The sequence below is a fragment of the Gossypium hirsutum genome, chromosome A06 (genome assembly GCF_007990345.1).
Source record: "Gossypium hirsutum isolate 1008001.06 chromosome A06, Gossypium_hirsutum_v2.1, whole genome shotgun sequence".
Taxonomy (NCBI): Eukaryota; Viridiplantae; Streptophyta; class Magnoliopsida; order Malvales; family Malvaceae; genus Gossypium; species Gossypium hirsutum.
In genome coordinates, this window is record NC_053429.1 from 46,575,329 (window position 1) to 46,647,417 (window position 72,089).

At 37.2% G+C, this 72,089-nt stretch overlaps 1 non-coding gene across 1 annotated transcript; it reads right to left on the reverse strand.

Moving 5' to 3' along the window:
* Window positions 1-44,299: 44,299 nt before the first annotated feature.
* On the reverse strand, window positions 44,300-44,406 carry LOC121231186 (small nucleolar RNA R71). The gene has a single exon (XR_005929253.1). It is a non-coding gene; the product is annotated as a small nucleolar RNA R71 (small nucleolar RNA).
* Window positions 44,407-72,089: the final 27,683 nt, after the last annotated feature.

Consider the following 72,089-nt stretch of genomic DNA (forward strand, 5'->3'; position numbering starts at 1 on the left):
ACAAATAATGGAGTGGGCTATGGTGATCGCATAGTCGCGACTGAATTTGGGCTAAATGGGCCACACAAGTGTGTGGGCCCACTTGGGCTGAATAGTGGGCCTAGGGCCCATTAGCACTATTTTGGTCATCTATTTATAGGGAGACATAGAAGAACCCTAGCTGAATAAGTAGAATACAAATAATGTAATGCTCCGGAATTAGGCCTAGAAGTATTGGGCCTTGAGTATGGGAGCGGTTAGGAGACTGGTCATAAATATTTTTTGTTAAGCAAGAAGGTGGCACAAGTTGTATGTTTGCTATACTGGCTTAGTGATTTGGGTGTGTTTGGGAGTGTTTGAGAAGCCTGGGTTCAAGTCTTGGCTTTTGCAGGATTTTTAAATTTAGCTCTTAAATGAATTTGGACTCTAGTACATAGGCTTTATAAATATTTGCGCTTGTTTCAGGACACAAAAGGAGCCTGTGGTGTGACGGCAAGGTGGCTTATAGAGTAACCTTGAGGTTTGAGGTTTAAGCGTTGGCATAGCGCAAATAAGGTATTTATTTTGTAGCTTGGTTTGGCCAGTGGTTGTGTTGCAGTAAAATTTTGATGGGTGAGTGGTGGAGTGATAGGTGGAGGATATCAAGGAAGAAATCGTGGAGAGAATTAGGGAGAGTTTTGTGGAGAGGAATTAGGAGATTAAGGTGTGGGGGTTGTTGTGCCAAATTTGAAGTCTTGTGGAGAGGGAGTTAGTGTCGTTTGAGGACCCTAGTTGCATAATGGAATTCGGCTATAGGCTTTGGATGCCGATTTTTGGTGTTAGCTAACTATAGGATAATTTCAATTTCCATACCTCGGGTTTTGGCAGCTGTAATTCTTTCTTTTGGTTTTGATGGTATTGGTGAAAAATCCTTCGTTTCTCAGTTGCTTTGACCGTGTTTTCAAGTGGTATCCTAACCCTTCTTCTTTGGGGTCGATTGAGCATTGAGCACTTTCTTCTTCTCTTCTTTTTCTCTGAAGCCGAATACCCATACTCTTTCCTCTCAAATCTTGTTCCTTTTTCTGTAGCTGAATATTCTTTACCTTCTTCTCTCTTTCTTTCAATCAACTTTACCCTAACCGATTGTATCGACTTGCCCCTCTATCTCTTTCGATTTCGGCTATAGTGAATGATTCATTCTTTTCTTTCTCCTTTCTCTGCAGTGTAATCTAACCCTTGTTGACCGCATAGTACTCCGTCATCAACTTCTGTGAACCGATTCCTCTTCTGTTTTTCTCTGTTGATTTTGGTGGTAAGTGTTACTTTATCGATTATGGTCTCTATTCATTCTTCTCTATTCTACTGTATCGATGGTTCTCTTAATCTTTTCTTTCTGATCAACATTGCTAGGGGAGTGATAATGCTAGTTCTGCCTTGCGAAACGACTATCTAGTTGGGGATTGTGAACTGATTGTGTTTCATTCTTTGGAAGCAGGTTCTCAACCTTTATGGTAAGTGTTGTTGTGGGTTCGATTGTGCATATGAATTTTCTAGTAAAAGATAATGGAATCTCGGTCTGAGTGCTAGTAATTGGTAATAACTTGCAGTCAATCCTCGACAACGACTAAGGGGTGAGGGGCCTTAAGTGTTCGATCAAGGTAAGAGTCGAGTTATGTTTGGGATAAGTATTGTTAAAAGGTTAGTTACCCATTTTGTTGAAGAACTGATTTTGGGGATGAGTGTTTATGAACACTAACAATTGAATGACTGACTTTATGTGGGATTGAATGTAGGTTGGGCGCCTGAGGAACTTGGAACGGTTGCATAAAAAGGTGTGTATTCACACCACCATGTTACTGTGAATCGACAAAAGTCGAAAAGTCGAAAAGCTAAAACTTTGACAATTGAGGCCTAATGAGCGTGCGAATGCTCGTAGGGTAAACCGAGCCCATAAATGATGGGCGACATATAGTAGAGGCCGCCATGAGCGTTCTCGTGGGCTTGGGCCACTATTAGCCTCGTTGGGCTGAGATGGGTCGTGTGTGCCCAGTGGGCTCGTAGGCCCCACACAGATAAAATTTACGGTAAATGACAAATAATGGAGTGGGCTATGGTGATCGCATAGTCGCGACTGAATTTGGGCTAAATGGGCCACACAAGTGTGTGGGCCCACTTGGGCCGAACAGTGGGCCTAGGGCCCATTTGCACTGTTTTGGTCATATGGGTTATCTGAGTCATTAGAGACGACTGTAGACCTTCGAAAGGCATTTTTCTGTACCAAGACCCCAAAAGTAGTTAAATGACTGAAATACCCCTGAGGGATAAAATTATTATTTTACCCCTAACCGATGAAATGACCATTATACCCCTTATGGTAGGTTAATTGATGTGTGTATGACATTTATATGAATGGTTTTGAGTATGACATACTGCATACACGTAATGTTTATGACACGACATACTGCATGGGGTTGGGTTTCTGATTTGGAGGAAGTATTGTATTTGTGGCTTTGCCATGTAATTATTACTCTAGTGGCTTTGCCACGTTTACTGTTATTAGCAACTTTTCTGCGTTAGCTGCGATAATGGTGTGTTGGCTAGGTGGGTCGATTTAATCCTCACATAGTGTGTTGTTTGGTACGGGTGGCGTGTTGGTTGGATTGGGGTGGGTTACATGACTACACTGTACTGATACTGAATTGGGCTTTGGCCCACACTGTTTCTGTATAGGGCTAAGGCCCAGACTGTACTGTTACTGAATAGGGCTCTGGCCCAAACTATTATTGCATGCACTATTTACTGTTTGACTAATAGGGGATTACACACTAAGTTTTCGTAAACTCACCCTTTCTTTTAACTGTACAGGTAATCCTCAGCCTTAGTCGGTTTGGAGTCGTGAGGGACTCGGAGGTGGCCACACGATTGTTGATGTTCTACTTTTGAATTTATTCATTTAAATTTCATATTGGGTTTTTGGTTATGTAATAAGGTCATTTGTGGTTTTAACTTTTTATTTGGGCTTTGATTTCTTACCTCAAACTACTAGACTAGGACAAGGATGAGTTTTCAAAATAATAATTGTTTTCAAGGAAAACACACATTTTAAACGTCATCGACTTGAAAAGCTTCCGCATTTTTAAATCAATTTAATATAACACTGATGGTTAATAAGGTAAATGTTTTGACAAGAAATTTTGTTAAATAATAATAAAAGAGTTTAAATTCAGCAACGGATTTTTATCTAAAAGATCAATTTTTGAAAAACACTTCAATGTGACACGCCAGATTCGGCCATAACGTCTAGGTCGGGTTTGGGATGTTGCAAATAAGACTTATTTTATAGAAAAACCAACCCCTTAGTTAGATTCGGAGAGAGAGGCGGCTAACTTTAGTTAAATACACTAAGGTTTTCAGCCCTCATATTATGAGGGGTTCTAGGTCTCTCTTGTATCGAGTCCAATTATACATGCTTCTTAGACTTTTAAGCCAACACTTTATAATATAATCCAACCCAAATGCATGTTTTTCAATTTACCAAAATAAATATTATTAAATTAATTTTTTTCAATTAAATAATTGTCTCAACCCAATTCTAATTCCGTTACTTTACCATAAAAGAATATATGAGAAAATATATTTAATTTTTACATTCAACAGTTTCACAATGATCAATTAATTTAATTTCATTTTTTACTTCAATTATTTGGTTAAATAGTGATTCAAAAAATTTAAATTAATTTTCAGGAATTTCCATACTTAGTGAGAAACCACATTCATTTTCGAATGTAACTCATTTCTTTAACTTTATCATTTCTATCCATTTTTGTCCATTTGATTCAACATGCAATTCATTTCTGATTTCAAGAAGCTAAATTAGGGACCGGTTGGACATATATAATTATGGCTCAAAAGATTTATAATTAATTCCCAATATTTCACCTATTAATTATAAACTCATTTAGTTATGAAGTCATTCTACTATAGTATCGTGACTAAGCTCAGCCGAATCAGATACCTTTATGAAAGCTACTCGATTAGTGCTTGTCCAATGACCTTGTCGTAAGTGTGTTACCCTTCATAGGATATCCTTAACCTTTTTGAGATAAATTTATTCTCCCAATATGATCCTATTTTATCTCATGGTAACGGTAGCACCCCTAACCCGTAACCGTCTGGAATAGGTTAAGAGGTATTACCAGACTTGTAATTCAATTCAGAACAATTATTTATCCAGAAACATCATAATTCAATCAATAACATTCATTCACATCCATTATGTACTTAAATCATACATATTAAACTTTAATCATACATTCAGGACTAAATTGTAACATATTACAAATTTCTAAAACTTAGAAAATTTTCAACTTTTTCACTATCACACGCCCATGTGAACAGGCCGTCTACTTCACATGGCGCCCATGTGTCTAAGCCATGGCAAAATAGGGCAAACATACTGACTTGTCCACACGGCCACATGACATGCCCATGTGCTAGGCCGTGTGAAAATTAGGGAGGCTACTAATTTGGCTACACGGCCAATCACACACCTGTGTGTCTAGCCCGTGCTTGAAACTGACTTGGCCAAACAGCCTAGCACACGCCCGTGTGTGTATAACTGTGTAGCCTGCTTAGGCTCATTTTGAAATGGCCTTCGAACAACACGGCTGAGTCACACGCCTATGTCCCTACCCGTGTGGGTAAAAATAGGCTATTTACAAAGCCATCTTGCCACCCTAATATCACAAGCATACATAACCACAATTGGCAATTATTTTACAACCATTTCATATGCAAAATATAGCCAATTCATACCTATTCCATCTTTATCAAATCATTCACAACAAAACCTATTAATTTATCAACAGTCAACTCCATATATACCAAATACCATTCATCAAATTTACCATATTAAAGACATATAATATAAGCTTTCATACTAAGCCAACAATTTCCAACTTAAGCCACATCACATACTTTGAACAAATACCAAAAATTCACATCACATTTTTTAGTATAAGTAACCATATGATTCAACCTAAAAACTACCCTATACATGTCATATTTACATCATTTACATAAGTTCCAAAAGTACCAAAAGTTGCCTGGATAGTGTGATAGTAATCTTCAACTTTAACTGAATCGAGCAAGCATCGGATCTATAAAACACGAAAAAATAAACGGAGTAACCATTAAGCTTAGTAAGCACGTATAATATAGAATTAAACTTACCAATTGACAATAAGCATTTTAACAAATTAAAATCCAACCCATTTGTTCATAATGCCTATTCACATCACCAATCACAAATTAATGATCCCATATACATCTATTCATCAATTCATAAGAATGAAACCAACCACATATACATTTATATAACATCCAAAACAACTCTTAATTCATGTAACTCAAGTATCATTTGTCCATACTAATCATAAATCTCATGTACTCTTATAACATATAATCCATGTAAACCTTATAATCCATGTAACATGTAATTTATGTAAGGTATATTATTCATATAACATGTACTTTATGTTTCATATCAGTATATTGCCAGTTGAACCTTTAGAAATATCAAGGATACTCAGGTGATACACATTAAGTGTATAAATAAAAAATCCATCAATTCATCATCATATATGCTTTTTTGAGCCATTATCAGTATGCTCCTCCTGAGCTGATAAACGGTAAGCCCAATTGAGCTAGTGGTAAGCTCCGTAGAGCTGAAACGATAAGCCTCTAAGGACTGAAACAGTATGCTCTGAAGATCTAAATGGTAAGCTCGTAAGAGCTGAAACGGTAAGCTCATACGAGCTGTGGTGAGTCTGAAATAAATGCTAGAGCTCGACCAAACGGTAACCCTAGTGACATGTCACTTGTATCCTATGACTTTCTACGGTTCAAATGAGACTCGAAAATAAATTTTAGCATATAGCCAATAGGCATTTCAATTCTATAATACATATATATATATTCATACAATACTCAAGATAGAAATTTTAATTATAAATATAAGTTCAATTCTAATTATACGAACTTACCTCAAGTTGCTCAGATATCAACTATCGGCTACTCGTTAATCTTTTCCTTCCCCCATCTAAACCTGAACTCAGCTTATATTGGTCTATATATTATCAAATTCAACATTTTTAGCAACCATTTAATTCAATTAAAACATATTTGGCAAATTACACATTTGCCCCTATACTTTTGACTACTTTGCAATTTAGTCCTTTATACACAAAATTACAAATTTATGCAATTTACCCTTAACCCATGTATAAACGAATTTCATTTAATCTCATAGCAGCCCATATTTTCATTTTATTCACATTTCCAACCACAACATTTTTATCTTTTACAATTTAGTCCCTAATTATCATTTTTGTCAAAGATCACTTTATAAAACTTGTATATCTATTAACAAACATCAATAATCTAACAAGAAACTTCAAAAAACCTTACTATTCAACAATGGCATATCTCAAAATCTTTAACAGTTTTAACAATAAAGGTACGGGTCAGCTAGATTAAACTGCAATGAGCTCAAAAACGTAGAAATCATTAAAAACGGGACAAAAATCGTACCTTAATTGAAAAGGAGAGCTTGACCGAAATTCTAGCCCAAAAATGGCTGATTTTCTTTCTCAAATTCGGCTTGGAGAAGATGAATAGCCAAAAAAATATGATTTTGGTTTTATTTAATTTAACTTAATAATCTATTTACCATTTTGACCTTTGAAAATAATTCTATTTACAAAACTAACAAGCCAACTACTCCACTAACTTAATAATGGAATAATAACCAAAAAAGGACTTAAACTTTAAAGTTCTATAGCTTTTAAGCACTTTAATTAATAGCACACAAATTTTACGAGTTACGCAATTAAGTCCCTTTTTACCGAATTAGGCATTTAAACAATAAAATTCCTTTACGAAACTTTTACATAATTAATCTGTCATGCTGTAGACCTTATTAAAATAATAAAATGAATATTTTGACCTGGTTAAGTGGTTCCAAAACCACTATTCCAATTTGACCTAAAAACGGATTATTACAACTCTCCCTCTTAGGGATTTTTGTCCCCGAAAATCTTACCAGTAAAAAGGTTAGGCACTATTTTCGAATAGCTTCCTTGGGTTCCCACGTAGCTTCCTCTATCCCATGTATATGCCAAAGAACCTTTACAAGTGCTATACATTTATTTCTCAATTCTTTGATTTCTCGAGCCAGAATTCTGATAGGTTCCTCGCTATACGACAAATCAGACTATATCTCTACATCAACGGGAGAATTCACATGTGAAGGATCTAATCTATATCGACGTAGCATCGAATCATGAAAAAATTATGTATCTTTTCAAGTTCAGATGATAATGATAGTCAATATGCTACAGGCACTATTCTTTCAACAATTTCATACGGCCCAATGAATCACGGACTTAACTTTCCTTTATGGCCAAAACGAAGAATTTTCTTCCATGGTGCCACTTTCAAGAATACACGATCTCTGACCTGAAACTCTATTTCTTTACAGTTCAAATCTGCATATGATTTTTGTCGATTTGAAGCTACTTTTAAACTGTAGTGAATCGGTTTCACTTTTTCTTCTGTTTCTCTAATCAATTCAACCCCATGAATCTTTTTCTCACTTAATTCAGTCCAATATAACGGTGTTTGATATTTACGACCGTATAGAGCTTTGTATGGTTCCATCTTTATACTCGTTTGGAAACTGTTCTTATAAGAAAATTCAATCAGAGGCAAGTATTTCTCCCAGCTACCTTCAAACTCGAGAATGCAACAATGCAACATTTCCTCAAGTATCTGTATAATTCTTTTGGACTGACCGTCCGTCTGGGGATAAAAAGCTGTGCTGAAATTCAATTTCGTTCCAAGAGCTTCTTGTAATTTCTTCCAGAATCTTGACGTAAATCTTAGGTCTCTATTGGAGATAATAGACAGTGGTATACCATGCAATCGTACAATTTAGGACAAGTACAATTCAGCTAATCTATCCAGAAAGTAATCTGTACGTACCTATATGAAATGAGCAGATTTCGTCAGTCTATCTACGATAACCCAAATTGTGTCTTTCTTTTTCAGATTAGGGGCAATCCCGATACAAAATCCACTGTAACTCTATTCCATTTCCATTCCGGAATCATTACTGGCTATAATAAACCTTACGGTAATTGATGTTCAGCTTTTACTTGTTGATGGATTAAACATCTCGATACAAACTCTGATATATCTCGTTTCATTCCCGACCACCAGTACAACTGTTTCAGATCGTTATACATTTTGATACTTTCCAGATGAACAGAAAAGCGGCTACTGTGTGCTTCATGTAGAATCTTCTGAATGAGTTCGGTATCTTTCGGTACACAAATTCTATTCCGAAACATTAAGCAACAGTCATTTCCAATATGAAATTTAGAATTAGAATTAGAATCACATAAAATTTGTTTAGCTTGCAACTCGCTATCATCTTTTTGAGCTTCGAAGGTTTGCTGCAAAAATACCGGTCTAGCTTTCATCTTAGCTAAAATAGATCTATCATCATATATCATTATTTGAGTATTCATTGCCCGTAAAGAAAATAAGGACTTCCGACTCAAAGCATCTGCTACAATGTTGGCCTTTCCCAGATGATAATCAATTACTAATTTGTAACCTTTCAATAGTTCAAGCCATCTTCGTTGTCATAGATTCAAATCTCTTTGTGACATTAAATACTTCAAGCTTTTATAATCTGTAAATATTCAGCATTTATCGCCGTATAGATAGTGTTGCCAAATCTTTAATGCGAATACTATTGTAGCTAATTCAAGATCATGTGTCGGGTAATTCCTCTCGTGTGATTTCAATTGCCGGGAAGCATAAGCTATAACTTTTCCGTCTTGCATCAATACACAACCTAGTCTATTTAACGACGCGTCACTGTAAATCACAAGCTCTTTGCCTGATTTAGGTTGAACTAGAACTGACACTTCTGTAAATAGTGCTTTCAACTATTCAAAACTCTGTTGACACTTCTAAGTCCATTCAAATTTCACATCTTTTTGAAGCAATCGAGTTAACGGTACAACAATCATTGAAAATCCTTGCACGAATCTCTGGTAATATCCCGCTAATCCCAGAAAACTTCTATTCTCAGATACATTTTTCATAGGTTTCCAGTCAACAATAGCAGAAATCTTACTCGGATCTACTCGGATACCTTTATCTGAAACTATATGCCCCGAAAATCCAACCTTTAGAAGCCAAAATTCACATTTACTGAACTTTGCAAATAATGGTTTATCCCATAAAGTTTGCAACACAATTCTCAAATGCTTGGTATGTTCAAACTCATCATGTGAATAGATCAAAATGTCATCAATGAATACAACCACGAATCTGTCTAAATACGGTCTAAATATCCGATTCTTCAAATCCATAAAAATAGCAGGAGCATTAGTTAAACCAAATGGCATAACAAGAAATTCATAATATATGTACCTCGTTCTGAAAGCTGTTTTTGTAACACCCCGAACCCGAAACCGACACCGGAGTCGAACACGAGGTGTTAACTGACTTTAACCCCTTATAAAATTTATTTTCCAGACACTGCCCAATCTATGTACTAGTCATTTTAAAAATCATATCTTGAGTTTCGTAACTCAAAAATCAGTTTCGTAATTTTTCCCAGAAACTAGACTCATGTGCCCATCTATGTATTTTTTTCTAGAATTTTTGGTCGGGCCAATTAGTACAGTTTATTAGTCAAAGTCTCCCATGTTGCAGGGGTCGACTACACTGACCTTTGCCCATTACGACTTGGATATCTCCCTGCACGGGGCTTCAATACTGATGCCGTTTGTTTCTATGAAAACTAGACTCAGAGAGGAATCTGTACATATATGGTACGACCCCTAATTATCTCTGGTTAATTTATAATGAATTTCCAAAGTCGGAGCAGGGAATCCAGAAACCGTTCTGGCCCTGTCCCACAAAAATCTGATTATCTCTTAATATACTACCCATATGATCTTTTCGTTACTTCCTCATGAAAACAGACTCATCGAGCTTCGATTACATAATTTATTCATCAATTAATTCCACTCCTACTATTTTTAGTGATTTTTCAATCTCATGACACTGCTGCTGCCAGCATCTGTTACGAAAGTAACTAGGTCCATTTCATGCCTACCCTTGATCCAACTCAATCGAACATTCGTGCCATCTTCGCATGGCTTAAAGTTTACATGCCAAAGTTCAAACACAACGTAATAGCTTATACATGCCAAAATGTTCTTCTAAGCCAACTAAGAAGAAAGTACCAAAACTTGCTATCCGGTGTGATGACTTCGATGACGGCCTGACCCCGCAAAAAAATAGATGAGTCCAAGCAACCTATAATGGGTGACAAGGAAACACCGAGTGAGTTTATAACTCAGTAAGTCATAAGCAATGCACTACCATCCATCAATAACATTATCACAAGAGGAAACAAAATGGAACGAGACAATTACTCCATCCATACCGAACCATACCATAGTTCCTCCAACCTATCGATTCAGTTTCATATCAATTCATGCATTCACATTCCATATACTCATCAATAGGACATTGAAGCATTTTCATAAATCAATTTATTTTCGTTACAATCAAACGACTAAACGGCCTTTCACCCATCCTACGATAAATTTTATGTACGTGACTTCAAGTATATTTGTCACATAGGTTCAAACTTACCGAGCTCAACACCAAGTATAAGCATAGCACCTATTAGCCATGTACTCAAGACACTTACCCGATCCGCTGTCCGCGATCGACTCAATAGTGTCGCACACATAGTGTCCATAATGATTCACGAATGTATATTGAGTCCGCACACTCAGTGCTATATAATCAACTCGCACACTTAGTGCTACGTAATCAAATCGCACACTTAGTGCTACATAGTCAAACTCGCACACTTAGTGTCGCATGGTCAATTCGCACACTTAGTGCATCATATTCATTTCGCACACTTAGTGCAACATAGTCAAATCGCACACTTAGTGCTGTACAATCTAATCCCGCGCACTTAGCGCCAATCTCATGGTCATAAATGGTTATACCCGCACGTTTAGTGCCGAGATCAACAACTCAGTACATCTTACCTCTTTTCTTTTCATTCAACAATTTCATCATCACATACGTACATGCATATATATATATGTATATTTATTCATTCCATTCAGCATCAATACATAAACATTATGACCATTTGAAATAATACCAACTACATGCTTAATGACTTACCTCGTGTTGGGTAAGACGGTTCCAACTCGGCTACTCGATGACCTTTTCTTTGCCTTTGCTCGATTCACCTCCTTTAACTCCTTGAGCTTAATCAATAATTTAACTAGTTTAACCACCTTGCTAAGTATTTACAATCCAATTTCACACGTATATGTATGTTAGTATATTCGGCTAATAACCTCATGCAACTACCATATCATCAAAATCTAATCACACATGCACATGCATTAGGTAAGTTACCTTTGCTAATTTTAGACCCAACATCACACAAGCTCTCAAGTGATGGCCGAATGCTTCTTTTGTTACCCAACTAATCATTCGACAATTTCATCCCCTTTACCACCCTTTTATGCCTAATTATCTAAATCAAGATAAGATCATCAACATGCCTAACCATAGCCGAATGTGCAACATTAATCTATCACCTCTATCTCTTAAATACTATCAAGTTCATTTACTTCTAATTTCTTAAGTTCAACATCTTAATGCCCATTATACATAATCAAATTTAACATCATCTATATATTTACTCATATGGCCGAATATACATACCCCCATATAATATCATTTTCATTCCATTTAACACTTAATTTCCACCACATAAACACTTGGCCGATTTTGCTAGCACACAAGCCTATGACCGAATGTCCTTGACCTCTAGTCACCTAGATTTTTATTCTTTAAGCCTCATCCAACTCATGTTTTTCATTGACAACCCCTTAACTTCAATTTATTCACATCTTTAATCATGCTACATTCGACCATTATTTAACAATAATTCATGCATCCTTTTTATTAAACACTCAAAATCAACCATCTTCATACCTCATCACCAAAGACATCAAAATACCAACCAAGAATGTAACATTCATGGCCGAATATCATCTCCATCAATTAACAAAATTTGAACCATGGCTAGGTAGATTTTCACTTACAACTTAAAATATACATGAATCTCAAAGAATAATATCAAACATACCTTAGTCTAGCAAACCACCATAGCTGATTTTCTCAAGCTTTTCCCCTTCCTTTCTTTCCTCTATTCGGCCAAGGATGTTCAAGAATGAACACTTTTTTTTTGTTTTCTTTCTTCAATTCACGGCAACAAGGGGGTATGGATGAGACCATGTTTTTTTTTCATCACCCTTCCTTTCATTATTTAATCACCATGCTCATTATTTTATTTTTCTGAACATACATCACTAGCATAACATGTTGGAGACATGTTTCCACCCATAGCATGGCCGGCCACTACATATTAGGGAGGGGAATTTGACATGCAAGTCCCCTTTTTCTTCCCCATGCACTAATAGGTCCTCATGCATTGACCTATTACATTTTAAAATTTTCTCATATAAGTCCTATTGACTAAATTCACATGCAATCGACTAAATCGAAGCTTGAAATTTTCACACAATCATGATTACATATTCTAGACAATAAACATCACATTCAAACCTTTTGGTGACTCGGTTTAGCAGTCCCGAAACCACTTCCCGACTAGGGTCAATTTTGGGCTGTCACAACTCTCCTTCACTTAAGAAATTTTCGTCCTCGAAAATCTTACCGGTAAATAGGTTTCGATATCGTTCTTTCATCGAGCTCTCGGGTTCCCAGGTTGCTTCCTCGATCCCGTGTTTGAGCCACAACACCTTAACCAACGGAACCCTTTTATTTCGCAACTCCTTCACTTCACGAGCTAGGATACGTATCGGTTCTTCTTCATAACTCATATCGGCTTGAGTTTCAACCTCTGATGGGCTAATTATGTGCGATGGATCAGATCGATAGCGTCGAAGCATCGAAACATGAAAGACGTCGTGAATCTTTTCAAGCTCAGGGGGCAAAATCAATCTATACGCAACCGGACCAACTCGTTCGGAGATTTCGTACGGCCCAATGAATCTCGGGCTCAACTTGCCTTTACGGCCAAATCTGAGTACCTTCTTCCAAGGTGACACTTTAAGAAACACTTTATCTCCCACCTGATATTCAATGTCCTTTCGTTTTAAATCCGCATACGATTTTTGACGATCTGTGGCTACCTTCAGACTTTCGCGGATTACCTTTACTTTTTGTTCGGCATCTTTAATCAAATCAACTCCGAAAATTTTACTTTCACCAAGCTCGGTCCAAAACAATGGCGTACGGCATTTACGACTGTACAAAGCCTCATAAGGTGCCATCTTAATACTTGATTGAAAACTATTGTTGTAAGCGAATTCAATCAAAGGTAAATACCGTTCCCATGAACTACTGAACTCGAGGATGCAACATCTCAACATATCCTCAAGTATCTGAATTATCCGCTCGGATTGACCATCGGTTTGGGGGTGAAAAGCGGTGCTAAAATGCAGCTTGGTACCCAAAGCTTCTTGCAATTTCTTCCAAAATCGTGAGGTGAATCTCGGATCTCTATCCGACACGATAGAAATAGGTACTCCATGTAATCTCACAATCTGAGAGACATACAATTCGGCTAGTTTATCCAATGAAAAATCCGTACGCACGGGGATAAAGTGAGCCGACTTAGTCAGCCTATCAACAACAACCCAAATCGCATCCTTCTTACTTGCGGACAATGGCAGTCCGGACACAAAGTCCATTGTGACTCGGTCCCATTTCCACTCGGGTATCATGATCGGCTGAAGTAACCCTGAAGGCACTTGATGTTCCGCTTTCACTTGTTGACATATTAAACATCTCGAAACAAAGTCGGAGGTGTCTCGTTTCATACCATGCCACCAAAACCGACGTTTCAAGTCGTTGTACATTTTCGTGCTCCCCGGGTGAATTGACATTCGGCTACAATGGGCTTCGTTCAGAATCATCAGAATGAGTTCCGAATTCCTTGGAACACACAAACGACTTCTAAACCTCAAACAACCATCATCATCAATCTGAAACTCCGATTCCTTGTTCGGAACACACTCAGCTCGTTTTGCAACCAATTCATCATCGACTTTCTGAGCTTCACGAATTTGATGAGTCAATAATGGTTTGGCTTTTAATTCAGCTACTAACACATTGTCAGGTAGAACAGACAAGTGTACATTCATCGCTCACAAAGCAAACAGCGATTTCCGGCTTAAGGCGTCCGCAACCACATTAGCCTTTCCCGGGTGGTAATCGATGGCAAGCTCGTAATCTTTCAACAACTCAAGCCAACGTCTATGTCGCAGATTTAGGTCTCTTTGAGTCATCAAATATTTGAGACTTTTGTGATCCGAAAATACATGGCACTTCTCACCAAATAAATAATGTCGCCATATTTTTAAAGCAAATACGATGGCAGCTAGTTCGAGGTCGTGGGTCGGATCATTTCTCTCGTGTGGCTTCAATTGTCTCGACGCATAGGCCACAACTCGACCTTCTTGCATCAACACGCAACCCAACCCAAGTAGGGATGCGTCACTATAAATGACAAACTCTTTACCCGATTCGGGTTGCCCCAAAATTGGAGCTTCAGTCAAATGAGTTTTCAGTTGATCGAAGCTTTTCTGACATTTCTCCGTCCATTCGAACTTAACATCCTTTTGAAGTAGCTTCGTCATTGGTGTGGCTATCATCGAGAAACCTTTGACAAATCGTCGGTAATAACCGGCGAGCCCTAGAAAGCTCTGGACTTCGGTAACATTTCTCGGAGGCTTCCAGTTAAGTATGGCTGAAATTTTGCTCGGGTCAACTCGAATACCCGATGCGGATACCACATGACCCAAGAAGCTAACCTCTCTTAACCAGAACTCACACTTACTGAACTTAGCACATAACTGCTTATCCCGCAAAGTTTGCAACACTAGCCTCAGATGCTCAGCATGTTCGGTCTCATCTCTTGAATAGACCAAGATGTCATCAATGAACACAACTACGAACCGATCCAGATATGGTCTGAAGATCCGATTCATCAAATCCATAAACACCGCAGGGGCATTAGTGAGCCCAAACGGCATCACTAAGAACTCGTAGTGACCGTACCTCGTTCTGAAAGCAGTTTTGGGTACGTCCGAATCTCGAATCCGCAACTGATAATAACCCGATCTCAAATCTATCTTTGAAAACACCGATGCTCCCTTTAATTGATCAAACAAATCATCAATACGCGGTAACGAATACTTATTCTTTATCGTCACTTTATTTAGTTGACGATAGTCACTGCACAACCTCATGGTTCCGTCCTTCTTTTTCACGAACAATACTGGTGCACCCCAAGGTGAGAAACTTGGTCGAGCGAAACCTCTATCCGCCAACTCTTGCAATTGAGCTTTCAATTCTTTTAACTCGGTTAGTGCCATACGATACGAAGCTATCGAAATTGGCGTAGTTCCAGGTACAAGCTCAATACCAAACTCTATCTCCCGAATAGGTGGCAAACCCGGTAATTCTTCAGGAAAAACATCCGGGTATTCACAAACCACCGGCACAGATTCGGGTTTCTTTCCTAACTCTTTGTCATCAAGTACATACGCAAGGTATGCTTCGCACCCTTTTCTTACATATTTCTGGGCCAACATTGCCGATATTACAGCTGGCAATCCCCTTAAGTCCGTAGACTCAATTCGAATTATCTCGTTATTTGCGAACCTCAAATCAATGGTCTTGCTTTTGCAATTCACAACCGCATCATGCGCGGTCAACCAATCCAAACCAAGAATAACGTCAAATTCGTCAAACGGCAAAAGCATCAAATCGGCCGGAAGACAGGATTCTCGGATTTTTAGAGGACATCTCTTACACACTTTATCAACAAGTACGCATTGACCCAAGGGTTTGACACTCGAATTACGAACTCAGTAGACTCAACAGGTAGAGTCTTACTGGATGCTAAGGTTTCACATACATATGAATGAGTAGAGCCAGGGTCAATCAATGCAATCACATTAGTATCAAAGAGAGTGAAGGTACCAGTGATGACGTCAGGGGAGGATGCCTCCTGTCGTGCGCGGATGGCATATGCTCTAGCAGGAGTGCGGTTCTCGGCTCGAACAGCCATATCAGAGGCCCCTCTCTGACTACCACCCCTACCTCCTAAAATTCTCGGTGGTCTATCTCTAGTTGTCACTCCACTAGGTCTTGCACCTTGAATCTTATTCTTCTCATCAAGCTCTGTGCAATCTCTAATGAAGTGGTCCTCCGAACCGCATCCGTAACAGGCCCTGTTAATAGACTTACCCCAACATTCACCTATGTGTCGTCTTCCACATTGGGGACATTCAGGTTTCTCTAGACGATTATTGCCCACACTAGCTACCGAAGTAGCTCGGGAGTCCGTCGATGGTCTTGCTCTGATGGAAATTCCCGCAGTCGTCCTCGACTTATTAGTGTCCTCCCTGAACTTCTTTACGGCTGAGAACGGAGCTTTACCTGTCGATCTTTTACGGTAGTCTCTAGCTTCAAATTCAGCCTTCTTCTTCTCCTTTCCAAGTTCTTCCGCCTTGCAGGCTCGTTCGACTAGTGTTACGAATTCTTTTATTTCCAAAATACCCATTAGTAGCTTTAAATCTTCATTCAATCCTTCCTCGAATCTTTTGCACATAGCAACCTCATCAGCTACACACTCCCGGGCATACCTACTGAGTCTTACGAATTCATGTTCGTATTCAGATACAGTCATACGGCCTTGCTTGAGTTCCAAGAACTCCTTACGCTTCTGATCAATGAACCGTTGGCTAATAAATTTCTTTCGGAATTCCGTTTGAAAGAAGTCCCAAGTTACTCGCTCGTTCGGGACTATGGAAATCAAGGTCCTCCACCAATAGTAGGCTGAGTCTCGCAACAAAGATACAGCACATTTTAGACATTCGTCGGGTGTGCATGACAATTCATCGAACACCCGAATGGTGTTATCAAGCCAGAACTCGGCCCTTTCGGCATCATCAGTTACTATGGCCTTGAACTCCTCGGCCCCACGCTTCCTAATCAAGTCTACAGGTGGCTTACTCAGCCTCACAGGATCAGCGACTGATGGCATTACAGGCTCTTGGGGTGGATTATTCAAATTTGGGAATTGTTAGACAGCCGGGTTGGTTCGGGCATATTGCGCGACCCACTCATTCATCATGGTAAAGAAGGCTTGTTTAGCCCCCTCACCTTGATTATTCGCAGATGACTGAGGTTCAACAGGCGGCATCCCTTGTGCAGGAGCAGCCGCTACGCTCTCAACGTCATCCGCTAGGGTTCTTTCTACACTGGGATCCATTTACTAATCAAAACAAAAACATTTCAACCGGCAGAAGTCATCACCCTTTTAAACATTAACATTAAGGCATGTATAGCTAGACTCATACGTGCTATGGTAGTCCTAGAACCGACTAAACCATAGCTCTGATACCAATCAAATGTAACACCCCGAACCCGAAACCGACACCGGAGTCGAACACGAGGTGTTAACTGACTTTAACCCCTTATAAAATTTATTTTCCAGACACTGCCCAATCTGTGTACTAGTCGTTTTAAAAATCATATCTTGAGTTTCGTAACTCAAAAATCAGTTTTGTAATTTTTCCCAGAAACTAGACTCATGTGCCCATCTATGTATTTTTTTCTAGAATTTTTGGTCGGGCCAATTAGTACAGTTTATTAGTCAAAATCTCCCATGTTGCAGGGGTCGACTACACTGACCTTTGCCCATTACGACTTGGATATCTCCCTGCACGGGGTTTCAATACTGATGCCATTTGTTTCTATGAAAACTAGACTCAGAGAGGAATCTGTACATATATGGTACGACCCCTAATTATCTCTGGTTAATTTATAATGAATTTCCAAAGTCGGAGCAGGGAATCCACAAAAATCTGATTATCTCTTAATATATGCCCATATGATCTTTTCGTTACTTCCTCATGAAAACAGACTCATCGAGCTTCGATTACATAATTTATTCATCAATTAATTCCACTCCTACTATTTTTAGTGATTTTTCAATCTCATGACACTGCTGCTGCCAGCATCTGTTACGAAAGTAACTAGGTCCATTTCATGCCTACCCTTGATCCAACTCAATCGAACATTCGTGCCATCTTCGCATGGCTTAAAGTTTACATGCCAAAGTTCAAACACAACGTAATAGCTTATACGTTGCATGGTCAATTCGCACACTTAGTGCATCATATTCATTTCGCACACTTAGTGCAACATAGTCAAATCGCACACTTAGTGCTGTACAATTTAATCCCGCGCACTTAGCGCCAATCTCATGGTCATAAATGGTTATACCCGCACGTTTAGTGCCGAGATCAACAACTCAGTACATCTTACCTCTTTTCTTTTCATTCAACAATTTCATCATCACATACGTACATGCATATATATATGTATATTTATTCATTCCATTCAGCATCAATACATAAACATTATGACCATTTGAAATAATACCAACTACATGCTTAATGACTTACCTCGTGTTGGGTAAGACGGTTCCAACTCGGCTACTCGATGACCTTTTCTTTGCCTTTTCTCGATTCACCTCCTTTAACTCCTTGAGCTTAATCAATAATTTAACTAGTTTAACCACCTTGCTAAATATTTACAATCCAATTTCACACGTATATGTATGTTAGTATATTCGGCTAATAACCTCATGCAACTACCATATCATCAAAAATCTAATCACACATGCACATGCATTAGGTAAGTTACCTTTGCTAATTTTAGACCCAACATCACACAAGCTCTCAAGTGATGGCCGAATGCTTCTTTTGTTACCCAACTAATCATTCGACAATTTCATCCCCTTTACCACCCTTTTATGCCTAATTATCTAAATCAAGATAAGATCATCAACATGCCTAACCATAGCCGAATGTGCAACATTAATCTATCACCTCTATCTCTTAAATACTATCAAGTTCATTTACTTCTAATTTCTTAAGTTCAACATCTTAATGCCCATTATACATAATCAAATTTAACATCATCTATATATTTACTCATATGGCCGAATATACATACCCCCATATAATATCATTTTCATTCCATTTAACACTTAATTTCCACCACATAAACACTTGGCCGATTTTGCTAGCACACAAGCCTATGACCGAATGTCCTTGACCTCTAGTCACCTAGATTTTTATTCTTTAAGCCTCATCCAACTCATGTTTTTCATTGACAACCCCCTTAACTTCAATTTATTCACATCTTTAATCATGCTACATTCGACCATTATTTAACAATAATTCATGCATCCTTTTTATTAAACACTCAAAATCAACCATCTTCATACCTCATCACCAAAGACATCAAAATACCAACCAAGAATGTAACATTCATGGCCGAATATCATCTCCATCAATTAACAAAATTTGAACCATGGCTAGGTAGATTTTCACTTACAACTTAAAATATACATGAATCTCAAAGAATAATATCAAACATACCTTAGTCTAGCAAACCACCATAGCCGATTTTCTCAAGCTTTTCCCCTTCCTTTATTTCCTCTATTCGGCCAAGGATGTTCAAGAATGAACACTTTTTTTTGTTTTCTTTCTTCAATTCACGGCAACAAGGGGGTATGGATGAGACCATGTGTTTTTTTTTTCATCACCCTTCCTTTCATTATTTAATCACCATGCTCATTATTTTATTTTTCTTAACATACATCACTAGCATAACATGTTGGAGACATGTTTCCACCCATAGCATGGCCGGCCACTACATATTAGGGAGGGGGAATTTGACATGCAAGTCCCCTTTTTCTTCCCCATGCACTAATAGGTCCTCATGCATTGACCTATTACATTTTAAAATTTTCTCATATAAGTCCTATTGACTAAATTCACATGCAATCGACTAAATCGAAGCTTGAAATTTTCACACAATCATGATTACATATTCTAGACAATAAACATCACATTCAAACCTTTCGGTGACTCGGTTTAGCGGTCCCGAAACCACTTCCCGACTAGGGTCAATTTTGGGCTGTCACAGTTTTCGGTACATCAGACTCTTTAACTCTCAATTGATAATATCCCGAACTCAGATCAGTTTTCAAAAATACTGTAGCCTCTTTCAACTGATCAAACAAATCATCAATCCTTGGCAAACGATATTTTTTCTTTATAGTCACTTTGTTTAGCTGCCTTAGTCAATACACATTCTCATTGACTCGTCTTTCTTTTTCATGAATAATACCGGAGCACCCCAGAGTGAGAAACTCAGTCTAGCAAAACCTCTGTCTGTTAACTCTTTCAACTGAGCTTTCAACTCTTTCAACTCTGTTGGTGCCATTCTATACTGAGATATCGATATAGGTGTTCCCGGTATTAATTCAATACTAAATTTAACCTCTCTATTTGGCGGTAGTCCTGGTAGTTCTTTAGGAAATACATCCAAAAACTTGCAAACCACTGGTACAAATTCTATTTTTGACTCCGATACCTTAGTATCCAATACATATGCAAGATATCCATTACAACCCTTTTTCATACATTTATGAGCCATCAAAGACGATATTACAGTAGGTAATTCACTTGAATCATCAGACTCAATCCGAAGAACTTCACTGTTTTGACATTTCAACTCAATAATCTTTCCTTTGCAATTCACAACTACATCATGCATAGCCAATCAATCCATACCCAAAGTCACATCAAACTCATCGAACGATAGATGCATCAAGTCGGCCCAAGAACTATAACCCTGAGTCATCAAAGGATAGTTTCTACAAATTTTATCAACTAGAACAGATTTTCCTAGGGGGTTCAATACTTTAATTAAAAACTCTATAGACTCAACATGTAAACTATTTTTAAACACAAAATTCATATAGATATATGAATGAGTTGATCCAATATCAATCAATGCCACTTTCTCAGTGTCAAAGAGAGAAAAAGTACTAGTGATAACATCTGGTGATGATGCCTCCTCACGTGCACGGATAGCATAAGCTTGGGCAGGTGCTCGTGCCTCAGATCTCACTGTATTATTTCTAGTAGCACCTTGGTTACCACTAGCATTCCCAGTATTTCGGAGTGGTCTCCCTCTAGCAGACGTGCTACTAATTTTCGCTGGTTGATCTCTTTCAGCCATAGACCTTTCTGGACAATCCCGGAGAAAGTGATAAAAAAATTTGTATCTAAAGCAAGCTCTGCTCTTAAGTCTACAATTACCATAATGTCACCTATTGCAATTTTTGCACTCAGGCCCAACATTCTTAACACTGCCCACACTAGCAACAGATGTCGTTTGAGGCTTTGAGTTAAATTGTCTTGCGTCTCTCTCTCTAATCAAAATTCCCACAGTAGTAGTAGAATGAGGATAAAAATCTCTGGATTTCTTTGATGTTGTCTGGTGTGATTTTCTATAGATCTCTTTCTGAAGTCTCTAGCCTAAAAAATGGCTTTTCTTTTGTCTTTACTAAGCTCCTCAACTTGCATGCTCTATCAATCAAGACAACAAATTCTTTCAAGTGTAGAATTCTGACCAGAAGTTTGATATCCTCATTCAACCCATTTACAAACAGTTTACACATCATCTCTTCAGTAGCACGTACTCCCGGGCATATTTGCTTAATCGAACAAATTCTCTCTCATATTCAATTACAGTCCTACGACCCTATTTAAGCTCTAAAAACTCTTTATGCTTTTGATTCAGGAATCATTGGCTTATGTATTTCTTATGGAATTTCGTCTGAAAGAATTCCCAAGTCACTCGTTCTCTAGGTACTATCGACACCAATGTATTCCACCACTGATATGTTGTGTCCCTTAGCAGTGATACAACACCTTTTACACAATCATCCGGTGTACACGACAATTCATCAAACACTCAGATGGTATTCTTATGCCATAATTCAGCCTTCTCAAGATCATCATAAATTGTATCTCTAAACTCTTGAGCCCCGTACTTTCAGATTCTATCTACTAATGGTCTGTTCGGTCGCAGAAATTCCAAACTTTGAGGAGCTATGGGTATTGGTTGGGGAATGGGTGGGGGTGGAGGTTGTTAAGTAGCCGGATTTGTTCAAACATACTCAGAGAACCATTCATTCATCATCTGGAAGAAGGATTCTTTAGCCTCTCATCCATGACTACTTGCTACAGGTCTAGGTTTGGAAGGCACTGTCCCTTGAGCGAGAGCAGGCGCATTACTCTCTACTTCGTTAGCTATCGCTCGATTTGGATTCATTTGCTATATAAAAACACTTTTAAAATGTCAGGAGTTATCACACTATCACAGATTATATATATGGCATGTATAGTGTAACGCCCCAAATTTTGGGCCTAGAAGTATTAGGTTTTGAGCAGGGGTATAATTAGGAGGATGCACATAAATATTTAGTTGTCAAAGAAAGTAACACAATTGTATGTTTTCCTTTGTGGTTATGTGTTCTGGGAAGTGTCTGAGAAGTCTTGGGTTCAAGCCTTAGCTTATGCAAAAAATTTGCTTTTTAAGGATAAAACCCCTATCTTTGGTTAGTAGGGTTATAAGTAAAAATTGTTAGAACATGATAGAATGGGCCTGTTGGTCTAGTAGATAGTGGCTTGTGGAGTTTGCTTGGGGTCTGAGGTTCGAATCCATGATTGCGCAAATAGATATTATTTTTACTGATGGCCATAGGAGGAGGTTGTGTTTGACCGAAACATTGCTGAAGGGAGTGGAGTTTGAATTGGTCATGGAGGGATTGTAGGAGGGAGTTGAGGAGAGATATGATGAGAGATTTTAGGAGGATATCAAGGTAATTTGAAGTGGAGGAGGTCTTGGTGCCGAATTAGGATTGTAGACACCTAGTGATTTCAGTTTTAGAAGAATTTGGCTTTGGTAAGTTGAAGTACTTTATTGCGGGTTTGTGAACATTTTGGGTTCTTTTATTCTCTGGTTGCTGTATTCTGCTTGTAGTGTCACTCTTTTTGGCATCAGGGTTTTTTCTTTTTTTCTTCTTGGGGGCCGATTGTAGCAAAGTTTGTTTCGGGTTTTCTTGTTTTGGCATGGTTCGAGGTTGTTCTCCCTAATTCTGTTACTAGTCGGTTGTCTTTTCTTTTCTCTTCTCTTTCAATCAATTCTCTTTTTAGCCGAATACCTTTTCCTTCCTCCTGCTGAAAATTTTTTGGTTTTAGCCTTGGTTATTGGTATATTCTCCTCTTCTTCTCCCTTTCTCAAGTGATTCCCTATTGACCGAGTATACCCATTTTTCAATACTTTTTGTGGTAACGGTTTCCTCCTCTTCTCATTTGATCACATGGGCTGAATCCTTCATCTCCCTCTACTTTTGGTTTTTGGGTAGGGTGTTAGTGATCCATCTTGTGCCCTTGTCGCATTGAGGGCTTTTTGCTTTTGGGTTGGGTGTAAGTTGATTGCTTCACTCTCCTAATCTTGGTTTGCATTTTCGGTAAGCGGTTTCCATTTGTTTCAAACGATGTGTATGAACAATATTGGTTAATAGAATTCAGTTGTAATGCATATTTGCACTAAGGAGCTTGGAATCAATCTTTGTCAGTGGTTTAAGTGGGCTAAACCACATTCAGTCAATCAAGGCAAGTATTAGTAATTGTTTGGAATAAGTATTAATAGGGGTTGTTAACCCTATTTTCAAATGAGTAATAGAATGACTTGATTGAATGTAGGTTTTCTTGTGTGGGCTATTCGCATGTTTTCGACAACAAGGTGTGTAACAACACTGCCATAATCGTAAATTGGCAAAAGCCAAAATAAGTGATCGTCGACGCTACACGAGCGTGCGCTTGCTCATGTGGTAATCTGAAAAGCCTAAACGTGGGCGTAAGATCGTTATGGCCAGCCGTGAGCAATTTCATGGCCTAAGGTCGATTTAAACCATGGTGGGCCGAAACGAGCAGTGTGGGGCTCACGATCTCATGGGCCCCACACGAACGTGTGGAGATTATTGGGCTAGGTTGTGTAGTTCATACAACCAAGGCCATTTTTGGGCTTGGTGGGCCACACGGGCGTGTGGGACCACATGGGCCCGCAATATGGGCCTTAGGCCTATTCTTACTGTTTGACCGTTGTGGTTTGCACAGGTCACCCGAGACGACTATGGACTTACTGTGGGGTCGGTAAGTACATTAGACCCCCTTATTGATAAATGTTTATTTTGCCCTTACGTGGTAAAAAGACTATTTTGCCCTTATGGGGTAAAATTATTGTTTTGCCCTTATGAGGTGAAATAACTGTTTTGCCCTTATGTGGTAAAATGACAGTTTTCCGCCATGTGGTAAAATGACTATTTTGCCCTTATGAGGTAAAATGACTATTTTGCCCTTATGAGGTAAAATGACTTTTTTACCCTTATGTGGTAAAATGACTGAAATGCCCTACATGGTAAATTGACTGTTTTGCCCCTATATGAGTTATTTATATATATATGTAAAAGTATGACTGTATTTTAACTTGTTATTTAAACTGTAATGGATACATGTATGATTCTATGACATGACATGACATGACATGACATGACTGTACGATGCATTGCATATGGATAAGTTTATTATGATTGGAGGAAGTGTACTGTACTGGTAGCTCTGCTGTAAATCACTGATGGCTTTAAGCCTATTATACTGGTAGCTCTGCTGCATATTACTGCTTAGTGCTGCAACCGTTGCTAATTCTGGAGTGTTGGGATGGGTGGGTTGATTATATCCCCACATGGAGTGTAGGGTTGGACGGAGATGGAGTGTAGAGGCTGGAGGGGTGGGACTTGCATACTGTTTACTACTACATTGTTTACTATTGCTACAAAGGTCCAAGGCCCAAACATATGACTGCTTCTGTATTGAGATGGGCTAAAGCCTAAACTGATATTGCCACTGTTACTAAAAAGGGCTTAGGCCCAGACTGTATTTGCACTGTATGTTTGACTGTTTGCTTATTAAGGGATTACACACTAAGTTTTCGTAAACTCACCCTTCTGCATATCTGTGCAGGTAATCCTTAGATGGATTGGTGCTGTGTGAGACTTGAAGGTGGCCACACAACAGTTTATGCTCTCATTTTTGTTTTTTAAATTATAAGTAGTTTAATTTGGGTATTTTATGTAATAAGGTCTCTCTGGATTTTATTTTTAATTTGGGGATTTATATTTGTTTTTCTTTAATACTGCTAGTAGTAGGAAAAACTCGAGGGTTTTCAAAAAGACAAATGTTTCCAAAAATACCACTAATACATCAACGCTTTTAAGAGCTACCATAAGAAAACAATGTTTTACAAGTAAACGCTAGTACACAGCTGTTTTAAAAAGCTTCCACTACAAATGAGATTTTGAAATACTTTGATAGCGACGCGAGTTTTAAAATCATCTTTTAGATCACACAAAGAGGCTTAGTAAAGATTGGGCTTTCCAAATATTACGCTTTACTAAAAACACTTCAATGTGACATCACCAGATTTGGCCATAACGTCTAAGCCAAGTTTGGGTGTTACATATAGCTAGACTCATATATACTACGGTAGTCCTAGAATCGATTAAATCGTAGCTCTGATACTAATAAAATGTAACACCCCTAACCCGTAACTGTCACCAGAATAGGTTAAGAGATATTACCAGACTTGTAATTCAATTGACAACAATTATTTATCCAAAAACATCATAATTCAATCAATAACATTCATTCACATCCATTATGTACTTAAATCATACATATTAAACTTTAACCATACATTCAGGACTAAATTGTAACATATTACAAATTTTAGAAACTTAGAAAATTTTCAACTTTTCAACTATCACACGCCCGTGTGTCTAGGCCACGGCAAAACAAAGCATACATACTGACTTGTCCACATGGCCACATGACATGCCCGTGTGCCAGGCCATGTGAAAATTAGGGAGGCTACTAACTTGGCCACACAGCCAGTCACACGCCCGTGTGTCTAGCCCGTGCTCAAAACTGACTTAGCCACACGGCCTGGCATACGTCCATGTATGTGTGACCATGTAGCTTGCTCAGGCTCATTTTGAAATGGCCTTTGAACAACACGAATGAGACACACGCCCGTGTCCCTACCCGTGTGGGCAAAAGTAGGCTATTTACAAAGCCATCTTGCTACCCTAATAACACAAGCATACATAACCACAATTGGCAATTATTTTACAACCATTTCATATGCAAAATATAAGCAATTCATACCTATTCCATCTTTATCAAATCATTCATAACAAAACATATTAATTTATCAACATTCAACCCCATATATACCAAATACCATTCATCAAATTTACCATATTAAAGACATATAATATAAGCTTTCATACTAAGCCAACCATTTCCAACTCAAGCCACATCACATAGCTTGAACAAATACCAAAAATTCACATCACATTGTATAAGTAACCATATGATTCAACCTAAAAACTACCCTATACATGTCATATTTACATAATTTACATAAGTTCCAAAAGTACTAAAATTTGCTTGGATTGTGTGATGGTAATCTTCGACTTTAACTGAATTGAGCAAGCTTCGAATCTATAAAATACCAAAAAATAAACGGAGTAAGCAGTAAGCTTAGTAAGCATGTATAATATAGAATTAAACTTACCAAATGACAATAAGCATTTTAACAAATGAAAATCCAACCCATTTGTTCATAATTCCTATTCACATCACCAATCACAAGTTAGTTATCTCATATTCATCTATTCATCAATTCATAAGAATGAAACCAACCACATATACATTCATATAACATCCAAAACAACTCTTAGTTCATGTAACTCAAGTATCATTGTATCCATACTAATCATAAATCTCATGTACTCTTATAACATATAATCCATGTAAACCTTATAATCCATGTAACATGTAATTTATGTATGGTATATTATTCATATAACATGTACTTTATGTTTCATATTAGTATAATGCCCGTTGAACCTTCAGAAATATCGAGGATACTCGGGTGATCCACACTAAGTGTCTAAAACAAAAATTCGTCAATTCATCATCATATACGCACTTTCGCGCCATTATCAGTATGCTCCTCCTGAGCTGATAAACGGTAAGCTCAATTGAGCTGAACGGTAAGCTCCGTAAAGTTGAAACAATAAGCCCCTAAGGACTGAAACGGTAACCTCTGAAGAGCTTAATGGTAAGCTCATAAGAGCTGAAACGGTAAGCTCATATGAGCTGTGGTGAGTCTGCAATAAATGCCAGAGCTCGAGCAAACGGTACCCCTAGTGGCATGCCAGAGCTCGACTTTCTAGCTCGACCAAACGGTACAAATTCATATATATACATTCATACAATATTCAAGATAGAAATTTCAATTATAAATATAAGTTCGATTCTAATTATACGAACTTACCTCAAGTTGCTCTGATATCAACTATCAGCTACTCGTTAATCTTTTCCTTCCTTCGATCTAAACCCGAACTCGGCTTATCTTGGTCTATATATTATCAAATTCAACATTTTTAGTAACCATTTAATTCAATTCACACATATTTTACAAATTACACATTTGCCCCTATACTTTTGACTACTTTGCAATTTAATCCTTTATACAAAAAATTACAAATTTATGCAATTTACCCATAACCCATGTATAACCGAATTTCATTTAATCTCATAGTGGCCCATATTTTCATTTTATTCACATTTCCAACCGCAACATTTCTATCTTTTACAATTTAATCCGTAATTATCATTTTTGTCAGAAATCACTTTATAAAACTTGTATATCTATTAACAAGCATCAATAATCTAACAAGAAACTTCAAAATATTAACACCCCATACCCGTACCCCACGTCAAGATGGAATACGAGGCGTTACCTGATTTGAACACATACATTTACACGTTTTTGAGTCACCAAAAATTAGGTCAAATTTAAAACTTTTTCGATCTTTATCAAGAACTTCATAATAAAGGCCTACGAGGCTCCAATAGTTTATTTAAAACCATTCAGGAATGATTTGAATCTTCCCACAAACTCTGAAAATATTACTAGACACAGAGGCACTGTGACAGCCCAAAATTGACCCTAGTCGGGAAGTGGTTTCGGGACCGCTAAACCGAGTCACCGAAAGGTTTGAATGTGATGTTTATTGTCTAGAATATGTAATCATGATTGTGTGAAAATTTCAAGCTTCGATTTAGTCGATTGCATGTGAATTTAGTCAATAGGACTTATATGAGAAAATTTTAAAATGTGATAGGTCAATGCATGAGGACCTATTAGTGCATGGGGAAGAAAAAGGGGACTTGCATGTCAAATTCCCCCTCCCTAATATGTAGTGGCCGGCCATGCTATGGGTGGAAACATGTCTCCAACATGTTATGCTAGTGATGTATGTTAAGAAAAATAAAATAATGAGCATGGTGATTAAATAATGAAAGGAAGGGTGATGAAAAAAAAAATAACATGGTCTCATCCATACCCCCTTGTTGCCGTGAATTGAAGAAAGAAAACAAAAAAAAAGTGTTCATTCTTGAACATCCTTGGCCGAATAGAGGAAAGAAAGGAAGGGGAAAAGCTTGAGAAAATCGGCTATGGTGGTTTGCTAGACTAAGGTATGTTTGATATTATTCTTTGAGATCCATGTATATTTTAAGTTGTAAGTGAAAATCTACCTAGCCATGGTTCAAATTTTGTTAATTGATGGAGATGATATTCGGCCATGAATGTTACATTCTTGGTTGGTATTTTGATGTCTTTGGTGATGAGGTATGAAGATGGTTGATTTTGAGTGTTTAATAAAAAGGATGCATGAATTATTGTTAAATAATGGTCGAATGTAGCATGATTAAAGATGTGAATAAATTGAAGTTAAGGAGGTTGTCAATGAAAAACATGAGTTGGATGAGGCTTAAAGAATAAAAATCTAGGTGACTAGAGGTCAAGGACATTCGGTCATAGGCTTGTGTGCTAGCAAAATCGGCCAAGTGTTTATGTGGTGGAAATTAAGTGTTAAATGGAATGAAAATGATATTATATGGGGGTATGTATATTCGGCCATATGAGTAAATATATAGATGATGTTAAATTTGATTATGTATAATGGGCATTAAGATGTTGAACTTAAGAAATTAGAAGTAAATGAACTTGATAGTATTTAAGAGATAGAGGTGGTAGATTAATGTTGCACATTCGGCTATGGTTAGGCATGTTGATGATCTTATCTTGATTTAGATAATTAGGCATAAAAGGGTGGTAAAGGGGATGAAATTGTCGAATGATTAGTTGGGTAACAAAAGAAGCATTCGGCCATCACTTGAGAGCTTGTGTGATGTTGGGTTTAAAATTAGCAAAGGTAACTTACCTATTGCATGTGCATGTGTGATTAGATTTTTGATGATATGGTAGTTGCATGAGGTTATTAGCCGAATATACTAACATACATATACATGTGAAATTGGATTGTAAATATTTAGCAAGGTGGTTAAACTAGTTAAATTATTGATTAAGCTCAAGGAGTTAAAGGAGGTGAATCGAGCAAAGGCAAAGAAAAGGTCATCGAGTAGCCGAGTTGGAACCGTCTTACCCAACACGAGGTAAGTCATTAAGAATGTAGTTGGTATTATTTCAAATGGTCATAATGTTTATGTATTGATGCTGAATGGAATGAATAAATATACATATATATATGTGCATGTACGTATGTGATGATGAAATTGTTGAATGAAAAGAAAAGAGGTAAGATGTACTGAGTTGTTGATCTCGGCACTAAACGTGCGGGTATAACCATTTATGACCATGAGATTGGCGCTAAGTGCGCGGGATTAAATTGTACAGCACTAAGTGTGCGATTTGACTATGTTGCACTAAGTGTGCGAAATGAATATGATGCACTAAGTGTGCGAATTGACCATGCGGCACTAAGTGTGCGAGTTTGACTATGTAGCACTAAGTGTGCGATTTGATTACGTAGCACTAAGTGTGCGAGTTGATTATATAGCACTGAGTGTGCGGACTCAATATACATTCGTGAATCATTATGGACACTATGTGTGCGACACTATTGAGTCGATCGCGGACAGCGGATCGGGTAAGTGTCTTGAGTACATGGCTAATAGGTGCTATGCTTATACTTGGTGTTGAGCTCGGTAAGTTTGAACCTATGTGACAAATATACTTGAAGTCATGTACATAAAATTTATCGTAGGATGGGTGAAAGGCCGTTTAGTCGTTTGATTGTAACGAAAATAAATTGATTTATGAAAATGCTTCAATGTCCTATTGATGAGTATATGGAATGTGAATGCATGAATTGATATGAAACTGAATCGATAGGTTGGAGGAACTATGGTATGGTTCGATATGGATGGAGTAAATTGTCTCGTTCTATTTTGTTTCCTCTTGTGATAATGTTATTGATGGATGGTAGTGCATTGCTTATGACTTACTGAGTTATAAACTCACTCGGTGTTTCCTTGTCACCCATTATAGGTTGCTTGGACTCATCTATTTTTGCGGGGTCAGGCCGTCATCGAAGTCATCACACCGGATAGCAAGTTTTGGTACTTTCTTCTTAGTTGGCTTAGAAGAACATTTTGGCATGTATAAGCTATTACGTTGTGTTTGAACTTTGGCATGTAAAATTTAAGCCATGCGAAGATGGCACGAATGTTCGATTGAGTTGGATCAAGGGTAGGCATGAAATGGACCTAGTTACTTTCGTAACAGATGCTGGCAGCAGCAGTGTCATGAGATTGAAAAATCACTAAAAATAGTAGGAGTGGAATTAATTGATGAATAAATTATGTAATCGAAGCTCGATGAGTCTGTTTTCATGAGGAAGTAACGAAAAGATTATATGGGCAGTATATTAAGAGATAATCAGATTTTTGTGGGACAGGGCCAGAACGGTTTCTGGATTCCCTGCTCCGACTTTGGAAATTCATTATAAATTAACCAGAGATAATTAGGGGTCGTACCATATATGTACAGATTCCTCTCTGAGTTTAGTTTTCAAAGAAACAAACGGCATCAGTATTGAAGCCCCGTGCAGGGAGATATCCAAGTCGTAATGGGAAAAGGTCAGTGTAGTCGACCCCTGCAACATGGGAGACTTTGACTAATAAACTGTACCAATTGGCCCGACCAAAAATTCTAGAAAAAAATACATAGATGGGTACATGAGTCTAGTTTCTGTGAAAAATCACGAAACTGATTTTCGAGTTACGAAACTCAAGATATGATTTTTAAAACGGCTAGTACACAGATTGGGCAGTGTCTGGAAAATAAATTTTACAAGGGGTTAAAGTCAGTTAACACCTCGTGTCCGACTCCGGTGTCGGTTTCGGGTTCGGGGTGTTACAGGCACACACCCGTGTGACTAATTTTGTAACACCCCGAATTTGGGCCTAGAAGTATTGGGCCTTGAGTGGGGGTCCGTAAGGAGGTTGTATATAGGTATTTAATTGTGTAATGAAATGAAACAATTAAATGTTTGCTTTAGTGGTTAATGGCTTTGAGAAGTCTTAGAGAAATCTTGGGTTCAAACTTGGGCTTTAACAAAAATTTTGATATTAAGTGAAAAAAACCTGGATGCTTGGATGAGGCCTTTTAAATTATTGTGTTAAATAAATGACACAAGGAGCAATGTGGTCTAGTGGAAGTGGCATAATTAAAGTTGTATGGGAGCCTGGGTTCAAGCCTTGGCTCTTGCAATTTATTTTGTTTTTTTTAAGGGAACCTGGACTTTGGCCTTTAGACCTTATAATTAATTGGGGATAAAATATGACCCAAAAAGTGGCAAGGTGGCGTCATAGAGTTGGCAAGGAGGTCCAGGGTTCAAAACTCATGGCAATCAAAGAGCATTTATTTTGCTAACAGGGGGCGGCAAGAGTTGGTGTTGAATTTAAACTCTGATGTTGGAAGGATCCCACATCGGGAAGCTAACATAAGAGTGGATGCGAAGCTGGCTTTAAATAGAGAGAACCATGAGGAGAGTAAAGGTACCTTTCTTGGCTGATCCCTTTTCACTGTATGGCGTGCTCGTTTGGGTTGGGCGTCGGCTAAGAGTGCTCAGAGCATGGATTAACTCCAGTCTCCTATTAGGTGTGTATTTTCTCACTACTCTAGCTGTAGGATGGCTACTTCAGGCCGCGATGGGCCGAAAGGGGTCATGTGGGCCTAATGGGCCTATGGGCCCAATTGGATAAGTTGTTTGATTGTGTAGTAAATATTGGACTAGGCTAGGTGAATCTCATATTTGTGGCTAGATTTGGGCTAAAAAGGCCACACGAGCGTGTGGGCCCATTTGGGCCGAGAATAGGCTTTAGGCCCATTCGTATTGTTATCCCTATTTAGAATACTTTAATTTACCAATTATAGAAATGCCCTCGACTTGTAAAATTACCAACGTACCCTCGATTTATAGAATTACTATTTTACCCTCGATTTACAAAATTACTGTTTTACCCTCGATTGTGAAATTACTGAAATACCCCTATAGAGTTGAATTACCAAAATACCCCTAGTTTGTAAAATTACCAAAATACCACTGGTTTGTGAAATTATCGAAATACCCTCAATTTGTAAAATTACCAAAATACCCCTAATTTACAAAATTATAGAAATACCCTTGACTTTCTAAAAATTATAGAAATACCATTGGTTTACAAAATTACTAAAATACCCTTGGTTTGTAGATTTACCAAAACACCCTTGGAGGATGAAATGACTTAAAATACCCCTAATAGGTAAATAGACCGTAAAGCCCCTGTAGGGTAAAGTGACCGTAATACCCCTGTATGGTAAAATGACGAATATGCCCTTATGTTTCGTATGACTGATGTGCTTAGGATTTACATATATTGATATTGGATTAGTTAAGTTTGAGTGATAGGTGGTGGTTATCGTAGGTGATTGATTTTGGAAACGTTTCAACTTCAATCCGTAACAGGTGTGTAATAACCCTCGCAGTAGCTTAGATTAATATTCGCCAAAAAGCCGAAATGCTAAAATTTCGGCATTTCGGGAACTTGTGATTTTGCCTTTGCTTAAAGATGCGATAGATACGATATGATCGGTGTTTGGATCAATGGAGCAGGTAAGAGCGTAATTTTGTGCACGATGGTAAGTTGGGCATCAATGGGCTGGAATCGGGCCCAATGGGCTTTCGGGCCCATTTGGGTAAAACTGATAGGAAATGGAACCTGGAAAAGTTACATGTTAACACGGTTAGTACTGTTTTAAAATTTGGATTAAGCAGGCTTAGTAGGCTAAATCAGCATTCGTAGGGCCCATTAGGGGTTTTGGGCCCAAAAGCCCGAATTTGATAAAATAGGTTAAAGATCATTGTTTAAACACTCGGGAATATTGATAATTGTTTAAACACTTGGTAAAATTATGAAATTACCCTTATAATATGAAAAATGACTGTTTTGCCCTTGTGGGCAAGTGACTGACTTGGACTATGTGGTTGATGGATTTGATTGTGAATATATGTTGGTGATATGAATGACTTGACTGTGATTGTTTGATTCAAATATGGGCATGACATTCTGCATACATGACATGTTGCATGGGTTGGGTTTTATAAATGGAGGAAGTGCTAAAAGGGCTATGCCCCAGTTTACCGAAAAGGGTTTTGCCCCAGTTATTAAAAGGGGCTAGGCCTCCAGTTATATGATAAAGCAGCTATGCTTCCAGTGGAGAGTTTGGTTGGGTGGGTTGAGTTATTCCCCACATGGTGAGTTAGTTGGTATGGGTGGAGAGTAGCGGATGGTGGGTTGAGTAGTCTCCCCAAATGGGCTTGCATACATTCATTGATATTACATGTGATATTGAAATGGGCCTATGAGCCATACCGCTTACAGTAAAGGCTTCGGCCAGTGATATGATTTATGAAAGGGCTTCGGCCCAGTGATATGATTTATGAAAAGGCTTCAGCCCAGTATATGTCGAGACTGAATTAGGGCTTAGGCCCATACTGCTACTATTTAAGGGCTAAGGCCCAGATTGTATTGTTACTGATTAGGGCTTTGGCCCAGATTGTACTGACACTGTGTTATTCATTGTTTGTTTTTTTTGGGGGGGATTACACATTGAGTTTTTGTAAACTCACCCCGTTTCTAACTGTGCAGGTAATCCCTAAGCTTAGATGGTTTGGAGCTGCGAGGGACTCGGAGATGGCCACACTACTATTTCTGTTTCTTTTAATTGCAATAAGTAACCGGTTTATTTTTTTTATAAGTTTTATCTTAATTAATATTATTATTTGGTTTTGGGTTGTAATAAGGCCATTTTACTTTTTTTTCTGGGATTATTTTATTTTATACCCTATATTTTACTGATAACAATCCAAAATGGGTTAGACCTAGGGCGCGTTTCCAAAATGATAATTGTTCTCAAAATAACGCAACAATACAATTAATGAGTTTATCAAAAATATCTACTTAAATGAGTTCCAACTCATTTTTCTCAAAACCTAACCTAGCACCAATGTGTGGAAATGGTTGTGGGCATGTCTAGGATTGGATCCAATCAAGAGCTTGGTACTTAAGTAGCCTTCATGGCTCTCCTCCTCTATTTTGGATACCTACCTGGTGCACAGCTTCCATTCACTTTATTAACTTAGCAAAGGCTATCTTTTAAAACACTAAGAAGGACGTTGAAAGAGGCATGGGTTTTCTTAAAAACTTCAATGTGACACGTCGGATCCGGCTATAACGTCTGGGCCGGGTTTGGGGTGTTACAAATTTGACATGGTCTTGCTGTTGGCCCATGTGGTTCACACGGCCTAAGCAATACAGGGATACGCCCATATCCTCTACCCGTGTGGAATTAATTCTAAATTCAAACCTACAGAGGTTTTCACACGGCCTGGCACACGCCTGTGTGCAAAAACCTGGGCATTCTGTTTCTGACATCAGCAATTCTTAAGGCTCACACGGCCAAGGCACACACCCGTGTGCTAGGCCGTGCCTTTGACACGGCTAAGACACACAGCCGTCTGCTCATGTGTTTACTATCATGCATACTGACTTGCAAATTTTACGTGCAAGGGACACACGACTGGATCACACGCCCATGTGACTGGCCGTGTGTCACACAAGGCCTAGACACACGCCCATGTGCCTACCCGTGTGGACAAAATGAGGCTATTTACCAAGCCTCTTTGTCACCCTTACATACATAACCTGTATAAAATCACTCTATGCCACAACAAGGGTACATCACATAGCCTAAATAGCCACAATGGACAACATTTCATTTGTGCAATTTACTCTTCCATGAAAATATCAACTTCTATTTATAAATCAAAATGAATATTGACCATTATCCATGGCCTTATACAAAATAAAGGGGTTTACCCCAAGTCAATACATTTGGCTATTTCTCAATAACACATAACAATAAAGCCTAGCCCTATACATGCCATAAATAAGGATTATAACTATACCGAGTGCTCTGAATGATAGTGTGATCATAGTCTCCGACGTCCATTGAATCCCCAAACTATTTAGGTGACGCTATAAGGAAATGGAGAAAAGAAGGGGTAAGCATAAAGCTTAGTAAAAAGCATACAAATATATAACAACTTTACCATTTAACAACATACTCTTAATACAAAAGTAGGCATAAGCATAACTTACTCATCACTATCCAATTCCCATCATATAGCATATGTCAAACTCTCATCTTATTTATATATATAACAAATAGGTACTTGTATTACTCACAACACAGTTATAGTTTTCTCATGGTCTTAAACCATAACTCTTATCGTTGAACCATCCAAAACACTACCGGATATTCATTAAGCCTCAAACATGGGGTACAATGCTGATGTCATGACTCAGACATGGTCTCACACTGGTTTATCTAGTAGCCGATGTAAGTCCAGACATGTCTTACACTGGCTTATATCTCGAGGCTGATGCATGTCCCAAACATGTCTTACTCTATCTCTCATCCCAATACCGATGCCATGTCCCAGACATGGTCTTACACTAGCTCATAATAACCCATATGTCATGGCATGAATATCGATTTATTTATTATGGTTCAACCAGGAATGTTACTATCTTAATTGTCTTCATGCATTCTCATTTCCACAGTCAAGCAATTCATGCTAACCCAATTCAACACATATAATGATAATGTAGTTGTGTTATTTGCATACAACTTACCTCGACTTACAAAATATGGTGTCAAGTCGATCTAATCAATTTGCTTGGCTTTCCCCTGGTCTAAGTTCAGAGTTTGAATTTCTTGATCTATAATAACAAAAATTCACAATTTTAATCACTTCATCAATCTAGGCACTCAATAATCTATATTTGGGCAAAATGACCATTTTGCCCCTAGACTTTTGCAAAATGGCCATTTTACCCCTAGATCTGAAAATTAATTTTTATCAAATTTCCTTATCATCAAAGCCTAAACTACATTTATCTCTCTTATGGCAACCCTAAATTTCCAATATTTCACAATATTACTATCTATTTTACCAACTTTTACAAATTGGTCCAATTAGGATTTTCATGAGAAATCCCTCAACAAAAGTTGTTTATTTCACAACCAAGACTCATATTCTTCCATATAATTTCAGAAAACAACCTATTTACTCTCATGGAAAAACCGTAGACTTTCAACCATTTTGCAAAATAGTCCCCTCATTTGAAAGCTCATGCTTCAAGGGGTCCAAAAATGCAAAAATCATCAACAAAAAGTATGTGAATCACTTACTTACAAGAGGAATAAGTTGCTAAAATTTTTGAAGCTCAAAACCCCCAAGAATGGCTGAAAAATCGATGGTAATGAAGAAAGAATGAAAGAAAAGATGATAGCTAGGCTTAGGCATTATTTTATTACACTTTATGTCATCCAATCACCTAATGTTGACTTTTCAACATTTTTCTCTCTTATGGCCAGTCAAGCTAAGATCTAAGGGTCTTTTTGCCCTTTGAAGACCCCTAAATTAAGATTCTTAACAATTTAACACCCTTAGCTTTCAATTTAAGACTTTTTCATTTTATGCGATTTAGTCATTTTTCACAATTGGGCTCACAAACGTCAAAATTAACTCATCAAATTTTTCATGGACTAATATAAACATGCTATAACTCTAAAATAACAATAAAATAATTTTTCTGACTTCAGATTTATGGTCTCAGATCCACAGTTCCTACTAGCCCCAAAATCGAGCTATTAAAAAAATACCTAAGTATTCAACAATGGCATATCTCAAAATCTTTAACAAATTTAAAAATGAAGGTACGAGTCAACTAGATTAAGCTGCAACAAGCTCAAAAACGTAAAAATTATTAAAAACGATACAAAAATCGTACCTTAATTGACAAGGAGAGCTTGACCGAAAGTCTAGCCCTAAAATGACTGATTTTCTTTCTCAAATTCGGCTTGGAGAAGATGAATAGCCAAAAAAAAGATGATTTTGGTTTTATTTAATTTAACTTAATAATCTATTTGCCATTTTGACCTTTAAAAATAATTTTATTTACAAAAATACCAAGCCAACTACTCCACTAACTTAATAATGGACTAATAACCACATAAGACTTAAAATTTAAAGTTCTATAGCTTTTAAGAACTTTTAATTAATAGCACACAAATTTTACGCGTTAAGCGATTGAGTCCTCTTTTACCGAATTAAGCATTTAAACGATAAAATTCCTTTACGAAACTTTCACATGATTAATCTATCATGTTGTAGACCTTATTAAAATAATAAAATAAATATTTTGACCCAGTTAAGTGGTTCCAAAACTACTTATAACATCCCGAAGTAGGCCTTAGTCGGAATAGTGGTTTTGGAACCACAAATCTGAGGCCAAGAAATTATTTTAATATTATTTTATGTGTTATAGCATGATTATATAAGTGCATGAAAATTTTGGTGAATTAATTTTGGCGTTTGAGTGCTTAATCGCGAAAAAGGACTAAATCGCATGAGGGCAAAAGTTTTGTTTTAATAGTCAAAGGTGTCAAATTGCTAGAGAACCTTAATTGGGGGTCTTTAAAGTGAAATTAGGCCATTAAATAAGTGATGGCCGACCATAGGGGGAGCAAAAGAGTTGAAAAGTCAAAATTTGGTATGGTTGGTATTTGATGACATAAGAAAACACTAATAAAATAAAACAAAAGTAGCCACCCTTCTTCTCCATCTTTCTTCACAAAAATACCAGAAAAAATAAGGGTTTGGAAGCTTGAAATTTCAGCAAACTATTCACCCTCACAAGTAAGTGATTTAGATGCTTATTTTTTATAATTTTTGTACTTTTGGAACTTTTGTAGCTTAATCTAGCTAATGAGGGAACTACTTTGCAAAATGGTTGAAATTCCAAGGTTTTACCATGAGAATATTCATGTTTTTTGCTACACTTTTATGGAATAAAATGAATCTTAGTTGTGAATTAAACAACTTTTGTGAAAGGTGTCAGCATAAAAACACCTAAAAGTATCATTTTATAAAGTTTGTAAAATAGAGAGTAAATGTGTGTAATAATTGAAATCTTGAGTTGCTATAGTTATGAAAATGGTTCAGCTACGCTTAAAGAGTAAAAAAATTGAATAAAAATCATTTTACGAGCCTATGGGCAAAAGCGTAATTTTGGCAAAGTTTAGGGATAAAATTATAAATTTTCCAAAATAAGATTTTTTGGGTCAATTTGAATAATGTGAGTCCTAAATGGGCTATATTTGAAATGATAGATCAAGGAAATTGAGATTTGGGCTTACATCAAGAAAAATACAAGGTTATGGACTAATGGTAAAATTGTCGTTTTCGTATATGAGGTAAGTTCGTATGACTAAATAAGCATGTTATCCATTTTATTGTTAATATACTTGAATCTATTTTGCTTCGGTTATATTGAATTATATGTTGATGATATTAAGCATGATGAAAGTGATGCCAAAAGTTAATAACATTCACGTGATGGTAGAATACATTCGAAATTCAATGGAATATGATGTCCCATAGAAACAAGTCGTATGTAAATATTATAACTACATCATTATTACACATATTTGAATAGATATGGCATAAATTTCTTGATTGTGGAGATGATTATGTATGATGAGAATTGACGTAGAGGAACCTCCCAGTTGAACCTTAGGAATAAACGGATATTCATGCCATGACATTTGGGCGATATGTCTGTGCTAGTGTAAGACATGTATGGGACATGCATCGACATTGAGACGAGAGCTAGTGTAAGACATGTTTGGGACATGCATCGGCTACGAGATGTGTTAGTATAAGACCATGTCTAGGACATGGCATCGACACGGATATGTGAGAGCTAGTGTAAGACCATGTCTGGGACATGGCGTCGGCCTCGATTTCGATAGTCAGTGTAAGACCATGTCTGGGACATGGCATCAACTTGATGGATGATCGAGTGTAAGACCATGTCTGGGACATGGCATCGGCATTATACCCTATATTTAAGGCTTAGTGAATATCTAATAGCTTTCCAAATGGTTCAACGGTGAGAGTTACGGTTTAAGCTAAATGAGAAAGGTTATAACCATATTGTGAGTGGTACAGGTACTTACATGAAATTGATGAGATGTGAATTCAATTCATGTTATATGATTAGTAAGGAATGAATATGAGCATGTTGAGTAACACAGGTATGTATGTCAAGCTCATGAGAAATGATTTTAGTTTATAATGCACATTTAGTGAAGATGTAAATAGGTATTTCATGCTTATGAGAATGATTTTGTGATGAAATTTTGATTATAGGTCTATACTTATGATGTATGAATGTGTAACCTTACCAATGTGGTGAAAATGAATTAATATGGTGTGATAAATGTAGTATTGTTAATGTACACTAAAACAGTTTTGGACAGCAGCCATATTCTGACTTTAAAAATCCACCAAAATTGTTGGAATTGAGTTAGAGGCTGAATAAAATATGAAATTAAAGCCTAATGAGTCTAGTTTCACATAGAAGAAATTTTGTAAGCAAAAGAATTTTATATTATGAAATATTTTAATTGTTGTGAGATAGAATTAGAATGACTTCGAAATCCCCTATTCTGATTTGAGAAAATCATTGAAAATTAAAAACAAATAGTTATGAGTTATAATTTATATGCTTAGAATTATTAATGAGTCTATTTTAAATACAAATATACAGGAACATTATCCAATTATCATACTATGAGAAAATTAATTTTTAGTGAAGAGGGGGCAGAACTGTCAGACAGCAAAAAAGGGTAAATTTAAGGAATAAACTGTACTAATTGGATGAACCAAAAAATTCTAAAAATTTTATGGTAAGAAGATATATGAGTCTTGTTTTAGAGAAAATTAGTAGAACTTAATTTGGATTTTTGTAACTCCAGATATAAATAATGTAGTGACTGTGACTCAAGAAAACAACTTGATCGGAACATGAGTAAAAATGCAAATAGGGTTGTATTACCATGAGAAGCAAGTTGATAAATTGCTTATTATTTTCATACGGTCTTACTAAGCTATAAAGTTTACTCCCTTCCTTTCCTTTCCTTTAGTGTTTTCAGGTTAGCTCGGGGTTGGAGATCGTCGGAGGTAGCATCACACTATCAAGTCGCTATCTTTGGAATAATGAAGCATTAAATTTCAAGTGAGTGGCATGTATAAGGATCTAGTTGATTGACATGTATTATTTTGCTTTGGCCAAATGTGTTGGCTTATATTGAGTTATATGTATATGACCATGAGATGTGGCTCATATTGATTATGGCTTGTAAGCCTAGCTATTCATGTTATGTCTAATGTTTATAATGTGATTATGTTTGTCATGCATGGTTAGTAATATGACATGTGTGTTGGAAGTATGCTCTATGACCAACTGAGGTGGTCATAGCCATATAGTAATTACATGTTGTAAACACAACCTAATAATGATTGAACATGAGTGCTTGATGAATAAGTTGGTAACCATAGTATAATGATAAAAGTGGTCATAAAAATGACAAGTCTTATGAATGTGAAATAAGGAGTCTAGACTTGGTATTGCATGAGTAGATGCATTACTTTTAAGAGGACATGTTAATGTTAAGGATGTGTCTTAATAAAGAGTATTTAATCACTAAAATGATCCCATGATTTGCAATTTTGATGTGCATAAGGTTGTAAAAGATTATGGGTAACATGAAGGCTTGGAAAATAGCCTAAGTGTTGGCCACACAGGCTGAGACACGACCGTGTGTCTCAACCGTATGAGGGACATGGCCTGGAGACACGGGTGTGTGGCCTGGCCATGTAGTTCGATGTGCATGCTAGCGTCATAAACAGAGAGTTACACGGCCTGAGGACACGAGCATGCCAAAGGCACATGGGTGTGGCCCTATTTCCACACAGGCGTGTGACCCTGTTTCATGGGAAAATTCTCTAAGTTTTCCTGAAACTTCTTAAAGTTCTTGGTTTAGTTTCGAATCGATTTTGATGAATGTTTTGGGCTTCGTAGACCCAAATAAGGGATGACATGCATGTGCTTGAAAGGTTTTGATTTAAAAGACATTTTATGGCCCGATTTTTTCATGAATGTGTATGTTTAAGTCCGGTAATGCCTCGTCCCTGTTCCGGTGTCGGACATGGGTAAGGGCTGTTACACTACTGTTCCGATTTGACCTAAAAATGGGCTGTTACAGTAACCATTACATATTCCTTCATGAAAATTCAATTACTATCAAATAGTAATTACGGCATTCATCACAAAGACAAATGACTCGTGATCATATGTACTTTTCATCTATCATGTAATGTCACTGAGATGATATCATTTACCCATTTTTGGGCTATGAATTCCACTATTGTGAATGATGCTACATACTGTAGAAGTCATTGGAAGCATGAAAATATCACTTTTTCATGCCATTTTTAACTCAAATTCATGCAATTTCGACAAAATTCTTGTTGAAAAATATATAATAATTATAAAATAATTAAACTTCTCTTAAATTTTAATTAATTTTATAATAAATTTTGATTAATTTTGATCATTTTCGACAGATCTGCACAAAGGGCGAAAATTGGCTCGATAAACATTACTAGAAGTGCAAAACTGAGAAGCATTGAGGTGAATTAATTTTTCAACCGAAGATGGTCCAAATTATGAATATTAATTCATAATATAATTAATTTTAATTTTAATCCAATCTATTTTGGGATAATAAATATTATTAATTAATTATAAAAAGAAGCCCAGTTGAGCTAAACCGAGAAAACAGATCCAACCAAGAACTAGGTTGCCCAAAACCATCCCACATGCTAACCCAATCAGTGTTTTGCTGATTATTTGGCTTGCAAAAAGTCCCTTTTATTAATCCTTGAATTTGCATTCAAACCCATCCACTTATCATGCCTTCCTAGATTTGCCCCTACCTTAAAATAACAAGTTTGAAACCTTCAAACTTGCCACATGGGTAGCCGGCAATGGGGGGAGTCTATGGTTGCTGATTTTTTCTATCTTTAGCAACTCATTTCAAACACACATAAAAACCTATCATCCTTTCACTTCTCTCTCACTTTCTCTCTTCAAAACCCTTCCTTTGTTCTTCATTTTCCCTTCCCATTCCTTTGTCGATTCCACTTCTTGGAAAAAGGCCTTTCAACCACCATTTGAGACAGCATTCAAGTGTTCATGGAAGCCTCGGTTCAACAAGCACAGAAGGAGGAGCGAAGCTAGTCAAGCTTCGGAGAAACAGAAGATTTGATTCTTTTTCCTTATCCTTTTAATTTTATTGTTGTTGTTATGAATATGTCTATGAATACTTGTGATGTCAATATGCTTAGTTTAATTAATATGGCTTAAATTTAATTCATGTTAGGTTAATTGCATTTCGTCTATTTAATTTATTAAAATTGTGTTCGTGTTGTTATAGGTCTTTGTTAAGTAAAAACATGACTAAGTTATTCTTGTATTATAATTGTAAGGTAACTAATGAATTAATTATTTAAACGTGTTGAAATTGTAATTAATTGACACAATACTTAATTAGTGCATGTTTAATCTTCTAAGGTAGTTGAGGGTTAAATTAGCGACGGTATTAGACAATACATTAGCCTTGCATAACTTGTAAGATTATTATGATTCAATTGTTTTAAGGTAGGAATCTTTTATGTTCTTATGAAGATTGATTAATTGTTTGAATTGGCATTGGGAAATGTTCAAGATATTAGTTAATTTAATAGGTACGTATGAGCATTAATTAGCAAGTTACAAGTTGCCGTGAATTTATTCGTAGCAACATGAAAATGAGTTTAGTAATTCTATGTTAAGAAATGTAATTAATCTAACACAATTATGTCATCTTGATTAAAATCATCTTTTGAAATCGTGCATTAGAACTTTATTTTTATTTTATTTTATTTACTTAGTTTAATCACTTCTTCAAAATCAAAATATTTTTCTTTACCAAAGTGTTTTAATTGCATTCATAAATAATTCTTTTCACAGTCCCTGGTACGATAATTTGACATTTACTTGTCACTTTATTACTTGTTGCGATTGTGTACACTTGCACATTTACATCATTCCAAGTTTTTGGCACCATTGCCGGGGACTGTTTTAAAAAGTCATTATTTGTGAATTTGTTAGTTTTGCATTTTGGTTTATTTTTCTGTTCAATTTTAACTTTTCTGTGTTTGTTTCAGGTGTTTATGAATATTGATTAAATTATCAATTTACTCCCTGTAGACCTTGAGATTGAAAGAACATTTTGACAAAGAAGAAGACAAGCAAGTCAAAGAAGGACCAAAAAGATGAACTATGAAAATCTGAATCAAGGAAACAGAGCAAACCCAGCTCAAAATCTTATCCTTGTTGTTGATGATAGAGATAGAGCTCTAAGAAAGTATGTCATGCTAGTATTTCAGGATCTTAATTTGGGTATTAGGAGACTAGAAATCAAGGAACAACAATTCAAGCTGAAGTCGGTCATGTTCCAAATGATACAGACAGTGAGCCAATTCAGTGGAATGCCTAACGAAGATCCTCACCTTCACTAAAGACTATTTATGGAGGTGAGTGATTCTTTCAAGTTAGTCGGAGTACCTGAAGATGCGCTAAGGGACAGAGCTCGAGCCTGGTTGAACTCATTGCCACCAAATTCTATTTCCATACAGTAAGAGTTAGCAGAAAGATTCCTCATGAAGCATTTCCCGCCTAGCAAAAATGCTAAGTTAAGGAACAAACTAACTACTTTCTAAAAAATGGATGACGAGTTCTTGTATGAGGCATGGGAAAGGTACAAAGAATTATTACAAAATTGTTCTCATCACGGAATCCCTCATTGCATCCAACTTGAAACGTTCTATAATGGTCTCAATGCTCACGAGGATGGTAGTTGATGCTTCTGCTAATGGTGCTCTCCTTTCTAAGTCTTATTACGAGGCTTACAACATAATCGAAAGAATTGCCAGCAACAATTATCAACGGCCAACCAATCAAGCAGTGTTAAGAAGACGAGTCGCTGGAATACATGAAGTTGATCCACTCAATTCACTCACATCTCAAGTATCTTCAATTTCCTCAATGCTTAAAAATTTTATCATTAATGAGTTTAATAGTTTTGTAGCTCAACCACCTAATCAATTTGAAAATATACCCTATGTGTATTGTGGGGAAGGACATTTGTTTGAATAATGTCCATCAAACCTAAAATCTATGTATTACATGGGTAATCAAAACCAGGAGTGAGGAAGGCATAGTTTGCAATCCAATTTTTATAACCCATCTTGGTGAAACCACCCTAATTTCTGTTGGAGTAACCAAGGGGTAGAACCCAGTAACACTTATGCCCAACCTAGACCAACCATGCCACCTGTTTTTACCCAACAAGTTCAGAAGCAATGTAACACCCCTTACTCGTATCCGAGGCCAGGCTAAGGTACGAGGCGTTACCAAACAAACATACAAACATTAAACTAAAATACGAGCCATAAAATTTTATTCATATTTCAAAGCGTTCATTCTCTTACACATAGTCCCTTATTTGAGTCTACGGAGCCCAAAACATACTTTAGAAAGGGTTTGGGACTAAACCGAGAACTTATGAAAATCTTGGAAATTTCATGCTTTAAGGCTCCATACGCCCGTGTCCCAAAGTCGTGTTCCATACACGGCTGAGACACATGGTCGTGTCTCTGCCTATGTGGAATATACCTAGGCTATTTTCCAAGCTTTGGTCAACCTTGATCTCTTACACACTTATACAAAATCAAAAGCATATAACATGGTATTCATTTAATGATTAAACATCCTCAATTAAACCACAAACATAGCATTTTTATGTCATCATACATGTGTCTCTCATACTCATTTTACCTTGTTTATTATAGTACCACTTATACATTTATACCAAGATTATCATCTTACCAAATATCTTTAGCTTAATCATCAAGCATTCATATTTAAAGCTAGATCATATCTTTATAAAATACCACGATTCAGATGCACAGAATAACATGTTTGCCTGAAACATTTCAATTCAATTCCATACCCAACAAGCATTACATTGAGACTAGTCATATATATATACATGTCATGATACATAACATTCTCTTTTTGTTTTCTTATAAACACATATTATTTATTTCATTATATCAATATTTCATATACCATAGTTTCCATGTATTCCACATATATTTATTTTCCTCCTCCTCCTCTCCATTCCACATCCTTAATGTATATAGCATTCTTGTAAGTACGATTTCACAATTTACTAATAAATGTTCACATCAAACTGTCCACACGAGTCATAGTCACTTAATTATTTATAATTCGAGATACAGAGCTCCAAATTAAGATTCGTAAATTTCCCCTGAAGCTAGACTCACATATCTTTCCACCATAAAATTTTCATAATTTTTGGTCTAGCCAATTAGTACAGTTTATTCATTAAAATTTCCCCTGTTTCACTTTTTGACAGTTCTAACCTCTCTTCACTAAAAAATAATTATCTCACAGTACAGAACTCGGATAATGTTCTTGTTGATTTATCTTGAAAATAGACTCATTATGGATTTTAAAAATATAATTTTGAGCCTCTAATTATTTTTCTCCAAATTTTTGTGATTTTCCAAAGTCAGAACAGGGGATCACGTAATCATTCTGAATCAGTCTCACAAAAACATAAATATCTCAAAATATAGAACTCCTTTGCTTTGTATGTTTCTTTTATATGAAAATAGACTCATTAAGATTTAATATGATCTCATTCAGTCTCTGATTCAATTTATACTATTTTTGGTAATTTTTCAAAATCACGTCACTGCTACTTTCCAAAATAGTTTTATTGCTAATTCACCCTTTCACACTTTCTTTGTATTAACCTCATTTTAACATACATATCACAAATCATTTTCACCACATTTCATACATCACAAGTATAGGCCCATGATCACAAGGTCACCATAAAATCAAGTAAAAAATAAATTAACTTATAGTCATTGTACAAAAATTCTAGAAAATGAATGGGAATTTGGATGTAAAACAACACGTCCTAATACTTATAAAAAACATAAAAAGAAAAATAGAAAATATAAATTTATTAGGTGGAAACCAGGAAATAAAAAATATACTGGTAATAATAAGAAAAATAAAAAATTTGTTAGAAAAAAAACTTCTAAAAAATCTAAAAAAACAGATATATAAATGTTTATAACCTTACCACATCCTGGTCACTTAATGAACACATCATTCACATAACCAAGTTCCTGCACTTATTCATCACAAAACTCACAAAGCAATACATAGAGAGTCTCCTGTTGAACACTTCGGATCAATCCTCGATACTTGGTGGTTTCAGCACATAGCTCCACCCATCATATAGTTCGGCTCTCTTATACACATGGTGAGCACTTAGTACCACCCATGTGACCTAGCCAGTTTATCTCGTAGCTCTCTTGTCTACATGGTGTCCTTCACTTGGAACCACGCATGGGACCTAGCTACATGTATCCCGTAGCTCTCTTGTCTACATGGTGTACACATAGTATCACCCATGCGACCTAGCTACATCATAATGTCTTGTAGCTCTCTTGTACACATGATGTACACTCAGCACTATACATGTGACCTAGCTACATACCATCTGTATCATCCAATCTTTTCGAAGGTTCAACTGGGATTTCTCTCTCTTTTCCAACAATTTCACCAATCAAGTAATTATCCACAAACATATTTCCAATATTTTTATAAAATATCATAATACAAGTAATAGTGATGTATTACTTACATATAAACTTACATCTCATTTAATATCAACGCAATAACATTAAATTACACATTGTCTTATTAAAAATCATATGAACTTACAATTTCCCATAATATCCATAATCATAGAAATCACATTTATGTATGATAATTCAATGCACTTCATGTACCATAGACATATTTTTAAATCAATTCATAAACTTGGCACCATAATCATTTAATTTAACATAATTCAATTAATTCACTAAATTTAACTTTCAAATATAAATTACAGCATTATTGTTGTATTATTATACCAACTTACATACTTTCAACACCTCGAATATCATAGTAAATATATCAATTTTACATTGAAACATGCATAAATTAATGCTTATTATACATATGAACTTACCTTGATATTAAAACGGCCATTTTACCAACTTTCCCAATTTTCGATTTTTCTCTCATTCTAGGTTCAAATCTCGTTTTCTGGGATCTAAAACATCATATTTTACTTATTTAATTAATGTACTATTAAAAATAGTCCTTAACTCAAACTTTGGAAAAATTACAATTTTGCCCCTAAACTTTTGCATATTTACACTTTTGCCCCTAGGCTCGGGAATTAAACTTCATCCCTTATTCTTATGTTTTATGACATGATGATCACTTTTCCCTTCTATGGCAACATCAAATTCTCACTCTAACATATACTTATGACTATTAGGTATTTTTAACAATTAAGCCATTTTGCTCGTTTTCACTTAAAACCGAGTAGCACAAGTTGTCTAACATAATTTAAAACCTCATATTGTAACATAAAACACCAGAATACACAAATTTTACCTATGAATAGTTTTCCAAATATGAACCCTAGGTTGAATTATTGCTAGCATAAGCTAAATCAAGTTACCGGGACTCAAAAACGTAAAGAACTTGAAAAACGGGGTTAGAACGGACTTACAATTGAGCTTGGGAAGCTTGAAAACCCTAGCCATGGAGTCTCCCTTGGTATACACGTCCATGGTGAAGAATATGAGCAAAATTGGCTTTTAATTTTGTATTTTAATTCATTTTACCCCTAAATGACCAAAATACCCTTACTACTAAACTTTCCAAAAATTCCATCCATGTCCAATTTTTGTCCATAACTTAGAAATTGGTCAAATTGCTATTTAAGACCTCCTAATTAATATTTCAAATCAATTTCATACTAGAAACTTCTAGAATGCAAGTTTTGCAACTTATTCAATTTAGTCCCTAACTTTGAATTAAGCACTTTATGCATAGAATTTCTTCACGAAATTTTCACACAATCATGCAATCATATCATAGACCTCAAAATAATCATAAAATAATTATTTATATCTCAGATTTTGTGGTCCCGAAACCTCTATTCCAACTAGACCCAATTTTGGGCTATTACAAGCAAACCTCAAACTGAAACTTCCAATGGCGTAGAAAACTTTTTGAAGGCATACATAGCCAAAAATGATGCCTTAATCCAAAGCCAAGTAGCCACATTGAAAAACCTAGAAAACCAAATGGGTCAGCTAGCCACTGAACTCAAAAACCGTCCACAAGGTGCTTTGCCTAATGGTACGAAGAATCCAAGAAATCTAAGGAAGGAGCATTGTAAAGTATTGACATTGAGGAGTGGAAAGACATTAGAGCCCAACCCTATCGAAGTTGAAAAAGAACCAGCTAATGCTTAAGACTTAGTGGAAGTTCAACCGAGTGCTGAAATTCTAATTTTACCAAAACCAAAATTGTAAAATCTGATAAGGTAACTTCTGAACCAATTAATTCTGATAAACTAACAACTTTGTTAGATAAAGAATTGCCACAGAAGACAAATCAACTAGTTCCAGTAAAGAATCCTCCACCACCCTACCCTCAAAGACTTCAAAAGTAGAAACAGGAAGTCGAATTCAAGAAGTTTCTAGACGTACTCAAGCAACTACATATCAACATTCCACTAGTAGAAGTACTTGAACAAATGTCGAATTATGTCAAATTTATGAAGGATATCCTGTCCAAGTAATGGAGACTTGGAGACGGTAGCCTTAACAAAGGAATGCAGTGCATATCTTCAAGATAAACTACCCCCAAAGTTGAAGGATCCTGGATGTTTTACCATACCTTTCAACATTGGAGCAACGTATTGTGGTAAGGCACTATGTGATTTGGGTGCAAGCATTAACTTAATGTCCATGCCCATATTCAGAAAATTAAGGAGAGCTGAAGTTAGACCTAGTACGGTTACACTTCAATTAGTAGATCGATCTTTGGCACATCTAGAAGGAAAAATCGAGGATGTATTAGTATGTGTAGATATTTTATTTTTCCTTCTGACTTTGTTATTCTAGACTTTAAAGTCGATAAAGAGGTTCTAATAATCCTAGGAAGACCTTTCCTAGCAACTGGAAGGACATTTATCGATGTGCAGAAATTACTATGCATGTTTAGGACGACCAGGTAACATTTCATGTTTTTAAGTCTATAGGACTTCCTGACACTCTTGATGATTATTTTGCAGTGTCCAATTTAGAGGAACTAATCATGGAAAAGGAACTCAACTATGTTGAGGACCAATTGGAGTAAATTTTGACATCAGACCCTCCAAGTGATGAAGAGGAGGATGAATACTTAGCTTTGCTAGAAGATAATCAAAGGGGATTTAAACTGCAATCCCGCTTTGAATATTTGGAGTTAGAGAATAGAGGTTATGCCCAACCAGAAGCGTCAATTGAGGAGCCACCTAAATTAGAACTGAAGGTGCTTCTCTCACATTTAAAATATGTTAATTTAGTCAACGCTTCTACTTTGCCTATGATTGTTTCAGCAGAATTGACCGAGGAGCAAGAAGAGAAACTTATCCTAGTGTTGAAATAATTCAACAAGGTTATTGGATAGACCATAGTCGATATTGGTGGCATTAGTTTGTTTGTATGCATACACAATATCAACCTAGAAGATGACCAGAAATCGATAATTGATGGACAACAAAGACTGAACCCCATGATGAAGGGCATGTTAAAGAAATAAATCATTAAGTGGTTAGATGTGGGTACAATTTACCCCATCTCAGACAGTTCGTGGGTAAGTCTGGTCCAGTACGTGCCAAAGAAAGAAGGTATTACGGTCATTTAGAATGAGAATAATGAGTTGATATCGACCAGAACGGTTATAGGATGAAGAATTTGCATCGATTATCGAAAGTTGAACAAGCTGACTAGGAAAGATCACTTTCCTTTGCCATTCTTGGACCAGCTACTGGATAGTCTCGTAGGGCAAGACTATTACTGCTTTCTTAATGGATACTCAGGGTATAATCAAATTACAGTAGCACTGGAGGATCAACACAAGACAACATTCACATACTTGTATGGTACATTTGCATTTAGGTGTATGTCATTTGGTTTATGTAATGCAACTGATACATGTCAAAGATGTATGGTATATATTTTTACTGACATGGTTGAGAAGTATTTGGAAGTGTTTATGGATGATTTTTCAGTATTTGGAGATACATACGATGATTTCTTAGACAATCTAGCCAAGGTACTAAGACAATGCGAAGAAACAAACCTCGTACTCAACTAGGAAAAGTGTTGTTTCATGGTATAAGAAGTGTAACGCCCTTAACCCGTATTTGTTGTTGGAATAGGGTTTCAAAACATTACCGAAACATTCAGAACACTTTACAATTTATTTGCATAATATACCATTCAATTACTGAGATCATTTAAAACGTCCCTTAATTGAACCCTCGAGGCCCAATACGAGTATTATAATCAAGTCGGGACTTAATTGAAAAGTCATAAAATTTTTCGTGACATTTCAAAAATGTTCCAAGGTGCAAGGCTCACACGCCTGTGTGGTCAAAACAAAGTCATTTCCTAGCTTCATTTGTCTCCCAAAATTTACCATTTTCTTGCACCAAAACTCACAAAGCATATATCTACCAATCCAACATCATATTCACGTAAAACTTGCCATCAATCAAGTGGTATTATCTCATGCATCAAAAGATATGAACTTAATCTTATCATAAACTTATATGCTAACATAATTCCAACAAACTAAAACATAATAAGCACTTATGTGATTACCAAAATATTACTTCAAATATAGCCAAACTTAGACCATCACTAGCCACTCCAATGGCTAGATTACAAAACAACAATTACAAGCCATCATTGTCCAAATAAGCTTATACATGCCATTATACCAAAATGAGATTTCTATTTGTACCAAAATGAGATAGTGGATAGTGTGATGACTGCTCCGACTGACTTAAAACCTTCATGAGCTTTGAGTACTATAAAACAGAAAAAATTAAACGGAGTAAGCATTTTATGCTTAGTAAGTGCATATAACGGAAAATAAACTTACCAGTCAGATTTACTAATTCAAGCATACATAAATTTACATTCCATCAATTTTGGGTAAGTTACCTAAACACATACACTCATCCAACAAGTAAGTCACATAATCTCATATGAATATCAAATAAACATAGATGAGCTCATCATTGTAACACCCCAAATTTGGGCCTAGAAGTATTAGGTTTTGAGTAGGGGTGCAGTTAGGAGACTGCACATAAATATTTAATTGTACAAGGAAGTGACACAATTGAGTGTTTGGCTTAGTAGTTGTGTGTTCTGGGAAGTGCTTGAGAAGTCTTGTGTTCAAGCCTAAGCAGGTGCAAAAAAGTTTTGTTTTTGAAGGAATAAGCATTGTCTCTGAGCAATAGGCTTTTAAATAATTGTGGGGATAACATGTCATAAAAAGCCTACTAGCCTAGTGGTAAGTGGCGTGTGGAGTGTGCTAGTAGTCTGAGGTACGAATCCTTGTTTGTGCAAATTGGAGATTATTTTTACTGTTGGCTATGGGAGGTAGTAAAGTTTGATTGAAACACTAGAGTTTGAATTGGTCATGGAGGGATTTTAGGAGGGAGTTGAGGAGAGATATGAGGAGAGAATTAAGGGGAGGAAAAAGTGGGATTTGAAGAGAAGTGGTGTTGTGCCGAAATTGGTTAGGAGGGACACAAAATTTTGGCTAAGTTAGCTTTTCCCTCAAAAATTGTCAATTTTGGGAAATTCTATTTCCTTTTTGCATTTTGGGACTTTATTCTGGGGGTGCCGATTTTGTATATCAAACTTTTCTGTTTCTCTTTTTCTCTTTTGGTTGTTGAGACTGAACATTGTTGACCACTCAGGTATTTTGCATTTTGGGTATGTTTCGGGTTGCTCTTCTTTACAGAGCCTAGTTTTGACTGACTTCTCTTCTTCCCTACTCTGGTAGCAAATCGTTTCCTCTCGTGTTCTTCGTCTTGCCCTTAACCAAATGCCATTTTTTTCCTTCTCATTCAATTCTCATCAATCACCATTTCTTCTGTTGAGACATTTGGCCGAATACTTCCCTCTTCTCCTCTCCTATTGTCATTCTTTCATTCTAATACTTTAACCGTTATTGGATATATCTCTCCCCACTCTGTTTTCAGCTTTTGCAAGTGTTTTTTGATATAGGTAAGTACTCATGACTCTATTTGGTTTCTCTCTTTTGGGGGGATGTTTTATCTAACATTTATTTTCTTTTGATGAACACTGCTAGGGGCGCACCTCTATCATTCTGTCTGTAAGAGCCGATTGTTCTTCCCTTCTAAATTAGGACTCTGCATTTCTGATAAGCGACTGTCTGTCTTGTTCAACTGTTATTTGATTGATGACTGATAATCATTGATTAGATTGCAGAAAACCCTAAGGCCTATTTATCAACCTCTTGCAAATTGCTTCTGTAAGTAAGTCATAAGCGACGGATTTAATCAGATAAGAGGTAAACTGTTAAACAAGTTTTTGGTGGCGGCCTTTGATAGGTCGTTTGGGAAACGACTAACCAAAGCTTGTGACTAATTGTAGGGTGAAGTACTTGTGGTCTTTTTCGCGCATTCCATAATCAGGTGTGTAATCACCCTACCTCTAATCATAGAACGAAAAAAGTTGAAATAATAGATTCTTGACTCTAAACGAGCGTGCACTCGCTCGTGTGGTATCCTGAATGTGTAAATCATGGGTGTTAGAACGTAGAGGCCGCAATGAGCGATTTCATGAGCTTAGGCTGTTTTGGGCCACGCTGTGGTATCCTAAATGTGTAAATCATGGGCGTTAGAACGTAGAGGCCGTAATGAGCGATTTCATGAGCTTAGGCTGTTTTGGGCCACGCTGGGCCAAAATGGGCTGTGTAGGCTCCACGAGATTATGGGCCCAACACAGGTACACCACACGAACGTGTGGTGATTATTGGGCTAGGCGGTGTAGTTCACACTGCAAAGGCCATAATTGGGCTTCGTGGGCCACACAGGCGTATGGGCACACATGGGCCCGCATTATGAGCCTTGGGCCCATTTTCACTGTTTGATTGTTAAGGTTGCACAGGTTGACCGAGACGACTGTGACCTTCTGTTGAGTCAGTAAGAGTACCTGAACCCTTTTGTGTTAAAATGATAATTTTTCCCTTATGTGACAAATAAAGGTTTTGCCCTATTGTGATAAATTGATGATTTTGCCCTTTTGTGATAAATTGATGATTTTGTCCTCGTGTGGTAAAATGATCGAAATACCTTCATAGGGTAAGATGATTGGTAAAATGACTGAAATACCCTCATAAGGTAAAATGAACGAAATACCCCTATAAGGTAAAATGACCGAAATACCCCTATAGGGTAAAATAACTATAATACCTCGGTAAGGTAAAATGGCAGATTTGGTCTACGATGTGTATGACTATATTTGAGCATGCCATGTTATATGTATGTTGCACCCATGTATGATATTATGTTGCATTGCATAGGTATGGGATATATATAGTTTGGAGGAAGTGTACTGTACTGATATGGTCACACGGCTCGCACAAGACAATTATGGACCTACCGATGGTTTTAAGCCATTCATATTACTGGAAGCTTTTTTTCAATACTAATTAGTGCCGCAACCGGTGCTATATTTGGACTGTAGGGATGGGTGGGTCAATTTTTTCCCCACATGGAGTGTAAGGTTAGACCGAGTGGAGTGTAGAGGATGGATGGGTAGGATTTTCTATTTGCATTCTGCACTGATTACTGTTACTGCCTTGATCATTATTACTGTCACTGTTACTATTACTATAATGGAATAAGGCCCTAACTGATATTGAACTGTTACTGATATAGGTTTAGGCCCAGACTGTGTTGTTCACTGTTTGTTTATTATTGGGATTACACACTAAATTTTCGTAAACTCACCCAACTATTTTAACTGTACAGGTAATCCTTAGGCAGATCTGTGCTACGAAGGACTCGGAGGTGGACACAACGGCTTACGTTTCCAAATTTATCTTTTAATTTATAAGTAGTTTTATTTGGGTATTTTTATGTAAAGGCCTCTTTAAGTTTTATTCTTTAATGGCTTTTATTATTACATTATGATTTATACCTGCTAGTGGTAGGATGCGCGATTTTAAAAGATATGTTGATTTACCAAAATACTACGAATAAGAAAAACCGTTTCAAAAGCTTCCGTGATAAACGAGATTTTGAAATAAATAACGTCTTAAAGTAAATACTTTTGATAGTGACGCAAGTTTTAAAATTATTTTCTAGATCACAAAAAGAGACTAAATAAACATTGGGATTTTCAAACGATATCATGTTTTACAAAAAACACTTCAATGTGACATCGCCAGATTCGACCATAACGTCCAGGCTAGGTTTGGAGTATTACATTTAGTGGTATTAGAGCCAGGTTACAAAACTTGGTTGTAGATTTGGGTTTCTTCCAATACTCAAAATTTTAAAATGAATTGTTTTAAACGATTTGAAGTATATTGAAATGTTATTTCTGAATGTGTAGTCTACCGAGTTTCGACGTCGATCTTGTAAGTTCTCTCTAAAAATTGTATTTTAATTTTGAAAAATGCCATAGGTAGGATTATTAAGACTACTGTAGGTAGTATGCCGTACTGCAAACTCTTTAGTAGTGTGTACTAAAATTGTAGTAAACTAGTAGACATCGATAGACACTTTGTTGTGTGGCAATAAAACCTTATACTTTTGATATTGTCTACATAAAAAATTTGCTAGTAAACACTGGAACTGTAAACTGATTCATAAAGCTGCTAATAAAGATAAAACGTGAATCAGTTTTGAGCACCGAGGTACTCGCGGAAGGGGTACAAGTGGTTGGAACGAAGGCCATGGAGGTGCTAGAGTGTGGTCTCATGGTTGTGTGACAGAGTATTGGATTGACGCATGGTTCCAATCTATCTATGGGCTATATTGGAAACGCTAGAGTGAAATGTGGTATGGTTTTGGATCTAGAGTGCGCAGCGGGAGCGTGGTGGTGTAGTCTGTGTTATGTAACTATTCTGATAGTGGGAAATTTTGGAGACGAAATTTCTTTAAGGAGGGTAGAATTGTAACGCCCCAAATTTGGGCATAGAAGTATTAGGTTTTGAGCAGGGGTGCAATTAGAAGACTGTACATAAATATTTAATTGTGCAAGGAAATGACACAATTGAGTGTTTGGCTTAATGGTTGTGTGTTCTGGGAAGTGCCTAAGAAGTCTTGGGTTCAAGCCTAAGCAGGTGCAAAAAAGTGTTGCCAATTTTGGGAAATTCTATTTCCTTTTTGCGTTTTGGTACTTTATTCTTGGGGTGCCGATTTTGTATATCAAACTTTTTTGTTTCTCTTTTTCTCTTTTGGTTGTTGAGACCGAGCATTATTGACCACTCAGGTATTTTGCATTTTGGGTATGTTTTGGGTTGCTCTTCTTTACAAAGCCTAGTTTTGGTCAACTTCTCTTCTTCCCTACTCTGGTAGCAAATCGTTTCCTCTCGTGTTCTTCTTCTTGCCCTTAACTGAATGCCATTCTTTTTCCCCCTCATTCGATTCTCATCAATCACCATTTCTACTGTTGAGACATTTGGTCGAATACTTCTCTCTTCTCCTCTCCTCTTGTCATTCTTTCATTTTAATACTTTAACCGTTACTACATATATCTCTCCCCACTCTATTTTCAGCTTTTGCAAGTATTTTCTGATATTGGTAAGTACTCATGACTCTCTCTGGTTTCTCTCTTTTGGGGGGATCTTTTGTCTGATATCTGTTTTCCTTTGATGAAGACTACTTCTATCATTCTGTCTGTACTCTCGACTTGTGTGGGTAAGAGTCGATTGTTCTTCCCTCCTAAATCTGGACTCTACGTTTTCAGTAAGTGACTGTTTGTCTTGTTCACTTTTTATTTGATTGATGATTGATAATCATTGGTTGGATTGCAGAAAACCCTGAGGCCTATTTATCAACCTCTTGCAAACGGCTTCAGTAAGTAAGTCATATGCGATTGATTTAATCAGGTAACAGGTAAACTGTTAAACAAGTTTTTGGTGGGGGCCTTTGATAGGTCGTTTGGGAAATGACTAACCGAAACTTGTGACTGATTGTAGGGTGAAGTACTGGTGGTCTTTCTTCGCGCATTCTGTAATCAGGTGTGTAATCACACTTCCTTTAATCGTAGAACGACAAAAGTTGAAATAACGAATTCTTGACTCTACACGAGTGTGTGCTCGCTCGTGTGGTATCTCGAATGTGTAAATCATGGGTGTTAGAACATAGAGGCCGCAATGAGTGATTTCATGAGTTTTGGCTGTTTTGGGCCACGCTGGGCCGAAATGGGCTGTGTGGGCCCCACGGTCTCGTGGGCCCCACACAAGTAAACTACATGGACGTGTGGCGATCATTGGGCCAGGCGGTGTTGTTCACATAGCCAAGTCCATAATTAGGCTTCTAGGCCACACGAGCGTTTGGGCCTACATGAGCCCGCATTATAGGCCTTAGGCCCATTTTCACTGTTTGATTGTTAAGGTTGCACTGGTCGCCCGAGACGATTGTGACCTTTTGTTAGGTCGGTAAGCGTACCTGAACCCTTTTGTGATAAAATGACTATTTTTCCCTTTTGTGATAAAATGACGATTTTGCCCTTTTGTGATAAAATAACGATTTTACCCTTACCCTCATAAGGAAAATGATCGAAATAGCCTCATAGGGTAAAATGACCAAAATACCCCTATAGGGTAAAATGACCGAAATACCCCCATAGGGTAAAATAACCAAAATACCCATGTAGGGTAAAATGACTATAATACCCCAGTAAGGTAAAATGACAGATTTGTTCTACGATGTGTATGACTATATTTGAGCATGTCATGTTATATGTATGTTGCACCCATGTATGATATTATGTTGCATTGCCTGGGGATAGGATATATATATTTGGAGGAAGTGTACTGTACTGATATGGTCACACGGGTCATACAAAAGGACTGTGGACCTACTGATGGCTTTAAGCCATTCATATTACTAGCAGCTTTGCTTCAATATTGATTAGTGTCGAAACCGGTGCCATATTTGGAGTGTAGGGATGGGTAGGTCGATTTTATCCCCATATGGAGTGTAGGGCTGGACGAAGTGGAGTGTAGAGGATGGATGGGTAGGATTTTCTATTTGCATTGATCATGATTACTACCACTGCTACTGATACTTTAATGGGCCAAGGCCCTAACTGATATTGAACTGTTACTGATATGGGCTTAGGCCTAGATTGTGTTGTTCACTGTTTGTTTATTATTGGGATTACACACTAAGTTTTCGTAAACTCACTCAACTGTTTTAACTGTACAGGTAATCCTTAGGCAGATCGGTGCTGCGAGGGACTCGGAGGTGGACACATAATGGCTTACGTTTCTAAATTTATCTTTTAGTTTATAAGTAGTTTTATTTGGGTATTTTTATGTAAAGGCCTCTTTAAGTTTTATTCCTTAATGGCTTTTATTATTACATTATGATTTATACCTACTAGTGGTAGGATGCAAGATTTCAAAAGATATGCATGATTTACCAAAATACCGCAAATATGAAAAATCGTTTCAAAAGCTTCTGCGATAAACGAGATTTTGAAATAAATAACGTCTTAAAGTAAATACTTTTGATAGTGACGCAAGTTTTAAAATTAATTTCTAGATCACAAAAAGAGGCTAAATAAACATTGGGATTTTCAAACGATATCATGTTTTATGAAAAACACTTCAATGTGACATTGCCAGATCCAGCCATAACGTCCAGGCCGGGTTTGGGGTGTTACAATCATATTACAAGCTTCCATTAATTTCATCTTTCCACACTTCAAGGGTCTTTTCTGTTGAACTATTGAAATCTCGGTGGATGTTCGGGTAATATACACATGTGCAAAAGTACCCATTAGGGTACATAATAGAAAGGCACACACTTGTGTCGTACATTTTACAGTAGGATTACTAGTCCAGGCTAAATCCTATCCGTAGCATATGCTCTAGAGAGCTTAATATGGATTACCTGTCCGAGCTAAATCCAATTTAAAATCTAAGCTCAAGAGGGCTTACATTAGAATTACCCTTCCGGGCTAAATTCTATCTGCAACATATGTACTATTATACTTAACCCATCGAAATTCAACATTCAACCGAAACATGATAATTTGTCCATATTACACAAATTAAGACTATGTCATTATGTATATATCATCTCACACATATCAACACAATCATACAATTCAATTCAAGCATATTAACATACATTTTTAAGTTACACGAACTTACCTTGAAATTGGTTCGTATTTGAATTTCAACTAATCCGAAACCTTTTGCTTTCCTCAATCTAGTTTCGTGGTTGGTCTTTTTGGATCTATATAGGTAAATTGAACTATTAATCTATCACATTTCATATACATTTGCATCCTATTACATCCTAAGAAAAATTACCATTTTGCCCCTATCTTTTTTAAAATTTCTAATTTCGTCCCTAGGCTCGGAAAATGAAATTCATGAAATTTAACCCTCTTTCCAAGCCTAGCCGAAATATATATATTACAATTATAGCAAATTCATTTCAAAAATTTTAGAATTTTTTCATGGGTTTTATCACTTTTTCATTTTAGTCCCTAAATTAAGTTTTCATCAAAAATTGATTTGCAAAAGTTGTTTATCTATGAATAACTTTTCATTTTCTACCATAAATTTCTAATTTTCAGCATATTCATCCATGACCCAAATTTCATAGCTTGATAACTTTTCAAATAAATCTGCTAAATAGAAAGATTAGGCTATCCTGATTCCAAAAATATAGAAATTACTAAAAACAGGACTTGATTTCATACCTTATTGAGCTTGAAAAGTTTTCTTCCTATCTCCTAAGGTTTCCATAGAAAAATTGGGGAAGATGATATGAAAATAGATGATTTTTCTTTTTAATTAATTATCATCCATTAATTTTATTGATTTCCAATTTAGTCCCTACTCTTTTCTAATTTTTCCATGGATGAGTCATTAAAATATCTACTAACTACTCTTCAATGGTCTAATTACCATATAAAGACCTTAAGTTTTGAATTCCATAGCTATTTGATACCTATAGCTATTAGAACCAACTTTTGCATTTTATGCAATTTAGTCCTTTCCCTAATTAAACACACAATCGGTAAAATTTTTGTACCAAAAATTTCATGTGACCTTCTTATCATGATACAAATCATAAAATAAGACATAATAAATTTTTATTTTTAGTTGGATTTGTGGTCCCGAAACCATTGTTTCAATCTCACCTAAAATGGGCTATTACAAGAAGGTATTGTTCTAGGGCATCGAATAACGAGACATGAAATCAAGGTAGATAAAGCAAAGGCAGATATTATTGAGAAACTCCCACCTCCAACATCAGTAAAAGGTGTTAGGAGCTTTTTGGGCCATACCGATTTCTATCAAAGATTTATCAAGGACTTCTCCAAAATTGCTAAACCCTTACGCAAATTATTGGAGATGGACACGATGTTCAACTTTGATGAGGAGTGCTTAAGCTCTGATAATGATTTGAAGAATCGGTTCATTTCAGCACACGTCATCGTTACACCAGATTGGGATTTTCCCTTTGAATAGATATGTGACGCAAGTGACTTTACGATAAGAGCTGTCATGGGCCAGTGAAGGAACAAAGTTTTTCATCCCATCTATTATACAAGTCAAACTCTAACGAGAGCTCAATTGAACTAGACAGTAATGGAGAAAGAGTTACTTGCTATTGTGTTTGCTTTTGACAAGTTTCGATCTTATCTTATAGGTACCAAAGTGACTATCTATACGGACCATTCGGAAATTAATTATTAACTTTCCAAGACAGACGTTAAGTCAAGACTGATCCGATGGGTACTTCTACTCCAAGAATTCAATCTATAAATTCAAGATTGAAAGGGAGTAGAAAATCAAGTAGCAGACCACTTGTCCAGATTGGAGCCACAAGAGAGGAATTCTCCACTTATACCTATTCAGGAGACATTCCTAGATGAACACATACTAAAGGTAAATCATATCCATAATACCCCTTAGTTTGCTGATATTTCTAACAATTGAGCTTGTAGTTTGATGTCGATTGATAAGACGTATGATCAAAAGAAAAAGTTTCTTCACGATGTGAAGTTCTGTTTCTGGGAAGAGTCATATTTGTTTAAAAAGTGTGCAAATCAAATGATCAAGAGATGCGTGGCAAAAGATGAAGTACATGAGATTCTATATCACTACCACACAACTCCGAGTGGGAGACACTTCGGAGGTACACATATTGCAAAAAAAGTATTGCAAGTCGGATTCATTTTCCCAACACTATTCAAAGATGTGTATGGTTACGTAAAGAGTTGTGATTGATTCTAGAGGATTAGAAACATTACCAACAGAAATGAGATGCCCCGAACAGACATCATTGAGGTAGAATTATTTGATGTTTGGGGCATTAACTTTCTCAGTCTTTTCCATCTGTCTTTTGGTCACAAGTACATACTGGTAGCAGTTAACTATGTGTCTAAGTGGGTTGAGGCCGAGGCATATCCGATGAACAATGCCAAGGTTGTGATGAAGTTTTTATAGAAGTTTGAGTTCACAAGGTTTGGACCACCGAGAGCTATCATCAGTGCTGAAAGGTCCCATTTTGTGAACAAATGGTTGAAATGGTTACTCGAAAAACATGGAGTGAAGCATAAGGTTGCCACAACTTACTATCTGCAAATGAATAGGCAAGCTGAACTGGCAAACAAAGAGATCAAAAGAATACTTGAGAAGGTAGTTTGCCCGAACCGACGAGATTGGTCCAAAAGACTGGATGATGCTTTATAGGCCGATAAGGCAACCTACAAGGCACGATTAGGGATGTCACCCTATAGATTGGTCTTTGGGAAAGCTTGTCATCTACTATTGGAGTTAGGACACAAAGCTTTCTAAGCTTTCTAACTGTAACAACCCGTTTTTAGTCAAATCAGAATAGCGGTTTCGGGACCACAAATCTAAAATAAAAATTATTATTTTATTATTATTTTAATGTCTACAGTATGAAAATGTGTTTGTGTGAAAATTTCGTTAAGAAATTTTATTGTTTGATTAGTTAATTTGATAAAAATGACTAAATAGTGTAAAATGTAAAAGTGGAGTTCTATTAGCTAAAAGTATCTAATAGTTAGAGAACCTTAAAGTAATGGTCCTTATGTTGTAATTAGACCATTAATAGCATGAGTGGACATATATGGACATATATTAAGGTGTTTAAATGGTTTTATTATAAGGTTAATATAGTAAATTAATTATTAAAAATTATTAAATGAAACAAAAGATGAATATCACCATTTTTTCTTCATCTTCACTGAAAATTAAAAGAAAAAGAGGCCATGGGAGTTGTTAAGGTTCGACCAACATAATCTCATGCATGTAAGTGCAATTTTGCTTAGTTTTTAATAATTTCTATGTTTTTATGATCATTGCATCTAGTACAAGCTAGCCCGGGGACTATTTTGCAAAACTATTAAAGATTTTAAATGATGCCATTGATGAATATATGTGTGTTTTGATGTTTGATGTTAGATTACGAATATTTGTTATGAATTATACAAGTTTCATTAAGTGATTTTTGAGAAAAATGCAAAATAGGGATTAAATTGAGAAATATGTAAATTATGTGGTAGAAATGTGAAATAATGAGAATTATGGGTTGTTATGGAGATAGTGATAAATTGACTAGCTTGGATACGATTAAAATTACATGAATTTGTGTTTTTATGAAATAAGGACTAAATTGTAAAAGTGGTGAAACATTAAGGGAAAATGTGTGTTTTAGATTAAATTGAATAAATAGATGATTAAATAAGTTAATTTTGAATATATTTTCATTAAGAAAAGTTGAATTTAGATCTAGATCGAGGGAAAAGAAAAGTTATCGACTAAACGATTTATTTTATCGTTTCCATGTAACAGCTCGATTTAGGGCCTAGTCGGAACAGTGGTCTCGGGACCGCAAATCTGAAGATAGAAAAATTATTTTTATTATTTTTATGAGGTTATAGTACGATTATATTAGTGCATGAAAAATTTGAGGAGTTAATTTTAATGTTTTCAAGCCTGATTGAGAAAAAGGACTAAATCACATAAAGGCAAAAGTTGCATCTTAGTACCCAAATGTGTTAGATAGATAGAGAACTTAAATTGGAGGTCCTTAAGGGGTAATTAGACCTTTGTGCAATAGCTTGGCCGACCACGGGGAGACAAATTAGAGAAGAAGGTCAAAGTTAGGTGAGGATTAGGTCATCAATTTTGACTAGTTTTATATTAAACAAAACAAAGGCCATTTCTTCTTTATTTTCTTCTTCTCTACCGATTTTTACCAGCCATAGGAGAGGTTTGAAAGCTCAAAAATCTGCAACAACTTGAAGCACTCATAAATCAAGATTTTTCAAAACTGAACCTAGACCGGGGCAAAGTCAAGCAATCCGATTAAGCCGGTTAGTCAAGCACTTTTTGTAAACCGAGGTAAGTTGTATGTAAACGATACAACTATATTATTAATGCATGAATTTGATTGTTATTGATTTAATATAACATAAATTTCTAGAATTGGAACTAAGCATATGTATTTATGATTGAGAAAGTTGAAAGATCCAGTAAGAACCCCAGGAAACAAACCGGATATTCATGCCATGACTTTGGGTTATGTGAGAGCCAGTATAAGACCATGTTTGGGACATGGCATTAGTATTGAGATGAGTGCCAGTGTAAGACATGTCTGGGACATGCATCGGCCTCGATGATGTTAGTCAGTGTAAGACGTGTCTGAGATATTCATTGATTAAGTTTTGTGCTAGTGTAAGACATGCCTCGCACATGCATCAGCACGTATACACGAGAGCTAGTGTAAGACCATGTCTGGGACATGGCATCGGCCTCGATGGAGATAGCCAGTGAAAGACCATGTCTGGGACATGGCAACGGCAACTTAACCTATGTTTGAGGCTTATAGACTATCCGGTAGTATTCCAAAAGGCTTAAATTTCAAATTTAAGAAAGAGATTTAATAAGAAAAGTATGATAACGTTGTAAGTGTTACAGGTACCTATTTGGTATGCATGAGTAATGAGCTCGAATAGAAAATGTGATTTGAGTTGATGGTAATGAGTAAGTCTAGTTTATACTTACCCTTGAGCTATGGGCATAATTGATAAATGGTGAAGTTGTTGTTGTATATATATTTATATGCAACTTACTAAGCTTTACGCTTACTCTCATTCCTTTCCCTTTTCTTTCAGTATTGCCATTTTGCTCGAGGATCCTGTAACACCCCGAACCCGAGACCGACACCAGAGTCGAACACGAGGTGTTAACAGACTTTAAACCCCTTATAAAAAATTTCCCAGACACTGCCAATCTGCGTACTAGTCGCTTTAAAAATCATATCTTGAGTTTCACAACTCGAAAATCAGTTTCGTGATTTTTCCCTGAAACTAGACTCATATGCCCATCTACATATTTTTTTCTAGAATTTTTTGTTGGGCAAATTAGTACAGTTTATTAGTCAAAGTCTCCCATGTTACAGGGATCGACTACACTGACCTTTGCACATTACGACCTGGATATCTCCCTCCACAGAGCTTAAATACTGATGCCGTTTGTTTCTATAGAAACTAGACTCAGAGAGGAATCTATACATATATGGTATGACTCCTAATTATCTCTGGTTAATTTATAATGAATTTCCAAATTCGGAACAGGGAATCCAGAAACCGTTCTGGCCCTGTCTCACGAGAACCTGAATATCTCTTAACATACTGTCCGTATGATTGTTTCGTTACTTTCCTATGAAAGTAGATTCATCAAGGTTTGTTTACATAATTTATTTACTATTTAATTCCATTCCTACTATTTTTAGTGATTTTCCAAATCTACATCACTGCTGCTGTCAGCATCTGCCTTTAAGGTAGACTTTACCTATTTCATGGTTTCCATGATTCAACTAGCCCTTTTTGCATAAATAGCACAATTTATGAAAGTGATTAACCATCCCCGTGGCCAATCCTTGTCAAGCATGTCCACACCAAATGATTATAACATTATACTCAAACACATATAAGCCATTTTCGCATGGCTATCCAAAATTTATACAAGTCCAAAGGGTCCACGACCCACAACAAACGGGTAGTCCTATACATGCCATTTCGAAGTTCAACCAAAATTGTACCAAAAGGGGGCTTTGATAGTGTGGGCGACTTTGACCTCAAGATCCCGAGTCCGATAGCTGGAGAACCAAATCTATAAAACAGAGGAGCAATGAAACGGAGTAAGCAATTTATGCTTAGTAAGTTTTGAGCAAGGAATTCCAGCACAACAAAAGTATAGCATTCATATAGCTAAACGGATAATTTCATATGCACAAATTTACGATATCGTACTTGCTTCACATTATCAACCCTTATGTACATACACAAAAGATCAACTCAGCCAAAGGCCGGTAGCTCGTTTATCAACTGAGCGAATACTTATTTGTAAGGGCTCAACTAAATTCAAGCACATACGAAACATACCTCAATGTTGGGATGTTTCGAGAGTATTAACTGGAATTTTACAGCAAGTTCATTCATTCCCAAATCACGTACCTTCGGAATTTAACCGGATATAGCTCCTCGTTCAAATGCCTTCGGGACATAGCCCGGTTATAGTAATTCGCACAAATGCCTTCGGGACTTAACCCGGATTTAGTAACTCGCACAAATGCCTTCGGGCTTAGCCCGGAATTAGTATCTCGCACAAATGCCTTCGGGCTTAGCCCGGAATTAGTATCTCGCACAAATGCCTTCGGATCTTAGTCCGGATATTGTCACTTAGCACAAGCCTTCGGGACTTAGCCCGGACATCATTCAAATAACCATGCACATTTAACAATAAATCATGGCCCATTCGTATTTCATTTTCGTTAGCAAAACTCAAACACAAGACATTTATCATTCTTGCAAATTCGGCTCAATAGCCACACAAAGAGCATGATTTTAATTTGCTTAAAACATGATCTAATCACATCATAATTTAAGCTCTTTTACTCAAGAACTTACCTCGGGTGTTGTCGAACGATTCCGATAGCTATTCGACCACTTTTTCCTTCCCTTTATCGGATTTAGTTCCCCTTTGCTCTTGAGCTTAATTAAACAAATAAATTGATTTAATCATTTGAGCATCGAAAAGAGGAACACAAGGCACTTAGCCCATATTTATACATTAGACATTAAAGTCACATATGTACGGAATCATGAATCAAACTCAACATTTTAGCTAATTTTTCCCCCTTGGCCGAATATGCATGTCTATTTTGGGGCCGATTTCAACACTTAATACATTCTACAAGTATGGTCACTTGTATTGACTAAACACCCTTTTGTTTCAAGTTCAAAACTTGGCTAATACACACATATACACACTAGTAAAGCATCCTCTCCCTTTCCATCAATTTAACACATGCATTGCTCATTAACATGCAAAAGTTATATTCGGCCTTAGCACACAACTTGCTAGCCGATTCTTCTCCATTTAGCAACCAATGCACATATGTGCTCACTCAAAAATGCTAAAAAGGAGGTTCAAGAATCATCAAGCCACCATCACATGCATCATTAACAAGCTTCATATTTAGCATGCAATGGCATTAACACAAACTCCACCTAGGCCGAATCTTAACTCATCCTCATGCCTCATCACCACAACATCAAACATCAACCAAGAATGATGCATCCATGGCCGAGTGTCATTTCCATCACATAGCAAGATTTAGACCATGGGCTAGGTAGAACTCAAGCTAACAACTAAAACATGCATGCATCTCATGGAACATCATCAAACATACCTTAGCCTAGCTACATGCATGGCCGAACCTCTTCAACCTTTCTTCTTCCTTCCTCCTTAAAATTTTTGGCCAAGGATGAACCAAAGGATGAGCATTTTTTTCTTTGTTTTTTTCTTTCTAGTTTCGGCTAAATGAAGATGAGAAAGGATGAACAAAAATTTTCTCCTTTCTTTTCTTTAGCTCACGGCAATGGGGGGGGGGGAAAACAACTACACACATTTTTTTTTGTATTCATCATACTCCTTTTCATTATTTTATGCCCATGCCCCTTATTTTATTTTTTTCCTACATACCTCACTAGGCCAACATGTTCCCAACATGTTTCCACCCATAGCATGGCCAACCACTAGCTCAAATTTTGGGTAATTTGACATGCAAACCCATCATTTTCACAACATGCATTAATAGACCATTTTAAATTAGCCTATCATATTTTCACCATGTCTCATATCAATCCCTATTTAATAATTTCTCATGCAATTGGCAAAATTGGAGAATGAAACTTCCACATACTCATGTACACACATAATAAGCATAGAATATGGAAATCAATTATTTTTATGACTCAGTTTTGTGGTCCCGAAACCACTTCCCGACTAGGGTCAATTTTGGGCTGTCACAACTCTCCCCCACTTAAGAAATTTTCGTCCCCGAAAATCTTACCGGTAAATAGGTTTGGGTATCGTTCTTTCATCGAGCTCTCGATTTCCCAAGTAGCTTCCTCGATCCCGTGTTTGAGCCATAACACCTTCACTAACGGAACCCTTTTGTTTCGCAACTCCTTCACTTCACGAGCTAGGATACGCATCGGCTCTTCTTCATAACTCATATCGGCTTGAATTTCAACCTGTGATGGGCTAATTATGTGCGATGGATCAGATCGATAGCGTCGAAGCATCGAAACATGAAAGACGTCGTGAATCTTTTCAAGCTCAGGGGGCAAAATCAATCTATACGCAACCGGACCAACTCGTTCGGAGATTTCGTATGGCCCAATGAATCTCGGGCTCAACTTGCCCTTACGGCCAAACCTGAGTACCTTTTTCCTAGGTGAAACTTTAAGGAACACTTTATCTCCCACCTGATATTCAATGTCCTTTCGTTTCAAATCCGCATACAATTTTTGACGATCTGTGGCTGCTTTCAGACTTTCACGGATTACCTTTACTTTCTGTTCGGCATCCTTAATCAAATCAACTCCGAAAATTTTACTTTCACCGAGCTCGGTCCAAAACAATGGTGTACGGCATTTACGACTGTACAAAGCCTCGTAAGGTGCCATCTTAATACTTGATTGAAAACTATTATTCTAAGCAAATTCAATCAAAGGTAAATACCGTTCCCATGAACCACTGAACTCGAGGATGCAACATCTCAACATATCCTCAAGTATCTGAATTATCCGCTCAGATTGACCATCGGTTTGGGGATGAAAAGCAGTGCTAAAATGCAGCTTGGTACCCAAAGCTTCTTGCAATTTCCTCCAAAATCGCGAGGTGAATCTCGGATCTCTATCCGACACGATAGAAATAGGTACCCCGTGTAATCTTACAATCTGAGAAACGTACAATTCAACTAGTCTATCCAATGAAAAATCCATACACACGGGGATAAAGTGAGCCGACTTAGTCAGTCTATCGACAACAACCCAAATCGCATCCTTCTTACTTGTTGACAATGGCAGTCCGGACACAAAGTCCATTGTGACTCGATCCCATTTCCACTCGGGTATCATGATCGGCTGAAGTAATCCTGAAGGCACTTGATGTTCCGCTTTCACTTGTTGACATATTAAACATCTCGAAACAAGGTCGGAGATGTCTCGTTTCATACCATGCCACCAAAACCAACGTTTCAAATCGTTGTACATTTTCGTACTCCCCGGGTGACTTGACATTCGGCTACAATGGGCTTCGTTCAGAATCATCGAAATGAGTTCCGAACTCCTTGGAACACACAAATGACTTCTGAACCTCAAACAATCATCATCATCAATTTGAAACTCCGATTCCTTATTCGGAGCACACTCAGCCCGTTTTGCAACCAATTCATCATCAACTTTCTGGGCTTCACGAATTTGATGAATCAATAATGGTTTGGCTTTTAATTCAGCAACTAACACATTGTCAGGTAGAACAGACAAATGCACATTCATTGCTCGTAAAGCAACCAATGACTTCCGGCATAAGGCGTCCGCAACCACATTAGCCTTTCCCGGGTGGTAATCAATGACAAGCTCATAATCTTTCAACAACTCAAGCCAACGTCTTTGTCGCAGATTTAAGTCTCTTTGAGTCATCAAATATTTGAGACTTTTGTGATCCGAAAATACATGGCACTTTTCACCAAATAAGTAATGTCGCCATATTTTTAAAGCAAATACGATGGCAGCTAGTTCAAGATCATGGGTCGGATAATTTTTCTCATGTGGCTTTAATTGTCTCGACGCATAGGCCACAACTCGACCTTCTTGCATCAATACGCAACCCAACCCAAGTAGGGATGCGTCACTATAAATGACAAACTCTTTGCCTGATTCGGGTTGCACTAAAATTGGAGCTTCAGTCAAATAAGTTTTTAGTTGATCAAAACTTTTCTGACATTTCTCCGTCCATTCGAACTTAACATCCTTTTGAAGTAGCTTCGTCATTGGTGTGGCTATCATCGAGAAACCTTTGACAAATCGTCGGTAATAACTGGCGAGTCCCAGGAAGCTCCGAACTTCGGTAATATTTCTTGGAGGCTTCCAGTTAAGTATGGCTGAAATTTTGCTCGGGTCAGCTCGAATACCCGATGCGGATACCACATGACCAGAACTCACACTTACCGAACTTAGCATATAACTGCTTATCCCGCAAAATTTGCAACACTAGCCTCAGATGCTCAGCATGTTCGGTCTCATCTCTTGAATAGACCAAGATGTCATCAATGAACACAACTACGAACCGATCCAAATATGGTCTGAAGATCCGATTCATCAAATCCATAAATACCGCAGGGGCATTTGTGAGCCCAAACGGCATCACTAAGAACTCGTAGTGACCATATCTCGTCCTGAAGGCAGTTTTGGGTATGTCTGATTCTCGAATTCGCAACTGATAATAGCCCGATCTCAAATCTATTTTTGAGAACACTGTGGCTCCCTTCAGTTGGTCGAACAAATCATCGATGCGCGGCAACGGATATTTGTTCTTTATCGTCACTTTATTCAGTTGACGATAGTCAATGCACAACCTCATGGTTCCGTCCTTTTTCACGAACAATACTGGTGCACCCCAAGGTGAGAAACTTGGTCGAGCAAAACCTCTATTCGTCAATTCTTGCAACTGAGCTTCAACTCTTTTAACTCGGTTGGTGCCATACGATACGGAGCTATCGAAATCGGCGTAGTCCCAGATACAAGCTCAATACCAAACTCTACCTCCCGAACAGGTGGTAAACCCGGTAATTCTTCAGGAAAACATCCGGGTATTCACAAACCACCGGCACAGATTCGGGTTTCTTTTCTAATTCTTTGTCATCAAGTACATACGCAAGGTATGCTTCGCACCCTTTTCTTACATATTTCTGGGCCAACATTGCTGATATTACAGCTGGCATCCCCTCCAAGTCCATAGACTCAACTCGGATTACTTCGTTATTGCGCACCTCAAATCAATAGTCTTGCTTTTGCAATTCACAACCGCATCATGCGCGGTCAACCAATCCAAACCAAGAATAACATCAAATTCATCAAACGGCAAAAGCATCAAGTCCGCCGGGAAACAGGAACCTCGAATTTCTAGGGACATTTCTTACACACTTTGTCGACAAGCACGTAACGACTCAAGGGGTTTGACACCCGAATTACGAACTCAGTAGACTCAATAGGTAAAGTCTTACTGGATGCTAAGGTTTCACATATGTAAGAATGAGTAGAACCGGGGTCAATCAAAGCAATTACATTAGTATCAAAGAGTGTAAAAGTACCGGTATAACATCAGGCGAAGAAGCATCCTCGCGGGCACGTATAGCATAAGCTCTAGCAGGCGCACGAGCCTCGAATCTGGTCATAGCATCTCTAGATCCTCTCTGACCACCACCAGCATTGCCCGTATTTCCAGATGGTCTACCTCGAGCAGTGGTAGCACCCGGTTTCCCACTCTGATTTACATTCTGTTCAGACAACCTCGGGCAATCTTTAATGAAGTGGTCAACTGATCCGCACTTGTAACAGGAGCGGTCAGGGAATCTACAACTCCCCGAATGCCATTTACCGCAATATCGACATTTCGTTCTGTCTCGACGTTCATTCCCAACACTGGCGACCGAAGTGCCTCGTGTACCCACAGGGGGTCGATCACGATCTCGTCTAAAAAGGCCCGAAGTGCCTCTAAACTGGCCCGTATCATCTCGAAATTTCTTCGATGCCTGTTGAAGAGACTTTCCCGAAGATCTTTTACGAAACTCTCCAGTTCCCACATCAACTTTTTGTTTTTCTTTTCTAAGCTCTTCGGCTTTACAAGCTCGCTCGACCAGTACTACGAACTCTCGTATTTCAAGAACGCCAACGAACATTTTTATATCTTCATTCAGCCCATCCTCGAAGTGTTTACACATGATAGCCTCGGACGAAACACATTCCCGAGCGTATCTACTAAGTCTAACAAATTTTCACTCGTAATCAGTAACTGACATGGAACCTTGCTTAAGCTCAAGAAATTCCTTCCGTTTTGATCAACAAATCTCTGACTGATATACTTTTTTTGAAACTCGGTTTGGAAAAACTCCCAAGTTACTTACTCTCGGGGCACAACAGAAGTCAGAGTACTCCACCAATAGTAGGCAGAATCGCGTAGCAAGGAGATAGTACACTTTAGGCATTCATCGGGTGTACAAGATAGCTCATCGAGTACCCGGATAGTGTTGTCCAACCAAAATTCAGCTTGCTCGGCATCGTCGCTATCCGTAGCCTTAAATTCAGTAGCCCCATGTTTTCGGATTCTGTCAACTGGGGGCTTATTTGACCTTATTTGGTCAGTTACCGGAGGTATTGTAGGTGCGGGGGTGGTATTAGTTGGGAATGGAGGTTGTGGGACAGCCGTATTAGTTCGAATGTATTGGTTGAACCAATCATTCATCACGCTATAGAAAGCTTGTCTAGCTTCATCATTCGGGTTACTAGCATTAGGTTGAGAGTCCGCCGGCGCTGTCCCTTTTGCGGGAGCAGGCGCTACACTCTCAAGATCATCAGCTACCTCTCGGTCGGGATCGGGATCCATTACTATAAATAAACACATTTACAATTGTCAGAAATCACCACACTATCAAGTAATCACATAAAATGGCATGTATAGCTAGACCCAACGCATTACGGTAGTCCTAGAATCGACTAAACCATAGCTCTGATACCAATCAAATGTAACACCCCGAACCCGAGACCGACACTAGAGTCGAACACGAGGTGTTAACAGACTTTAAACCCCTTATAAAAAATTTCCCAGACACTGCCAAACTGCATACTAGTC